The following is a 71906-nucleotide window of genomic DNA, read 5'->3' as shown; positions in this document are numbered from 1 at the left end:
AAAAAGATAATTCTTTAAATATATAACTGAATGTGGCTTAATCATTTTGCCTTTGGAAGACTTTTCACATAAATAAGTTAACATATCTGAAGGAGAAAAAAAAACTGCCTATCATCCATATGGTGACATCATGTATTCTAATTTTTGGTTTTGGAAAATATGGTTATAGGACAGTTAAGAAATCAAAATCTCCCCCCACACACACACCTATAAGAGCCAGCTCCTTATCAGGAATAGAGTTGATGGCAGACTAGGAGAAGTCAGGAATGTAATAGGGGTTTTGGGATGGGCATGCCCCCAAATACATTCTGGGGCTACAGTAAGTCGACAGAAGTTAGAAAGAAAACTGATATCCATGGATCATCTTTCTTGTGTGTGGCTCTGGCCAAGTGCTTCATACAGAGTCTCATCTAATTTTAGAACTACCCTCTGAGGTGGGCATCAAGAACCTACTTTATAGATAAGGACACTGAGCCCCCACCCCCATTGGTGCCCTTAAAAAAGACCGAACGGTGGATTCTTTAAGTTCAAATTTCTTTTTACAAGATGTACCTATAAAGAAACTACTTTATCCTAGCAGAAGAAAAAAGGGAAAGGTTACTTTGCCTAGAAGGGAGAAACCCTCCTTCACTGCTCTGCTTGTGTCAATAGCCTGGTTCTTCCTCCAGGAAATCTACAGGTGATATGTGTCATTTGGCTCTGTGATAGCTTCTGAGATGGTCTTATTTTTGCACCTCCTTCACACCAGAAACGGAGCTTTGAATCTCCCCCAGGACTCCCATATCTTGCATGTGAGTTGTTTGAGATAACTTTCTGGACATAATGTGATAAATCTTTGCTGGAAGCTTCTGCTTTGACTCAAGAGGAACTAAATAAAAGCTTTCGGAGTACCATTGCATATTATCCACACCATTTCAAAGGAATCCCAAGTGGAGATTACAATATATTGTTTTAATTACAAAGGGATAATAGCGTCAAGTAAAGGAGTTTTACCAAGAAGGAGCGAGTCTCACAAAATGAGCAATAAAAGTGACTGCGATTATTATTGGTTCTATTCAGGGCCAGACCTCAGTAAGATTGGGACAGAGGCCAACGTGTACTTGAAGGCCATTCTTGCCTGCCCCATATGTTCTGTTCTTCTCTGGGCCTCATTCTGTGTTCCTCTTTCATATTTCTTAGCCCCTAGAGGAGCTCAGGCCTTTCTATTAAGAGGAAAGCCTGGGTTAAATGCATTTATACAAAAGTAATAGGGATGTAATGTGTTACTTCTCCCAGAGGTATTTACATTTTAAAACTCTGGCCAAGAGAGGACTCTGAGAAACAAACTGAGGGCTTCAGATGGGAGGGGGGTGGGGGACTGGGATAGACTGGTGATGGGTAGTAAGGAGGGCACGTATTGCATGGTGCACTGGGTGTTATATGAAGCTAATGAATCATGGAACTTTACATCAGAAACCAGGGATGTACTGTATGGTGACTAACATAATATAATAAAAAAAATAAAATACAGAATCTAACACACACACACACACACACACACACACACACACACACAGAGGGTAATGCTTAATTCAAAGGAACAAGTCTCCCCTGGTGGGTCTGCAGGTCTTAGGGAAGGAAGAATTTCAAGAGAGACTTTATGAAAAGAGGATACCAAAGATTCAGAGGAGGGACAATAGTATCTCCTTCCATATTTTCTTTTTTTTTTTTTTTAAAGATTTTATTTTATTCGACAGAGATAGAGACAGCCAGCGAGAGAGGGAGCACAAGCAGGGGGAGTGGGAGAGGAAGAAGCAGGCTCATAGTGGAGGAGCCTGATGTGGGGCTCGATCCCAGAACGCCGGGATCACGCCCTGAGCCGAAGGCAGACGCTTAACCGCTGTGCCACCCAGGCACCCCATCCTTCCATATTTTCATTGCAAAAGGATAATGGCCCAAAGTAAGATATTTGAACAGGATGAAATTTGTTCCCCTATTTCCCCATGTCGTGTTTATGGAGGTGCCTATTGACCTTGCCTCTACATAGGGATGGCCCTGGTCTTATTTACTACGAGTCATTTGAGAGGTGGCTTAGCTCAACTCGATTCAACTGGTGGAGGTGTAAATTCACCATAGTGTGGTGCTACAAAGCAGTAAAATGTGGTAATCCCTGGAAGATGGAGCTGGTTCTCCTCCATGATGTGGTAGGATAATATAGTGCATTAAAGAGGGTCATCTGGAGCTTTAAAGTGGTCTTCGATCTCTGCCCTCTGCCTCCTTCTAGCAGGACTGCCATCTCTCATATATACTATACAGAAGATTTGAGTCTTTACTTGTTACCAATTTTCTGGGAGACAAATGCATTTACTAAGAAGGTTATGCTATCCCTATCTCTGCGACAAATTGGCTTAATGCCATCAACAGGTCATCATTTTCTGTGGTGTAATATGTTGACTTATAATAAGAAATGTATATTTGGTTTCTGCCATGTCTGGCACAGAGCTTCTAAAACCCTTGGGATTTCCTAAGTGATGACCTTGATAAAGTGTCTTTTAAAAATTTGTAACAAACCCCTCTCTACCACATTTGAATTTGTGTTAATGAGGTGACTTCTAGGAAACTCCTAAGGATGGGGCCTGGTTAACCAACTAGCTGATTGAAACTTTCAGCTCCACTCACCTACTGGAGGGGAGGGGAGAAAGGCTGGAGTTTGAATCAATCACCAGTGGCCAATGATTTGATCAAGTATGTCTATGTAGCCTATATGAAATGAAGCTTCTATAAAAACTCAAAATGACAGGGTTCAGAGAGCTTCTGGGTTTGGTGAACATATGGAGTTGTGGGGTCGTTGGAGTACCTGGAGAGTGCATGGAAGCCCCATGCCTCTTCCCACATACCTTGCCCTAAGCATCCGTTAAAAGATAAACTGAGTCATATTGAAATTTTTCTGAGTTTATTTGAGCAAACATCAATTTGAATCAGGCAATGTCAAACCAGAAATGGTCAGGACCACTCCTCCATCAGGAGTTAAGGGCAAGCTTTTTTTTTTTTCTAAAGATTTTATTTATTTATTTGTCAGAGAGAGAGAGAGAGAGGGCACAAGCAGGGGGAGTGCCAGGCAGAGAGAGAAGTAGGCCCCCCTCTGAGCAAGGAGCCTGATGCGGGGCTCAATACCAGAATCCTGGGTTCATGACCTGAGCCAAAGGCAGCCAGTTAACCGACTGAGCCACCCAGGCGCCCCAGGGCAAGCTTTTTATAGAGAAGACTCAGAAGCAAAGCAAGGAAATTCTTTGATTAGTTATAGCTTCAGGTTGCATTATTTGGGAAGGCCTAGTTGGCTGTTTGTGTTGGTTGTTCTTAATCTTGAGGCATTTATAGGAATTGACTTGGTCTTAGGTTCCTTTTTGCTTATGTAGGCTACCAAAGCATTAGAGCCACCTCACTCTAATGGCCTCCTTGCTTAATTACTTTAACACATCTCTTCCATCCTGCTGTTCCTGAGTTATATCATCTTAGAGTAAACCAGTGATGGAGTAAGTAGAACATTTTCCTGAGTTCTGTGAGCTGCTCTGGCAAATTAATCAAACCTAAGAAGGGGGTTGTGGGAACCCCTGATTTACAGCTGGTCAGCTAGAAGCACAGGTGGACTTGTGATTGGTATGGTATGGTGGTGGTGGTGGGGGGCAGTCTTACAGATCTGAGCCTTCAAGCTCTGGAATCTGATGCCATGTGCAGGTGGATAGTATCAGAGCTGGGTTAAACTGTAGGACACCTAAGTGATGTCACAGAATTGCTTGGTATGGGAAACCCCTCCCCCGCCACATTTGGTGACCAGAAGTGTCAGAAATGAAGTATTGAGAGGAAAGGCATCACACAAGAAGAGTGTTTCCTCAGACACATGGGAAACCACAGACTCCCCTAAAAGGGAGACTGTCTGTGTCCATTTCAACCTCCCATTCACTCTCTTTCTCTCTCTCTTTGGTATTGATTCAGGTTGCAGTCCTTTTGTCTCATCTTTCTTTCTGGACCACTGTGGACCGGACACTTTATTGGACTGTCTCTGGGTCTTGGCCCTCTTTTGCCCCTGAATGCTGATCTCTATTCCCCATTTACTCAATACTCCCAGCTGCAGCTGCCTTCCTCCCTTGCCAGCTCAAAGCTTTACAAGGACAGCCCAGGTCAGAATCCTTGGCCCCTGTTTGCTTAGGAGGGGAAGTTAGGCTCTGTGATCCTACTTAGCAAGAACAGCTGCAGTATCCACTGTTCTTTGAGGTTATTTAGATCAATAGATGGGGACTGAGTGATTGGGTGAGCCCCTGGAGAGTCTTGAGATTCTAAAATAACTTTTTTACTGTGCACTTTCTCCATGATGTAATGTGGAAGTCAGGAAATCCTCCCACATCACCCTGGAGGGATAGAATGAAAAAATATATCTATAACCAAGATTTCCAGCTATTTAGTTCCTAGGATGTTAAGCCATCATAAATAACTTTTAAAAAGAAAAATTCTTAAGTGTAGAGGATATGTTGAGTTTTGTACAAAGGCCAGATTGACGGTCAAATCCAGTAAGCACGATGCATTCACCTGAATCAATTGAGGTCATCCATCTCATGGAAACATGGTTTTCCCCATATAGCTGGGTTGTTTGCCATCATTTTAGAGCCTAGTTTCTCAGATTATGAGCTGTAGACCACCTGCATCAGAATCATCTAGGGAGCTAGTTAAAAATGTAGATTCCTGGGTTGGGGTCAAGTTAGGATGCTTTCAGTTGCAAATAAGAGAAACTCAACTCAAAGTGGCTACAGGATCTGGTCAATTCAGTCTCAGTAATCTTCAAAGACATCCTTTCTGCCTTTCTTCCCTTTCTTCAGCTTTGACCTCAGGTTAGTTCCCCTCATGCTTAGAAGATGGCTATCATATCTTCTAATCGCAGCAGCAATGCTGTTCCCCAGAGGGTAAGACCCTGTAAATGAGGGATGACCCCCTTTCCAAAAGCCTCCCTGCTAGGGTTGGCTTCCTGGACATGACACCTGAGCAGTCACATACGGTCCTATCTTCAGAAGGGCCTTGTCTGGGTTTAATGCTTGTTTAAGACAGTCACTGTCTTAAAATTCTTAGTAATTTTATCTTTGAACTTGTGTTGTGTAAGTGAAGTTGGATGAGACAATGGATCATGCACAAAAACAGAGGAATTTTATGTCTCTGTCCTTCCTTGCCACTTTATTCCCCTATCGTCTTTGCAATGTCCCATGAATACAGGATGTGTGGGGGTTCAGCAAGGCTCAAAGCTAGGACAAGGCAGGCATGTCATGGAAGCCATTGGCTTCAATGGGGTGTTGATAGAATGTACACACATCAAGAAGTAAAAAAAAAAAAAAAAAACCACAACAAGGGAATTCTGTACAGCCTTTCCAGTGTTTTGGTAGAACAAAGTACATTTGGGAGCTACATTCTATGAATTGTGTGATTTTGATGATTCTGCTCGTAAATTAAATGCTCTTATACTTGCATTTAATACTGGTATTACACAATGTAATGACAAATGATAAAATCCATGCTAATAACTTCAATTTTTAATTTGCTTTCCTGAGAATGACAGTAAACAGAAAAAACTTTAAAAAAAAATGAAACCATCACAAGATTAAAGGCCAAAAAAGAAAAGAAAAGAAAGCTTTATATTTTAGTACCTTTAATGACAGTTTTTTCTTGCTTTTTGAACAAGGGGCCCTGCATTTTCATTTTGCGCTGAGCCTCAGAAATTAGAGAGCCAAATCTGTTCCCCAAAGGCTTCCTATGTCTCTCTGACCATAATTATCACTGGAAGGGGAATGGGTTTACTCTGATTAGCTTAATGAATGAAGCCAATGGCTGTGAGGAGGACAGTTATCTGATCAAAATCAGGATTCTGTTAGGAATGAGGGAAAGGAGTTGGTGCAATGGACTGAGCATGTCCTCTCAAAATCCATATGTTGAAACCTTAATCCCAGTGTGACAGTATCTGGAGGTGAGGCATCTGGAGGATAATTAGGTCATGAGGCTGGAGCCCCCATGAATGGGATTACTGTCCTTCTAAGCAGGCTGGAGAGCTAGCTAGCTCTCTTTCTGCCATTTGAAGATTTGAGGCCAGTGAGCTATCTGCAGCCTGGAAGAGGGTTCTCACCAAAACCCAAGCACCCGAGCACCATGATCTCTGACTTCCAGCTTCCAGAACTGTGACAGATAAATTTCCGTTGTGGACAAACTACCTAGGTTATAGTATTTTGTTACAGCAGTGCAAACTGACGGAGGCAGGTAGGATGTGTGTTCTCAACACGGTGTGCACTTTATCTGCGTGACTATGTTTCTTCTGAGCACTGCAGCTGATTCTTATGGATTCTAAGGGTGAGAACATTTCCCAGTTTTGTTTAGCTGAGAAAGGACTGAATGGTAGATCATGCTTCCTGAGCACCTTTGATTAAAGGTTCTCTTTGTTTTTCTAGCGCTTTAACTGCACACACTTTGAGAAACCCTTTAGAGGTTAGGATTTTCAAGACTAACAATTTGGTGGGTGGGTTTTTCCCTTCCAGATGTGTGAAGTTGAGGTAAGTGACAGTGTGGGCCAACTTTCCCAGCTTTCTGTAGGCAAGGAGCTGAGCCTCAGAACATGCAATGACCACTTCCGCTAAGGATCATCATCTTCTATTAGAGGACAACTCTACTAGAAGAACCACACAACATTTTAGCTAATGTGCCAACAGTCCAAGCCTCTTCAGTGCTACATGTTTTCAGAAGTCCCCATTCTCCCCCTTCACAGGTACTGACCTCTCTCCTATGACTCCTTCTGCCCTTAATAAGAAGCCTGCAAAAGCAATAAAACCAAACAAACTACAAACATAATTTAAGGTCTGATTATGGAATTTATGGGAAAGGATCTCTAGTCTGACTTTCTTACTATATAGATAAGGAAACTGAGGCCCAGAGCAGGAAGTGGTATAAATGAGATCATACTGCAAATTACAAGCAGAATTCATATGCCTCGTATTGCATGGTGCACTGGGTGTTACAGGCAACTAATGAAACATTGAACTTCACATCAAAAACTAGGGATGTACTGTATGGTGACTAACATAATACAATAAACATTAAAAAAAAAAGAATTCATATGCCTCGTGTCACCTTTTGGCTGGAAATCCAACATCCACGTGTCATTCAACATGGCCCCCTTCTCCAAACTCTTCTTTCTTGCCAGCCTCAGTGTGGAAGCTTGCAGAACCAACTCTGAAAACACCAGAAAGTAAATGTGACTTGGGTGAGTTTTCTTAACCTCTATTTCCTTACCTTCCTTTGACAATGTTTTAAACACCCAAGTCATCTTCACACCCTCTTTTTTGCTTCCTTTCTCCTACTCATCCTCTGAATTCAGTTTCCCCACCTCCTAGGCTGGCATTTATACCTCCCTGTAACATTTCTTATGAAGCAGAATGAAATTTACAAAAAATCTTAACAGCTGGTATCCGAATTTCTGTTAGGAAGGAAACTGTTTAAGAAAATCCCTGGATAGACTTGGGGGTAGAAGGCAGGACCCTGAAATTGGCAGGAAATGAGAAAACCCAAGTATCACTAAAGTGCTGTGTGTGAGACAGGAGCAGAGACTGGGCATGGGGGAGAGGAAAGGAAGAGAAGGCTGTATGAGGAGCGGCTCAGCAATTTAGACAGAAGAAAACTGGGGTTTCAGGGAAAATTGCAGAGGGACCTTTTAAGAACAGGGACTTTTTACTATTAAATTTTAATTTGTTTGCATTGCTGCAAGGTAAATCCTTTCTTCAATTTCCTCAAAATGTCAGCAAAGGCCTTTTAAGATTTGTGGGGGAGGTGAGTCAGTCAATCAAGGGAAGGGACTGGATTTTCACTTCTGGGTGAGAAGAGGGGCCACATGCACTGGAAGGTGAGTGTTGATAACCTGAACTAATTCCAGAACTGGAGGAGACCACAAAAATGTAACAGCTCTGTGAAAGTGTAGACGTGTTGGGGAGAGCATTGAATTTTCCACAGGATGTGGAATAGAGATTCAAGCCAATCTTATCTGGATCTCAAGTGGCCAGTGTGCCTGCAGCTGACATTGGGTAATGTTAGATGTTTACCTTATTTATAATATCAAATCCATTTCCTTGACCTTCCATAATCTTGCCTCACCCTATGAAGCCAGCCTCTACTCAGATTCTCTGCTCCAGCTACGGTAATGTCAGTACAGTCTCAAAAACCCAGCACACTGTCTAGTGGCACCCAGCTTTGACTCCATTTTCCCTGGATCTCCAGTCCCCTTCCTTCTCTCCATTCAAATTCTGCATCTCTCAGTGCCTTGCTCAAACCTCTCCTGCCTGCACATTCTCTGTTTCTGGCACTTGTTGCCCCTACACTTTATACCCAGGAGGTCTCCTTCTTTTTCTTTTAAAAAACAGACTTTCTTTTTTAGAGCAGTGCTCATTTCACAGCTGAAGTGAGAGGAAGGTACAGCAAGTTTCCATGTATCTCCTGCCCCCACACATGCATAGCCTCCCCCATTATTAACATCCCCCACTGGAACAGTACATTTTTTATAACTGATGAAACTACATTGACACATCATTGTCACCCAAAGTCCTTAGTTTACATTAGGGTTACTCTTGGTGTTGTATGTTCTGTGGGTTTGAACAAATGTATAATGACACATATCCATCATTATAATGTCATACAGATTATTGTCACTACCCTAAAAATTCTCTATGCCCCACCTATTCACCTTTGTCTCCCCCCCACCAACCACTGATCTTTTTTTTTTCCTTTTACCATCTCCATGTTTGCCTTTTCCAGAATGTCATATAGTTGGAATCCTACAATTTGTAGCCTTTTCGGTTGGCTTCCTTCACATAGCAATATGCATTTAAATTTCCTCTGTGTCTTTTTATGGGTTGGTAGATCATTTATTTTTAGTGCTGAGTAATATTCCATTGTCTAGATATGCCACAGTTTATTCACTCACTTACTGAAGGACATCTCAGTTGCTGGATCTACTCTTAATTAACTTACTATTTTGCACATGTTGCCTGTTACTGTTCAGATCTGCCTGGCTTTCAACCCTGCTGCGCTGTGGGTTCATTAAGGCCAGAGCCCTTCTTATTCCTTGGATGCCCCATCATGCCTAGCAAGGTGCTTTGTATTAACACTCACTAGATGCTGACAGTCTGACATATCTTCCTCTTTGGGGCCATCAGACCCCCTGCTTTTTCTGCTGCCTCTAGCCCCTTAGTGTTGTCCTTGCACTCAGCATCCAGGATCCTCCTCTTCTGAGACTGTTGCACTCTCTGCTCAGGCTCACTTGCAAATCAAATCCCTCTGCAGATACATTGATATCCTTGAGTAGAGGTGGCAAGCAGCACCCCCAGGTTTCATAGCCCATAATTCAGGAACCCCCAGCCTACCCTTAGCGAGTGGATAGGATCAGTCCTGGCTTTGGAAGATCCTCTGCTACAGCCTGTGATAGGTATTATTCTTTTATGGGCAGACTCTGTCATAAGCCCAGTAAAAAATACACTTAATATTCAACCCAGAATACTCAACACACACACACACACACACACACACACACACACACACACACACAGAGTACTTAACTGAAACAAAAGTTTTACAAAATATTCACCCTTTGTGCAATGCATACTCATATTTTCTTTCTTTTTTTTTTTTTTAAAGATTTTATTTATTTATTTGACAGAGATAGAGACAGCCAGCGAGAGAGGGAACACAAGCAGGGGGAGTGGGAGAGGAAGAAGCAGGCTCATAGTGGAGGAGCCTGATGTGGGGCTCGATCCCGCAATGCCGGGACCACGCCCTGAGCCAAAGGCAGACGCTTAACCGCTTAACCGCTTAACCACCCAGGTGCCCCCATACTCATATTTTCTTTTCTCTTTTAATTTATTTTATCAAAAATGGTGATGGCAGTCCACTCAACTGATTTCATGACTCAATAATGAGTTGTAATTTGTAGCTCGGAAAATAGTGTTCTAGAGGGTCAAAGAACAGTTGACAGAGGAAGAGAGGGGCAGAGCCATTCTCAGGCCCTTGAAAGGTAGCCACTGGGCAGAGGTGCTGGTTCCAGGTGATCACTGCTTCTGCAGGCTCCCTTGGCCCTGCAAGTTCAGCGAAGGTGAAGAATCAGCATGAGAGACAAACTGATCTGGCATGAACATTTGGTCATTTCATTGGTCTCTGTGCATGGACCAAGTGGGCAGCTCCCCACAGAGCGACATCCAAGGAAGGCATGGGGTTCTCTGGTGGTGGCTGTTACACTGTGAGCCCTGTGTGTGGACACTTAGGGATTCAGTAAACCCATATCAAATTTATAATTGAATGGTGATGACCTGTTCTTTCTACAGTTCTCTGTTGGTGGCTACTGACAAGGAAGAGACACTGGGGGAAAGGGAGCATGGAGAGGGAGGAATGAACACACTTTCTTGCCACCAGTAACAATAAATGACGAAGCAACCGTGTGTCAGCCTTAAAAAAGGTAGTCACTGGCTGGGGGTTACCTGGGTCTCCCTCTGCATCCAGAGTGAGCATGCTCAGTGAGGGTTAAAGACAAATGCAGCCTCTTCAAGGCCTTTACCGGTGGACAGCATTCTTGGGCCTGAGCAGAAGGGAGGCTACGTGGAGCAGGAGAGGGAGGGAAGCTCTGAGGAGACGATACTGGCTGTGGCATGTCATTAGAGATGTTGCGCGCAGCTGAAGAAGTGATAAGGAAGCATTAAAGAGTGCTGTTAGTGTGCTCTGAGCTCACCCTCTTCCTGCTGGTCACTGTCACACAGAGTGAACAGTGGCCCCCTTCTACCTTCTCCCCACCACTGACCTCCCCACCTCCCAAGTGGAGCTACTCTGTTCTCTACCCATCACCCTCCCTGGGGAGCAGAGTGGCCAGTGAATGAGGCTCTGTTGGGATATAAGAGACCCTCTCCATGCTGCCACCCTGGTCCTGGGAAGCAGAAGAAGCCACTGCTATGTCTCACTTGCAGCCAGAGGGCCTGTCTCCTTGTGGAGTGTGGTGATGTTGGCTGCCCTGAGCTGTGTGACCTTGGCCAGGTTATTTTATGTCTCTGTAAATATTCCCATACATTAAATGGGGCTCAAAAGTACTATATAAATTTATATAGTTCCCATGAAGATTAAAATCAGACTAATTTATATACAGTCTATAGCATATATTTGCCCAATGAATTAATTCAACAAATATTTAATGACTACCTGTTATGAATCACTCACTATTCTAGGTGCTAAAGATACAGCAGTGAACAATCCCTGCTCTCATAGAGCTTATATTCTAAAAGAGGGAGATATATAAACGGTAACACAAAAAATAAGTAAATGTATAATAAGTCAGATTGTGATAAATGCTATGGAGAAAAAAGTAAATCAGAGTAAGGGCCACAGGGGATTGTTAGGCAGAGGTTTGTTATTTTATTGAGGTTGATCAGGGAAGGTGTTGTGAGCTAAATGTTTGTGTCCCTGCATATTCATATGTTGGGCCCATACTCAATGTGCTGGTATTTGGAAATGGGGACTTTGGTAGCTAAATTTGCCATGAGGGCAGGGGCCTGGTTTGATGGGATTAGGGCCTTTATAAGAAGAAACCCCAGAGAGCTTGTGCTCTTCTTCTCTTTTTCAGGTGAGGTCACAGGGAGAAGGCAGCCATCTGCTAACGAGGAAAATAACTTTCACCAGAGCCTGAGCGTGCTGGCACTGGGATCTCAGCCTCCAGCCTCCAGAACTGTGAGAAAATATATTTTTGTTGCTTAAGCCATCCCATCTGTCTAGTATTTTGTCGTGGGAGCCCAAATAGACTAATACAGAAGGCCTCTCTGAAAAGATGGCATTTGAGCAGAGACCTGAAGAAGTAACAAAGCAGGTGATGCAGACACTTAGGAAGAATATTCTAGGAAGCTGGAAAAGCAAGTGCAAAGGCCCTGAGGTGGCAAAATGCTTAGTGGATTCAAAGACTATCAAGGAGCCAGCTTGCCTGGTAAGAAGTGAATGAGGGGAAGAGAAGTAAGAAATGAGTGGTCTTAACAGGTGACATATTATCCTGAACCCCTTTAAATAGTCAGTTCTTTTTTCATTCTTTACCTGAGATGGGAATTTGGAACAATGGAACAGGTGAGTACGGAAAGGGATGGCATAGCAGTGGGGTAGAAGTGGAAATAGATTTGGACATAACCATCCCTTTCCTTTTGTCTCTTTGGACATTACATTCCCATCCTTCTCTAGGACCACTTACATCTCCCAGGTACCTGGGAGTCTACCCACTGACTCAGGGGCAGTGGGCTGTGAAAGGCCAGGTGTGGCAGACTGCTCCACTTGTTGACAATTATGTGTGTTCTCCTGTGTTAGCCATGCTTCTTTGCAGGTGACATCCCACCCACTGGCTTTGGGCTGGGCCATGGGACTTGCTTTGGCTGGTAGAGCATGAGCAGACGTGTCAGAGTTAAAGATTTAATTGTGCTAGCATAGCTCAGCTCTGTCCCCCTTGGAGCCTGCTTTCCACCGTGAGGACAGCTTGCCTTAGAGAGTGGCATCTCCTCCATCATGATCCACTGAATGAGAAACCAAGTGGGAAACCAGTGAAGTCCAGTCCTCAAGAAAGAAATGTTTGTGCTTGTAAACCACCGAGATTTGGGGCTTCTTTGTTGTTGCTGCAAAATCCGACCAATAAGATCAGATTCTGTGCTAATTAAGCACCTTCAAATATTATTTCATTTCATTTCACATCAGTACTTCCCTGTGCAGTGGGTATTCTCATCCCGATTTTGTGGATGAGGAAACTGAGGTAGCAAAATCAAGCTACTTGTCCAGGATTATACAACCCACAAGAGGCAACACTCAAATGTAGGTCTAGCTGACTTCCCAGCCATTATATCATGTGATACTTTCTTTCACATGTGATCCAGAGGGAGAGTATAGACACAGAAGTTGCTAAGATAACCCCACATGAGCAAGGCTGGACGCCTTTTTTCTCTCTCAAGCCCTGTTGACTCTTTTCCTTTCTTCTTCTTTTCCTCTCCCACAACCACCACTCCACTCTATTCCCACTGCTGAAATGCTCTTTGTCTCTCATTTTTTTCCCAATGGCTATTAACAACTACCCTTCTTGGTGAAATTTTTCTAAATAACAAGAGAAAGTTTCGTCTTTCTTGTCTTTATTATTTCCGAACATACATGAAAGTCTCTTGGCTATTTCTTTTCCATTATTTGTTCCTCAATGCATGACTTTTTTGTCTTTGTGCTGTAAATGTGTATACTGCCACATTTAGTGAGCACCTACTATGTAGCGGCCACTGTGCAGGGGTTTGAGAGTGACAGGTAAGATATTTTGCTGGAAGAGTTTAAAACCTAGTGGAAGACAGCATGTAAACAGATAATGTTGTTAAAAGTGCCAAGTGCTATAAAATTAGTAAGCATTGCATTGTGATCAGGCAGAGGAGGGTTCAGTGCTCAGCTTTGAAAGAATGATTAAGAAGGTTTTGGGGGGAAGATGACACATAAGCTGAATTTTGAAGGATGAGTGGGACCCAGCCAGATGCAGAGGCAGGGGAGGGAATAGCACAGCAAAGATGTTGAGGCAATAACCACAGGGTGTTCTTGGAGAACCACAAGTAGTTGGGTTTTGCTGAAGTCTAAATTATAAGTGAGGTTTGCAGTAGGCTATGGGAGGTGGAAAGTAGTGGCTGGAGATGGTCTGAAGAGGCAGAACGGATGTGCTACCTGATGGCCTGGTGTGTAACTCAACAGGTTAAAATGCCAACAGAAGTCAGAGAGTAAGACCACATCCTGGTACTTGTAGATATAGTACTGCTTTAGTCAAAGCAATGTTGGTGCAGACTTATTGAGTATTTTGAAGCTCCCAGTCTCCTGACACCTTTTTGCCTGTTGCTTCCTATGTGTTCACACCCTGACTGTGCAGCTTCTCAAAAGCCTGCCTTCACCCCAGGAATCAAGGTTAAAGCATTCCTCTTTCCAGGCATGTCTTCCTCCTAACAGTGAATTGACAGCACCCACACCACCACCACCATTTCCTGACACTTTATGTGCCGGGCTCTGTATTAAGCCCTGTAAGTGCAAACATGATATCATTCAATCCTTAGTTATCCCTGCTTTAACAATGAGGAGACCAAGCGTTCTGAAAAATCCTAAGCAGATAACAGCCAAGAGATGAGAGAATTTTGGGAGCAGGATTCACGGGGTAGGGAGCAACTTCCAACCCCAATATCCTGCCACACAGACTGACTATTGACATATATTCCTGAGGCTATCAGTCTTTTAAGACTCAAGTACTCAGTATGAGGAACAAGACCAAGAAGAGCTTCATGGTCTGGTGTGCTTTGGGTTAGTAATTGTTATTTTCAGGCACATGACTCGGCCAATGACATATAAGTTATGTGTAATGAGCCATATAACAGGACTCTCTACATTTAATTTTGTTTTTTGTCTTAAGAGAGGGAGGACTAGACAGACCTGTGCCGGTACTATCTGCCTGCCCCTGGCCCTTTAAAACACCTGACCCTGTAATTATGTTAATTGAAATAAATCGAAGAGGGGAAGACAAATACCACATGATTTTACTTATATATGGAATCTAAAAAACAAAATAAATGAACAAGCAAACAAACAAAGAGACTCTTAAATATACAGAACAAACTGGTGGTTGCCAAAGGAGAGGTAGGTGGGGGATGGGCAAAATAGATAAAAAGGATGAAGAGGTACAAACGTTCAGTCACAAAGTAAAGAGGTCATGAAGGTGACAAGTACAGCACGGGGAATATAGTCAACATACTGTAATAATGTTGTATGGTGACAATACTTACTGTGGTGAGCATTGAGTAATGTATAGGGTCGTGGAATCAACATATTGTACACCTGAGACTAGTTAGTATAACATTGTATGTTGATTTTACTTTAATAAACAAGCCCACAAACAAAACTACCTGACCCTGTAGGAACTCACCAGCTCATAAAGGCCACAGAGGCCAAACCAGGAATTCATTGAGATTACCCAGGGCCACCTTGCTCATTGCTAATTTATCCTTGATTAGGCCCCCCCCACCCCCAACCCTTAGCTTGACTTACTCAGATTCCTCCTTCTGGTTCTTCGGGCTCAGTTTCCCTGAGGGATTCCAATACCCCATCCCTTGGTTCTAGAGCTTGATGAATCTAGCTCTACTTATGCAAACCCAGCTTCTTTCCCTGAGTGGCAGATGGATGGGAGCAGAGATACTGATATAGTTGGGTGCTTGCAAGGCCTACTGATGGGGATAATAATAAGAGCTGATATTTACCAAGCAGTATTCTTTTTTTTTTAATGTTTTTTTATTATATTATGTTAGTCACCATACAGTACATCCCTGGTTTCTGATGTAAAGTTCGCTGATTCATTAGCTGCATATAACACCCAGTGCACCATGCAATACATGCCCTCCTTACTACCCATCACCAGCCTCTCCCATTCCCCCAACCCCCTCCCCTCTGAAGCCCTCAGTTTGTTTCTCAGAGTCCATAGTCTCTCATGCTTCATTCCCCCTTCTGATTACCCCCCCTTTCTTTATCCCTTTCTTCCCCTACTGATCATCCTAGTTCTTATGTTCCATAGATGAGAGAAATCATATGATAGTTGTCTTTCTCTGCTTGACTTATTTCACTTAGCATTATCTCCTCCAGTGCTGTCCATGTTGCAGCAAATGTTGAGAACTCGTTCTTTCTGATAGCTGAGTAATATTCCATTGTATATATGGACCACAACTTCTTAATTCAGTCATCTGTTGCAGGGCATCTTGGTTCCTTCCACAATTTAGCTATTGTGGACAATGCTGCTATGAACATTGGGGTGCAAATGGCCCTTCTCTTCACTACGTCTGTATCTTTGGGGTAAACACCCAGCACTGCAATGGCTGGATCATAGGGTAGCTCAATTTTTAACTTTTTAAGGGACCTCCACACTGTTTTCTAGAATGGCTGTACCAACTTGCATTCCCACCAACAATGTAGGAGGGATCCCCTTTCTCCACATCCTCTCCAGCAATTGTTGTGTCCTGCCTTGTCAATTTTTGCCATTCTAACTGGTGTAAGGTGGTATCTCAGTGTGGTTTTGATTTGAATTTCCCTGATGGCTAATGATTTTGAACATTTTTTCATGTGTCTGTTAGCCATTTGTATGTCATCATTGGAAAAATGTCTGTTCATATCTTCTGCCCATTTTATGATTTGTTTATTTGTTTCTCGCGTATTGAGTTTGAGAAGTTCTTTGTAGATCTTGGATACCAGTCTTTTATCTGTAGTATCATTTGCAAATATATTCTCCCATTCCCTGGGCTGCCTCTGAGGTTTTTTTGATGGTTCCCTTGGCTGTGCAGAAGCTTTTTATCTTGATGAAGTCCCACAAGTTCATTTTATCTTTTGTTTCTCTTGCCTTTGGAGATGTGTCATGAGAAATGTTGCTTTGGCCGATGTCGTAGAGGTTGCTGCCTATGTTCTCCTCTAGAATTTTGATGGATTCCTGTCTCACATTGAGGTCTTTCATCCATTTGGAGTTTATCTTTGTGTATGGTGTGAGAGAGTGGTCAAGTTTCATTCTTTTGCATGTAGCTGTCCAATTTTCCCAGCACCATTTATTGAAGAGACTGTCTTTTTTCCACCGGATGTTTTTTCCTGCTTTATCAAAGATTAGTTGCCCAAAGAGCCGAGGGTCCATTTCTGGGTTCTCTATTCTGTTCCATTGGTCTATGTGTCTGTTTTTGTGCCAGTACCATGCTGTCTTTGTGATCACAGCTTTGTAGTACAGTTCGAAATCCGGCATTGTGATGCCCCCGGCTTTGTTTTTCCTTTTCAACAATTCCTTGGTGATTTGGGTCCTTTTCTGGTTCCATACAAATTTAAGGACTATTTGTTCCAGTTCTTTGAAAAATATCATCGGTATTTTGATCGGGATAGCACTGAAAGTTCAGATTGCTCTGGGTAGCATGGACATTTTAACTATGTTAATTCTTCCTATCCATGAGCATGGAATATTTTTCCATCTTTTTGTGTCTTCTTCAATGTCTTTCAAGAGTGATTTATAGTTTCTAGAATATAGGTCCTTTACGTCTCTGGTTAAGTTAATTCCAAGGTAACATATGGTTTTTGGTGCTATTGTAAATGGGATGGATTCCCTAATTTCTCTTTCTTCAGTCTCATTATTCGTGTATAGAAATGCAACTGATTTCTGAGCATTGATTTTGTATCCCACCACATTACTGAATTGCTCTATAATTTCTAATAGTTTGGGAGTGGATTCTTTTGGGTTTTCCATATAGAGTATCATGTCATCTGCGAAGAGAGACATTTTGACTTCTTCTTTGCCAATTTGGATACCTTTTATCCCTTTTTGTTGTCTGATTGCTGTTGCAAGGACTTCTAGTACTATGTTGAATAATAGTGGCGAGAGTGGGCATCCTTGTCGAGTTCCTGATCTTAAGGGAAAGGCTTCCAGTTTTTCCCCATTGAGAATGATATTTGCTGTAGGCCTTTCATAGATGGTTTTTATGAGATTGAGGAATGTACCCTCTATCCCTACACTCTGAAGGGTTTTAATCAGGAAAGGATGCTGTATTTTGTCAAATGCTTTTTCTGCATCTATTGAGAGAATCATATGATTTTTGAATTTTTCTTTCTGGATAAAATCTAAGACACTGATTGATTTGCGAATGTTGAACCACCCTTGCATCCCAGGGATGAATCCCACTTGGTCATGATGGATAATCCTTTTAATGTACTGTTGGATTCTATTAGCCAGGATCTTGTTGAGGATTTTGGTGTCCATATTCATTAGGGAAATCGGTCTGTAATTCTCCTTTTTGATGGGGTCTTTGCCTGGTTTGGGGATCAAGGTAATATTGGCCTCATAGAATGAGTTTGGTAGCTTTCCTTCTGTTTCTATTTTTTTGAAATAGCTTTAGAAGAATAGGTATTATTTCTTCTTTGAATGTTTGGTAGAATTCCCTAGGAAAACCGTCCAGGCCTGGAGTTTTGTTTTTTGGAAGGTTGTTTATCACTGACTCAATTTCTTCATAATTAATTGGCCTGTTTAAAAAATCAATTTCTTCCTGTTTCAGGCTTGGTAGTTTATAGGTTTCCAGGAAGGCCTCCATCTCTTCCAGATTGCTTAATTTATTGGCATAAAGCTGTTGATAAAAGTTTCTAATAATCCTTCCAATTTCATTGGTGTTGGTCGTGACCTCTCCTTTTTCATTCATAATTTTATTAATTTGGGCCCTTTCTCTATTCTTTTGGATAAGTGTTGCCAGTGGTCTGTCAATTTTATTAATTCTCTCAAAGAACCAGCTTCTAGTTCTGTTGATCTGCTCTACTGTACTCCTGGTTTCTAATTCATTGATTTCTGCTCTGATCTTGGTCAACTGCTTCATTGTGCGTGGATTAGGCCTGTCCCTCTGTTGCTGTTCCAGCTTCTTGAGGTGAGAATATAAAAACTGCATTTTAGATTTTTCTATTCTTTTGAGTGAGGCTTGGATGGCTATGTATTTCCCCCTTAGGACTGCCTTTGCAGTATCCCATAGGTTTTGGACCGTTGTGTTTTCATTCTCGTTGGTCTCCATAAATTGTTTAAATTGATTTTTGATTTCCTGGTTTATCGAATCATTCCTGAGCAGGATGGTTCTTAGTCTCCTTGTGTTTGAGTTTCTTCCAAATTTTTCCTTGTGGTTGAGTTCCAATTTCAAAGTGTTGTGGTCTGAGAATATGCAGGGAATAATTTCAGTCTTTTGGTATCGGTTGAGACCTGTTTTGTGTCCCAGAACATGGTCTATTCTTGAGAATGTTCCATGGGCATTAGAATAGAATAAGTATTCTTTGGTTCTGGGGTGTAGTGTTCTAAATATATCTATGAGGTCCAACTCGTCGAGTATGGCATTCAAAGCCCTTGTTTCTTTGTCAATTTTCTGCATGGGTGCTCTGTCTATTACTGATAGTGGAGTGTTGAGGTCCCCTACTATTAACGTATTTTTATCTATATGTCTCTTTATTCTGGTTAAGAGTTGGCTTGTGTATCTTGCTGCTCCCCTGTTGGGGACAATTATATATTTATAATTGTCATATCCTCTTGTTGGATACATCCCTTAAGAATAATATAGTGCCCTTCTGTGTCTCTAACTATAGTCTTTAGTTTAAAATCCAATCTGTCTGATATGAGAATTGCTACCCCAGCTTTCTTTTGAGGTCCATTGGCATGAAAGATGGTATTCCATCCCTTTACCTTCAGTCTGAATGTATCTTTAGGTTCAAGATGAGTCTCTTGTAGACAGCAAATGGATGGGTCATGTCTTTTTATCCAATCTGCAACCCTGTGGTACTTTATGGGAGCATTTAGGCCATTTACATTGATACTGATTATTGAGAGATATGATTTTAATGATGCCATGTTGCCAGTAAAGTCTTTGTTTCTATAGATTGTGACTTTTTGTTCTGTATCTATCACTTTGGGGCCTTTTTACTTTTATAGAACCCCCCTTAATATCTCCTGTAGGGCTAGTTTCGTGGTTACGAAACTGGTCAATGACTGGCGATTCTGGAAGGTCTTTATCTCTCCATCAATTCTGAATGACAGCCTTGCTGGAAAAAGGATACTTGGCTGCATGTTTTTCTCTGAAAGAGCTTTAAAAATGCCCCCCCAATCCTTTCTCTCATTCCAGGTCTGTGTAGACAGGTCTGATGTAATTCTGATACCTTTGCTTTGGTACGTGAGAAATTTCTTTGCCCTGGCCACTTTCAATACTGTATGCTTGGATCTAATATTTGCGAAATGCACTATGACGTGACATGGCGTAGGTTTGTCGTGATTGAGCCTGGGAGGGGTCCTCTCTGCCTCTTGGACACGAATGTTTGTTTCCTTTGCTAGATTAGGGAAGTTTTCAGCTACAATTTGTTCAAATATCTCTTCTAGACTTCTGTTTTTTTCCACCACCTCAGGGATGCCGATGATTCTGACATTGGAACATTTCATTGAGTCAGTAATCTCCTGTAACCTATATTCTTGAGAATGGATTTTTTTGAGTCCAGATTCTATTTTAGCTTTGTCTTCTACCAACCTATCCTCCAATTCGCTGATCCGTTCTTCTGCCTCATTCACCCTGGCTGTCAGAGCCTCTAGTTTTGGCTGCATTTGGCTCATAGAATTTTTAATTTCTGCCAGGTTTGCTCTCATTTCTGCCCTTAGAGATTCTATATTCTCATTAACATTTTTGTTAATACTTTTTTCAAGTCTACACATCATCTTGACCATTGTTACTCTGAATTCCATTTCTGATAATTTGGTTATATCCATATCCATTAGTTCTGTGGCAGAGGCCACAGACTCATTGTCTTTTCTTTGCTGTGGGGGATTTCTCCTTCTCGTCATTCTGATGAGGAGAGGTTGCGGGGTTGTCCAGAGCCCAAATTATTGACCGGAACCCAGGCAGTGTGCACTTGTTTTATAGGGACCTTAGGGATGTGGGCTTCTTGATTTTTCAGCCTGCCTTCTGGGGGAGGGGCCTGCCGCGCCGATACTCAGGCAACCCTGTTTGGGTAGAGTCTCCATGTCCCCTGCGAGGGGGGATGGGGATGGGCACACTGTGAGCCGGTATTTCCAGGCTTTTGTTCTCTGGCGGCTTTCCCTGGTGGTTTGCTGTGCTTCTTCTGAGAGAGCAGCAGTGGCCGAATCTCAGCCTCTGTCTCAGAACAGAGGGATCGCGGACCATTCTCCACTGATGTTCTGGCCACTTTAACTCTGTTTCCGTTGGTGCTGCTCAACCCTGCAGCCTCCTGGGATGTGCGCCCCACATCCGGCGTCCCAGGCCTCACTTCCAGGGCCGGCGCGTCTCTGTCCTTTGTGTTTCTAACACTGACAGCCGCCAGCCACCCCCGCGCTCCCGGAGCTCCCGGTCTCAGTCTACCAAGCAGTATTCTGACCAAGTGTCGTGTGTCAGTTAATCAACCACATTGCTAAATCCCATGGTTAGTTCTCCATCCTCACCATCATACTTAGAATGACCTGTAGGTTGCATTTGACTTTGTTCACCTGCCTTCCAGGACATCACACTCTCTGGATTTTCCTCCTCTTGAGAATTCTCCCTCTTCTTCCTGACCTCTTAATATTGGTGTGACCACGGCTTGGTCCTTGGTCTTCTTCTCTATTTATCTTCACTTCCTTGGTGACCTCACTCCCTCCTGAACTTGTATATCAAACTATCTCCTTGACATATCTACATCTAATAAACATCTCAAATTCATGTCCTTCCAATCAAACCTACTCTATAGTCAGTCTTTCTCATCTCAATTGATGGCAACTGTATCTCTCTGGGGAGTCATCCCCCCACTTCTCTTTACATCCAGTCTTTCAGCAAATTCTGTGGGTTTCACCTTTGTAATATGTCTGGAACCTGACCACTTCTCATCACTCCATTGCTATCACCTTTATTATCTCTTGCCTGGATTATTGCAACAGCTTCCTAACTGGTCTTTCTTCTTCCACTCCTGCCCTCTATAGTCTGTTATATCACATGGTAGCCAAATAGATCTTTGTATTTTATTTTTTTCTATTTTATTTGTTTATTTTTAGAGAGGGAGATAGAGAGTATGTGTGAGTGGGGAGGAGGGTTAGGGGGAGAGGGAGAGAGAGAGAGATGTGGGGCTCAATCTCATGACCCTGAAATCATGACCTGAGTGGAAATCAAGAGTTGGACGCTTAATTGACTGAGCCACCCAGGCACTCCCACATAGATATTTTTAGACAGTATAAGTCAGACCATGTCACTCTGCTCAAAATCCTGCAGTGGCTCTCTATTTCTCTCAATGCAAAAGCCAAAGGCCTCATAATGGCCTATGAGGTGTCCTGACACCACCTGGTCTTGTTACCTTTCTAACTTCATCTCCTACCTTCTTGTCCTCCCCTGCTTGTTTCTAGTCACAATGTCTTCCTTATGAAGGAAATCAGAATATGCCTGCCCCAAAATCTGACATACTTTTTGGCATATGGATTATTCTGAGCAGAAGACAATCGAGAAACAGCAGTTGTGGGATGAGCTCTCTGTCCTCTTTCTATCCACCTAAAAGCATGGCATAAATTACCCTTGTGAAGTTGTCTCCCCCACCCCATATTGGGAAGAGAAGACAACTCTCATATTGGAGGTGGGACCAACTTGAATCTGCATGGTAAGCCTTATTGAAATAACCCTTATATTCCATTAGTTTCCCTCTGTATATCTACCTTCCCACCATTTACTGCCCCTGGAAGCCCAAATCCCTTTTCTTTGTCTTGACACTTATTCCACAAATGTATTGCTTTTTGTTAAAATGGTATTTTTTAAAATTTAATTTATTATTTTTATTTGATGAATATCCTATGAGGAAGATATTATCCCAGTTTGAGGATACCAATTCTCGATGACTGGCTCAAGTTCTCACAGTTCGCAAATGACGGCACTAGATTATCCCACAATTTCTAATGTCAAGTGTAATAATCTTATTTTTGTATCTTCTCAGAAACCATACATAAATGTATCATTGTTGAGATGGTATTTAAGCTCTCAGGCCTAACCACTTCTTTGGATTTTTACTTCCCTTTCTGTGAGAACACTGTGTATATATTAAAACAAAATTAAAATATTAACATCAAATAAAATTTGTTTGCCTCTTCTCTTGTTAATCTGTCTTTTGTCAGTTTAATTTGCAGTGCCCCAGAAACTGAATATAAGAGGATACAGGAGAGTTTTATCCTCCTCTGCACTCACTATTTCTCTAACATGCCAGGTATACACCCACCTTAAAGCTCTTCTACTAGGTAATTTCTTTGCTATAATACTTCTCCCCAAGATATAGGGTTGACTCACTCCCTTCCTTCCTCCATTCTTTGCTCAGATGTCCCCTTCTCAATAAGACTTACCCTAATCACCACATCAAAGATTGCAATCCATCCCCCCACACCCCGTCATGCTTTTCCTGCTGTCTTCCCCCCCAGCACTTTATCACCTTTTTACATATTAAATAGTTTACTTATTCATGACTTTTGCCCTTCCTTCCTATTGGAATGTAAGCTCCAATCAGGAATGCAGTACCTAGAAAAATAGCTAATATTATAAAGTGCTGTGCTCCAGGCCCTATTATAAGCACTTTATATATGTTAAGAAATCTATTGTTTATAGAAGCCTTATGAGGTAGGTAATATTGTTATCTCTATTTTATGGATGAGCACACTGAGGTATGGAGAAGTTAAATGACTTGCCTAAAGTCACACAGCTGGTAAGTGGTGAATCCTAGACCCAGATATTCTGGCTCCAGAGTTCACGCTTTTAACCCCAAAGGTATACTGCCTTTTGTTGACGGATGAGCTGAGGATCAGAGATAAGAGGTAACCTGTTCACACAGGTAGGTATGTAGTAGTGGGGCTGGGATCTGAACCCAAGTGCTGCTTCTGTTTCCATCACTTAACATCATAGATAGAGGATGAACAAAAATTGCTGATCAGCATCAGTGTTCATAGTCTCTCATTATAAACCCTCCAGGCAACCTTTACCTAATGCTCATGTCCAGGCATTCTCATTAAATACCATGAAGGAGGTAGGAAAGAGCATTAATCTCCAACATGCTAATATGAAAACTAATCTCATATAGGTTGATTAGCTTTCTCAAAGAAAAAACAACTCAGGGGCCCAGCTACTGTTTCCCAGATGGATTCTAATTTCCCAGTAATCTAAAGAAATGTGGAGGAAATGAAGAGTTACTCCCATTAACTTAACTCCTTTGTCTTAAGAAGAATGCTGGTGTTTAGACCTGCGTCATTTTGTGACACCAGATTTGGGTGGAGATTGGCCATGCACAGTCACTGCTGCTCCCAGTCCTGGTCTGAGAATCACTTAGCAGCTCAAAGTCATTTTTGTCGGCTTTCCAAGCATGTGTTGGAGACCAAGTTATCCTGATGCTTATCCAGCCAGCTCTCCATCTCACAGAGACATCCCCTCTCTGAGAGACTCCTTTATTTACATGTCTGCATTCTTGACTTCAGCATCTAAACAGCTAAGAATCACTGAAAGAGGTTGTCAGGAATATCAGAGAATGGGACCCTCCTAGAGCGTGTTTTGTTTCTGAATGCAGACAATATGGGGAGCTCGGGGAGAGGGCAACTCAAATCTCTCCTGGCTAGAATAGGGCCCAATTGTCAGGTCTTAGGCAGGACTGTGTTGTTAGGGCCACTGCAAAGTTTCTTTTTCCTTTTCCTCGGCTCAGATGGTTCCTTCTACTGCCCCAGGCAATAAGCCATCTCTCCTGGGCTGTACTAGAGCCCTCCTCACCTTGGATGGTCATCATCTGGTTACTGTGTCTTCCCAGCTAAACTGTGAGATCCCCCAAGGGTGAGGTGGATCTTACTCTTCTTTGTAGCCACAGAGCTCAGTGCACAGCCTGTTTGGGTCATAAGATTTGGGACATGAAATGATAACAGAAATAAAACCCCACGTGGCCTCAAAGGGGAATGATAATTACATGGAGTTTATGTTCCAGTTATGGGACCCATTTTCAGCTCCGACCAGCCTGTCAATTACTCTTTTTGCAAGAGGTTTTCAAGCCCTCTCCCCATTGCCACATTACAGGTAGGGCCATGCGGAACTGGGGGCAAAAGGCAGGCAGCCAAGGGAGAGACATGAAGATGATGAAGGGAGGCTGGCAAATGGTTTGTCACATGTATTGGAAGAGATCCAAACCTTATTAACAGTGAGGATACATTCTCTGTACTCAGTGTACGTTCAGACCAAACCAGGTAAAGATGCTAAGATTCTCCTGAAAACAGGGATGAGGTCACAACATGAGGAAGTGCCCTGTCCTCAGGTCGTGCTGGGAGAAACATAATGTGAGACACGGAAAAAGATCAGCAGAATCTGGGTAAGGAAAGGAGACAAGAAATTTGGATCCACTGAAACATAGTACCAAAGGACTGTGGGCTAGGAGTTGTCACCAATTCCTTACTGAGAAAGGGTTTTGAATCACCACCAGCCTCTCACTGTGTGGTGTTTGCACCTGTACATAATTATGTTCTCCATTTACCATAGGGTAAACCACACACAGTTCTCTTCCCCCAGTAAGGATGAAATTAATCCTCTTAATGTTTTCATAACTCTGCAGATGTTGGATCTGAACCCCGTGGACCTGACATTTATTCTGGTCCTGACTCTAGAGTTCAGTTTGAATAGGATTTGGTTTTTGACAAAGCCTATTCTTGTATGTGTGTTCTCTGGTTAAACCTGGGATGTAGTAGGTACTCTGTCATTGTTCAGTCAATGAACGAATTTGGCTCGGCTGCCTGGTGCTCTCCCTGGTACAGCTTCTCCACATTGCCCATTTAGGACCATTTCTCTAAGGCTAGTGCCTTCTCCTCTGGACCCACCTGTCTCTATTTTTTTTTTCTTTTTTTAAACACTGAACAAATGGCTAAGCACTAAGGAATCAGGGTACAACTCACAGTGCAGCTCTCTGCTTTGTCACTTCACTGAAGAGAGAAAAGCAAACCTACTCAAAGGAGTATCTGAGTGGCTGATATTTATTCCATTCCATCTTTTCCTCAAGTTCAAGTTAAACAGTGACAGATTCTGTTTTGGTTTCCCTGCTTTCAATTCCCCAGATAGGAAACCATCTGCCTTGATGAAAATGATTGATCACTGGAATTGTGTGTAATGGAGAGAGAAAAATAGGGCCCACTTGGTTAGTGTTGACTATGAATTTCTGGTGCAAAACAACCATATCAACTATTCAGTTGGCGGCACCATGGTTGAGAAGAGGTGCACATCCAGCTGACTCCAGATTTTGGGCACTGACGGCTTCAGATTTGAATCCTGGCTCTAGTACTTTCTACCTGTGGCATGTTCCTCAAAGTTTCTGAGCGTCACTTTTCTCATCTATAAAATGGGGAACGTAATGCCTACTTGGTATATCTTTGTTAAGTCATATCATAATGGGAAGGAATCTCATCAACATATCCAACAAAAGGTCCTGGTATTGGACTTTAATTTAGCATACTATCTCCTTCCTGAGACATTTCAATAGGGCCCAGCACCTTGCTCCAGGGAATGAAACTTTAATGGGGGCACAGGGTTGTGCTCGAGGTCTCGGGTGAATCATGCTATGAGTCAGAAGAACAAGAGCTTCCAGAATCCACAAAGTTTAGAGAGTGGGCCTCAGAAACAGGCAGGGTGCTGACCAAAAGGAAGACAATGAGTTCATTTAGCTGATATTTGAGTGCCAAGTATGTGCCACTCACTGTTCGTAGGACTGGAGATCCAGTGGTGTTTGAGACAGAACAAACCCTTACCCTAATAGTTTACATTCTATTTGAAAAGATGGGTAATAAGCATAATAAATAAATTAAATATATGGTATGTCAAAAGGTGTATAAATCTAGAGAATTTGTGTGGGGGGTGTTGGCTGGGGGTTACAATTTTGAACAAGGTGGTCAAGTCTGCCTCCTTGAGAAGGTGACATTTGAGCAAAAACCAAGGAAGATGAGGATGTCCCTGAAAGGTATTGGACAGCCTGGGTGGGGGTGGAGGTAGGTGGGCAAGGGGTAAAAGCCTGGAGGGAAGGATTGCTCCCAGGCCCCAATATTAGGCCTACCCTCGGTGCCTAGTGATGTCAGAGAAGGCAAAGGGCAGTGTCTGTGCTCATTATGTTTTTATGGACCCCCCCTCCCACCTCCCCACCACTGCCACACTGGATCTCTGCCTGTCTCCAGCAGCCTCATTGTTAACAAAGCAGATGGATCGGCCCTTCTCTGAAGTAGGATTGCCATGTATGGTTGTGCAGGTTGAATACTGTACGGGATGACACATCTAAGGGGGTTCCGTTTACATTTTAGATATTCTAAATTTGTATATTATGATACTTTTCTGGCAGGTGGCAGTAAAGTGTTCCAATGAAAGCAATATATTGCAATGCTTCTCTGACAATTAGGATATAGCATCTTGAAGAAGGGTAATGTCTTCTAATTCACATTAAGGTACCTGAGAGCCATGTGGCAGCCTTGATGATCCAGATTTCCAAAGAGATGCCACCACTGTTTTGTAGGGGAAAGATTTACTGGTTAAGACAAGTCTGTCCTCTGCTGAAAATTCTGTGGCTCTCATCATGTACTGAAGAAAACTCATGAAGCATATATGTAGTGGAAATTCCCGCATTTCTGGGTTGGAGAGTCTTCAGGTAGCAGTCTGTTTGGAATAAGTGAGCCCAGGAAATACATGGTGACGCTGCGTGTGCAGGGCAAGCAGGCAGTGCTGTTTTAGTTTTGGGGAGCAGCACCGACACCACCCCTTGACCCTATCGCTGCATTGGTTCCTTCTCAACTTGGTCTCTTCTACCTTCTCTAGCCTCACATCTTGTCAGCCCTTACTTCCTCTGCGAAACCTTCCCTAATGCCCAAATCCTATTCCATGCACACTGTGTTCTGGTGCTCACAGACATTATCCTGGTTCCTTCTAAGTATTCTCTCTCTCTCTGTATTAAAACAACAGGCTCATCTGCCTATTTATCCCATTAGACTATGGACTCCTTGACTGCTGCACTGTGTCTTATCAACCTTGGTAAACCCTCCCTGACACCGTACTTGCTCAAGAAATGTGCTATTGGGCACTGTTTCTCAAGTGTAATTACTAAGCATCTTCTGATGATGATAAAGAAAGTGGTCCTTTTAAATTATACATTTTTAAATTGTGGCACATGACACAGCAGCTTCTAAATCCTTTAAGTCCTAAAAGGCTGTTTTTCCCATCTGTCATGTTTGCATTGAGCCTGGTAATTTCTCAGGAGCTGAGCTATAAATATGCATCAAATGAGTACACGTGCGGATAAGAACAACACCTGTGATGACGGGTCATGGATCGAGTAGCCCAGGCTGCAATCTCCATACTTGAGGGTGTGTGTTCATCCCTCTCTGGGGTTGGAGAGAAATCTCATACCCCAATATGGCAAGAATGGTCCGCCCAGAGCCTTGAGCCCATATAACGGGGCCGCCCCCTGGGTCTTGTTGCAGCCGTTTTCGTTTCTGTCAGCCTTGATCACTGGGGAAATGTACAGAGTATGTGGCCTTTGTAACCCCAACACATAAGTCTTCGTGGAAAGTTGCCATTCTCAGGCGTCAGGCATGTCCATGAGCAAAGTCCCCAGGGGGACTCTGGGGCAGAAATATCCCAATTTAAAAATATTCTCCAAGTGGCTTATAAAATGCGTACAAGTTCAATTACTCTCAGCTTCCTTGTGCTGTGGCAGCTGGTCTGTCTGTGTTTATTTGTTCCTCTGACTTGTGATTATTCAGAGGGACTGCATTTGTTTCACTCTGTCTCCTCTGTGAGAGGCCCGGAGCCCCTCAGAACAGAGGTCAGTTACCTCAAATAAGTGGTGGGCCTGGCTGGGACATTAATGGGGTGCTGATCCCCTGGTGAGGAGGCTGGGGACAGCCTGGGCAGCAGTGGGCAGGGCTGGATCTCATCTGGGTAGCAGTGTGGCCATCAAGAGAGAATAGCATGCTGATAGCCACACTTTTTTTAAGTGCCATATGACCATGCCCTCCAATGCAGGTGCATTTAATTCCCCATAAATTATAAAATGCATGATGGTGTTAATATATAAGCATGTTACACAACATATGAAAACACATTTTAAAAAAGTGAAATATGAAATAAATAATATGTAATTTTTTAAAACATTTTTTGGTAGGAGCTGGGTACGTGAGGATTTATTTTATTATTTTGATTATTTTGCATATGTTTAAGATCTTCACATGAAATGTTATAAAAAACAAACGAGGAGCAAAGAATGAAGAAAGGGTCAACAAACGGTACCGGAAGCTCTGGGCAGGAGGCTCAGACCCAGGCAAGGTAAACGGAGAGAGGGGCCAGGACTGCCCTCAGAATTGCCAGCACTCTCACCAGGCATGTGGGGCCACAGAGGCAAGGGCTTGAGTAATTCTGCTTCCACCATTTCAGCAAAATGGCTGCAGCAGGGCCACGCAGGGTAGTGTTCAAGAGGCTGGACTCCAGAGCTGGACTGCTGAATTCATAATCCCGGTTCTGTCACTCACTAGTTATATAATCCTGGCACATTTCCTAACTTCTATGTGCCTCAGTTTCCTCCTCTGTAAGGAGGAGATGATAGCGGCTGCTTCACTGGGTCATTGTATGGATCTGAGGATATATATACATCATTTGCATAAATTAATATTTAAAGTAGGAGGACAGTGTTTGAAACATAGTGCTACATGTACTTGCTGTTGTTATAATTGTTATATAATTGTTATATATTTTATAATATTATTATTTCCTCTGCCCTTGTCTGCCCTTTCTAGATATAATGGGATCTGAATTCTCAGGGACACTGCTTCCCCTATTTCCAAGTCTGACTCAATCTCTGAAAATGTCTGAATTAAACAGATGCAAGTACTTCCTGGGCAAGTGTGCTTTGCGAAAAAGGAAAACAGCTTTGCCACATGTAAGGAAACAAAATCTGATGGAAAGAGGTGGGATGATGATTTAGGAAAGCAGTGTAAGTTCGGCCACACTTGATACGCTGTCCACTTCAGTGGGTCCTGGTTTCATCAGTCCTAAAGTGAGTGATTTGCAGCAGGTGATCCCAGAGGTTCCTTTCAGAGTTGATACTTTTTGGCTGTGTTCTGCTTTACTCTGAGCTGTGATCACTCTTAGGATTTTGAATTTCAAACACTCTCCTAGGTTTCGAGCTTGATCATAAGATCTCCTGATGTCAGGTTTGGATATAAGCCATGTTCCCCCATGCCTTGTGACACAGGCCAGGTTAATCTTTAAAGTAACAAATCACAAGTTATGTATGAAACTTTTAAAAGAACAAATGCATCGTATTCTTTATTATACATACGGGATGATTGGTTAACAATGCAGGAATTCATATTAGGATGCCAAATAAAAATACACATGTCATATAAGCTGATCTCTATTTAGGCAGTTGTATATAGCTAGCCATACAAATCTCTGCCTATTTCTAGGTATTTTATGGTACATGTATTTAGTTATATGTAAGTAGATAAATCTGAGGTACATATCAGACACCACCCTATTTCTTGGATCTTTGTGTCAAGGAATATACAGAACACTGTACTTAAGAAAAAACAGGTCTTCATAATTTTAAAAAATCTACAGCTTTTATGAAAAGTCACATGTCTATATATCTATATAAATATAAATATTGATATACAGATTATATAGATATAATCATTGAATGTTAATAGTTATTATTTCAAGGTAGTGGCATTTCAGGTGATTTTTTTACTTTTTTCCTTATGGTTTAAGTATTGTGAATTTTTTTTTTACATTGAGTATGTGTTATTTACATAATCAGAAGAAAAAAACCCTTTTCATCGTGAAAAGAAGAGTATCTAAAAGACACTAACTCAGATGTTGGTACAAAGATAAAATCATTAAAGGGAAAAACTAACAAAGTATCTGATGTAGTAACTGAGCAAAGAAAGAATACCCCAAATCTCCTAAGGTAAGAAACATTCAATGCATGTTTTTAAATGCAATGTTTTAGATACTTTCGTTTGTAATTAAGTTCTAGGGCATCTTGAACATTTCATAGGACTGATTGCAGTCTTATGTTTGGTGTTGGGACAATTAAGCCTTTTGAAGATAATTGAGTGCTTTAACACATTTCTTTGCATAGACTATACAATTTCTTTAGTTTTACAAAACTTTATCACGTTTGTATTGGGAGTTTCAATATGTTAATACAGGGTGCCCGTACACAGGTTCCTCATCTCAGTCTGCCCCCACAACACACACACACACACACCCTTCAGTCCTTATTTGAAAGACAGCCCCCTCCCAGTTGCACTCCTGCCCCAGGCCCCTGAGGGCAGTGGTTCCCACAGCCAGACTATCAGGAGCGCAATGGGGCTGGACAATAGCCAGGAAGCTGGGGCAGGCTCTGAGCTGATAGCCTTGCAGATGCAGATGCAGACTACGTCCATCCCCATCCGGGGCAGGTGAGAGACCTAGGCACACTTCCTCCACAGTGGGGCTTGTCTCCCTTGCTGTGGACCAAGTTCTTCTTGGGAACAAAGAGTCTCACAGAACAAAGGGTCTTAATTCCCACTGCCCTGGGAGTGGGGGCAGGGGAGGCAGAAGGCTAGCATGGCAAGAGCTATTCCCTCCAGGACTATTTATGACCTGCCCATTGGCCTCCTTGGGGAGGAACCCCTCCCCCCCAAAGCCAATCAGGCAATATCCCAGGGGTTTGGAGATACATTATATCTCCCCTTAACGAGGCCAGCCCTCTGCATTCTTCTTGCCTGAGCTCAGTCTCATTTTTAAAAATTCTACTCAAAATACACATTTAGTAGTGAATATTTACTAGATAAGCACTTATAAAGTGCCAAGGTCCAAACTAATTGAAAGTTTTACATGTGTGAACTAATTTAATCTCCACAATAGCTTTATGAGGTAGGAACTATTATCTCCCCCATTTTACAGATGAAAAAACTGAGAAACAGGGAGTCACTTTCTGTAAGTCATACAATGAATTAAGTAGCTCAGTTGGATTCAAGTCCAGGTCTGTCTTCCCCTTGAACCCATGTTCTTAACCTGTGTTCTCTACAGCCCCACATTGTGCTCAAAGCTGTGAACAAGATGGACATGGTCCCTGCCTTCATGGAGCTCACAGTCTAACAGGAAGAAAGCACGAAGGAGAGTTAATTATGTGTATGAAACATGAATGAGAGAGGAGAATGCAAAGCTTATAGCACTCACAGCAAAGAGAGCTAACCTAGGCTGGCCAGACGGTTCACCTGTATTTGCAAAACCACATTCTAGAATATTTTGTGAGCATAAGCCTAGCTTAGAAAACAGAATCTGGCTTACCCAAAACCTTGTCTGAATCTTTGCTCTTAAGGAGCCACAGGCACTTGGGTGAGTCAAGTGTAACAATTGGGGTTGGGGTAGGAAAAAGGTGAGGCAGAAATGCATGTAAATCCAAGGTGGAAATTAAGGACTCTCCTCTGGCAAATCCTTTACTTCATCTTGCCCAACAATCTTGGAATTCCATCTGGCAAAGAGAGTGGGAGATTCTTTTCTCCCAAAACACTCCTTTTGGCAAATATTTGAGGATTCTAAATGTGACTAGTGATCTACTGGGTTTTAGTTTGAGAGGAAACAGAGTCTTCCTGGAATAACAGCACAAGAACAGCCATTTGTCAGTTTCATCCCCAAAGCCTCTTTCCCTTCCAGGTCTTAGTGGGGAAGTTTATGGACCAGAGACAGTTAAAGGGGCTAATCTTGAATGCTGACCTCCTGGAATGGAAATTTAATTTCAAAAAGTACATTATTATTCATATTTCTGCCTGTCTTCATGAAAATCAAACATTATATTTTTATTTCAAGTACTCTAATAAATAAAGGATCCCCCCCCCCATCTGTTCCTACAAAGATAGCAGAAGATAGTGTCAAAATGTATTCCAACAGATGAAGTGTCTTAATGGCAGGAAAATGGATTTGGAACTTTATAAAGTATTTATGAAGGGAATGGCAAATGTCAAAGGTTCCGGCTGGAGCTGCTAATTGCCAAGTTAACAATTTTGGGAAAATCTCAACCAAGCTCTGTGGTGCCTGGTAAATATCCTCTGGCCATTTTGATTCAACACTCAATTACTTAGTGTAGTGGCAGATAGGAGCTTTAACTTGGAGTCCAAAGTCTGGGTTCCAAACCCATTTGTTAACTGACCTTGACTCAATTCTGAAAACTCTTCATCTGTTGAATAAAGATCATACTTACCTGACAAGATCATTTAAAGGATTAATACAATGACTGCAAGTGTCCAGATAAATGACACCTCCCTCCTCGTCCAAGTCAGGAAAAATGGGTGAGAACAGCACAGCGTTGGAAGTGGAAGGATGTCAATATATTGCCTTTATTACTGATGAGTGTAAGTGTCAAGGCTTAGCTTAGGGTATATACCAACAGTGGGCTTTTCTTCCCAGTCACCCAACAATGCTGGACATGGCTGTACCCATGTCAAACGGTGAGGAACAGACTAAATGCTGGCTTACTGAGGGCAGGCATCTCCCCATGAGAAAGAGAGGGGAAGGGTCACCCATGCCCAGAGAACTGCATCATGGCTTTTGTGGGTCACAGGCACTTTTGCCTTCAGGGGCCCCTTCTTCCATAAAAATATACTAAAAAATATATATGCATTGGCATAAAGATGACTATATTAGCATTAAATTTCTTTATTAGCATTACATTTTAGCACATTTTCTTGGGGGTGGTTGGGTGTCCGGCTCTTGATTTTGGCTCAGGTCATGATCTCAGGGTGGTGGCCCTGAGTGCTCTGTCAGGCTCCATGCTCAGCAGGGGTTCTGCTTGTGATTCTCTCCTTCTGTCACTCCTACTGTGTGCTCTCTCTTTCTCGGTAAAATAAATAAATAAATCTTTAAAAAAACCACAACATATTCTTGAACCTAACCTAAAAGGTTTTTTCCTTCTGATTTTAAAAGAAATTAAAACATTTTTTGTGGGTCCCTACAAGTATTTGGACCCTAGCCCTTGTACTGAATGATCAAGTCTGTCTTGCATGCCTAGCCTTGTTCCCAAATATCCCAACTAGGTAAGCTGCTCCTCTGTTCTTGGGGAGTAACAATAAGGCCACAGTGGGGGACTAGGTGTTCCTCCAGACAGAGACATGAACTCAAGGGGCAGGATGCTCCCCAGACCCCATGAAAGGAAAGTGTTCAAACAAACAAACAAACAAAGAAAACTGCGTGGTATAGCCTAGACTGTGAGTAACACCAAAGTGTGCAACACATTCTCTGTCTTCAAGAGCTGATTTCAGCTCAAGGCGGAGGGAAGAAAGTGCAAAATTGGAGAACAAGTCACATGTTGAAGGAATTTTCAGAAACAATTCCCTGAGGTAGTGATCTTTGAACCTGGCCTTGAAGGATAAAAAGTTTTTGCTAGAGAAGGTGGGATAGGATGGAATGGAGTGGTCATTCTGGACTATGAGACTGGCAAAGAGATGGATTCACTAGAACAGGGAGGTTCTGGAAATTAAGTTCAAAAAGCAGCCACTTACCTTATTCTTCTGGCCTCATTGGACTCCCTGTTTTATAACAGTGGGTGGGAGGGAGGAAAACTATTATTTATTTGGCATCTACCATGTGCCAGGAGATTTAAAGGCATCACCTCATTTAATCTGCCCTGTGGTGATCTGGGGTGGATATCATTACCCTCACTTTTTTAGACAAGGAACCTGAGACCCTGGAAGGATGTATGTCTTACCCATGGCCACAGAACCTCGCTGGCATCAACAGATTGTCTCTTGATTGCCAGCCCAGGGCTCTGTTCCCTGACTCCTGGGGACCCCAAAGGGGTTTTCTGAGAGTTATACAGAGTTCTTACAATTATATTTCAGGTGGATTGTTGTTCCAAAGCATCATTTCTGGCCCTCCATCATCTGGACTCTCAGACCAGGATGTTTTTCCTCTCCTCACCCTGAGCGTCTCTCTGTTGAGGGCCCCTCCATGCCTGTCCTCATCTGTTCACACACTGCCTTCTCTGGCCTCCCATGCCCGGTCCAGATCTCTGCTGTTCTAGGCTTGCTGCTTGTGATTTCCCAAGAGGGGCTGGTTCTAGGGGCCACTGTGTGCCTGTTCCAAGACTGTGTTGGGCCTGTAGAAGCTAACATATAGTGGCCAAGTAGCTAATATTTGGTAAGCACCTGCTCTGTCCCAGGAACTGTGCTTAACACATTCTCACACTTTTCTTTTCTCCTCGAAACCATCCTCTGACATAGGCATTAGTAAAACTTTACACGTAAGAACACTGGGACTCGGAGGGATCATGCAAACTTTCCCAAGGCACCACAAGTGGTGGTGCTGGAGGCAGGGCTTCACCCCTATAGCCTGACTCTAAATTCTCACCCTGAACCACAATGGAATCCAGCCTCTTGGAATACTTAGAGCTTCACATCACATCTTTACTATTTGTGAGAAATTGGCCTTTCTTTTCTCCAGTTGATCTGTTTCTCAAAGTTCTTCCGTATTTGGAATCTTTTCTTTGTTGTCTTTCAAGTTAGCCTTTATAAGCGTGGCTCTTATTCTCTAGAATTTTGTCATTTGGCTGTTTCCTGTTCAGAAATTATTAATTCTCTTATATCTGCATTGCATCCAGTCTTTTTGTTATAGATATCTAACAACTTGTTCTACATCTGTTATTTAATTATCTTTTCGCTCCTTGCTTGCTTTCATCTTCCCCTTGCAATGGTCAGAGGGTAAGCACAGAGACTTGAATGTAGAATTCTTGGCAGGATGTCATCTCAGGAGTCCTCTCTTTTTCCTCTAACAGGACCAAGCCATAAGGGAGCATCTCTGGATTTTATGTCTTCACATTCCTTCCTCTCCTTCATCAACATAAAAAATTCTGCTTTGATAGACCTGCCCTTTTCCTGTTGATATTAGAGGAAGCATAACATGGTGGCACCACATTGCCTCGGCTTAGATCCCAGCTCTGCCACTAGACCATCTGTGCTCACTTGGACTGGTAACTCAAACTCTCTGTGGCCCAGTTTCTTAATTATAATAGTATCTGCCTCATAGGGTTATTGTGAGAAGAAAATATGTGTAAATAGAGTGCTTACAACAGTGCCTGGTAGAAAATAAACATACCATAAATATTAGTGATTTTTAAAAAAATCATTAATCTTTCCCAAGGCTAGGCTGAAGGAATGTTCTTTCCTGGAATTTGAATCCTGAGCAGAATGGCAAAAAGACAGAAATCCATTGGGGCTAATTTATTTGAGTAATTGTGCCCCGAAGAAATGGTTAATCAGTTCCTGTCCCTTGAATCCTAGGCAGTCCTTCTGGTACTCAAATCTTCAGAAGTTTCTCTTACACTGCATTCCACTCCCAACATTCTTCCAACAAATGTTCCCTCCTCCTCCTCATTTTCCTCTTCCGCTCCATCTTTCTTCTGCTCCTTTCATTTTCCTCCCCACCCCAGCCCTCTTCTCCCTCCTCCCCAAGCCTAAAGTAGTAAGCTTTGATTTCTGATAAGTTTCTGCCAAAAAACCTTTACTGAGCCTGCATCCCATGAAAATGGCCCCTTAGCCTTGGCTTAAATACTTCCATAAAACAGCTCTCTATTTTTTTAATTGATGAATTCTGAAAGTACTTTCTCATATTAGGCAGAAAGCTTTTATAAGACTCTGGAGCCAGAATGTTTGGTTTTGGAGCCTGGCTCAGTCATTTACTTGCTGTGTGGCTTGGGCAAGTTGTTTAGCCTCTATGCCTTGGTTTTCTCATCTATAAAATAGAAGGTAATGATAGTAACCATTTCATGGTATTGTTGTGAAGATTCAATGTCATGATACTTGTGAAGCACTTAGATTTCCAATAAGATTAAGTTCCTGGTAGCCATCCTCCACCTCCTCATTCCCACCACGGATCCTAGCTCCACACTTTTGAGCTGCTTAGAATAAGCCCGATCTTCCTTTTAGTGCCAGTCTTTCAAATATCAAGATGCTCTGTTTATATCCCTTCTTTCCTCCAGGCTTAGTATGCCTGGCTTCTTTTTGTCTTACCTGTGGACTTCTTCGCTGTCAGGCCAAGACCCTCTTTGTGGTCTACACTGATCAAACTGGAGAGATCCAAACCTGTCTTCATCTTGTCTCCCTCATTACTTTATCAAAAGTAAAACACAAATAAACATCTCATTAAGTTTCCCCCCAGGGAAGTTCTGTGCCAACAACTTCTAGACTCCAGACTCTTTGAGCACCATTCCACTACCTAGGCCTGAGGGTGGAGATGGGGTCAGGAGGAGAATGGCACATGAAGGCATAAAGGCACAATAACAGTGGGAAAAACTTCTCACCTCCCCTGCTGGTCCCCACCCAGGCTTGTACAGAAGCTGACCAGACATACTTCCTGCACTTTACCTGCTCTGCCCTAGAATCACGGGCACAGCTCCATGCTAAGCTGTTCCTGGTTGTCGACATGCTACTGACAGGCCTGAATAGTGTCCATTCATAGGAAGAGCTTTCCCCATGCTATGGGGAGCAAGAATCTGATTGATAATAATATTAGTTGCATGGCACTTTGCAGTTTGGAACACATTAGTTAATTACAATATTGTGATGGATTTGTCACAGGCAGAACAAAAGGAATTCCTTTTACAAAAGGAATACCTGTTTTACAATGAAGACTTTAAGGTTTGAAGAGGTTAAGGGACTCTCGCCCATTCACATAGCTTCAAGTGACAGGGCATGTGTTTGAGCTGAGCTTCGAGTACTTTGTGACATGCCTTGCTCTGAAGTCTTTGGGGCTGCTGTTGGATTGTTGCTGTGAGTGTGTCACTCTGCCCTGGAGTCTACAGGACCTCCGGTAGCCTCTTTCTTAATGGCCAGCATAGACACCAAGAAACAGGTGGCCTGAGACCTATAAGTAGGTGTAGCCTATTCTACTTATAAGTCAGGGAAACGTTTGAATGTAGAGACACAGTGACCCGAAAGACGCATGATGTTTGGGAAGGCGGCAGTAGTGTCCTGGAGAGAATGACAATTGACTGGTGAATTGGAAGTTGTGTTGTTGGGGGAGTCGAGTTCTAATGTCTAGTCATCCTCTCACAAAACCCAGGGGAGCCTTCTGACTACGGTGCTTATTCTTAGGGCTCTTTCTAGAGATTCTAAGGAAAGTAAGTTATTTGCTGGCATCCATTTGGATTTTCTTGGATTTGGGGATCCTAGGGTGAGAGAGGAGCCCAGGATTCCATTGGTGGGAAGTGCTGCCGTGTCCTGCCCAGCTCTGCCTTTGAGCAACTATGTATCCGTCGAGCTCTAGACTGGCAGTAAGACTAAATTGCCCAGCCCTGAGCTCTATCTGTAATTGCTGGTGGTGGGGAGGCTAAAAGCAAGGAACAGGTGACCAAAGCAGAAGTGATTTTATATTGGGTGTGATCCAGGATAGGGCAACTGAGAAATCATCCTGTGAATCCTTGAAAATTGGAGGACAGTCCTGACTCATCCCTTTCTTTGGCTCGTGGCAGAACAAATTAATATGGTTTGCAAAGCTCCTAAAAATCTGGCCTCAAACTCTGACTTCTTTGTAAGCCAAGCTCCCACATACCTTTTGGTCTAGCTATGTGGAATTATTTACTGGTCTTTAAAAATGCCATCTCTCTTTCTTACTTCATGCCTTTTCTCATGCTGTCTCATACTGCCTGGGATGTCCTTCTCCCCATTTCTCTGTCTGGAGAACATCTACTCACTCTTCAAGACGTACCACAAAGTTATCTCCTCTGTGGAGCTCCCCTGGCACTTTTATGACTTGCCCCATTCTTGGTTCCTACAGCAAGTAGGATCTTAGCTTTACTGTGGCAGTTCTTACACTGTCATGTAATTGATTTTGTGATTGAATGCCCAGACATTGAAACCAGACTGCTTGGATTCAAATCCCAGTGGTACCACTAACCAGTGTGGCACCTTGGACAAAGTCCCTGCTCTTGCTTCCCTCCTAAGTAGAATGGGGTCACTAGTACTCACCCTACAGGGTTATTATGAAGATTCAATGAGCCACCATGTATTAAGGACTTAGATCACTGTCTGGCACTGTAGGCATTGGTGCTGTTGCTGTTGTTGTTATCATTATCTGTTTGAAGTCACCTGTCAAGTTTCCCTCCTGTTCAAGTCTACTTGTGCTTCAGCCATCACGATGAGGCCACTTGCACATCCACGGCCAATAAGCCAGAGCTGGAATGTGACTTTCTCTCTCTGCACCCTTGTGTGTTGGGTGAATAGCTGCCAACAGGCAAGGTTCCTAATTTCCATTCAATGTTCCTCTGAGATCCTTTCTACAGTCTTTGCCATCAGTTTCCAGCATGTGTTGCCCAGCCCCCTCAATCCAGATATCAGGATATCGTCCTAAACATGGCAATCTAAACCAAGATAGCATTTTTCTTCCAACTAGTTCTCTATGCGCATGGAATGCTTGGCTGGTAACACCACTCATTTGGCTCTCAGAGGAGTCTGGGCCCCCCGACACCTTGACACCTTAGGTTTTGGTATCTTTTAATGTAGATGCCGTGTTTGAGTCATTTGTACATCTGGTTCCCAACACAGTACCAAAGTCAGTGGGTTTTTTAAATGACTAGATTCATGGATAAGTTATGAGTAGGCCATCCAGTGGCATTAACACACCCTCTACTTTCCTGGGCTTTCTATTATTGACAGCTGAAACTGTCTCGATTGAAACACACCTCCAAGGGTTTGGTCATTTCTGTTCTCCCTATCTGAAGTACCCTTGAGTTTTCAATACAGTGCCACCATCTGGGATAGAAAGGGTCTAAGGACATCTTCGTGCTCCCTAGAAAGCAGCTACAAGACCATGTACAGTTGTGCGCCCAATACAAACTTCAGATTCCTCCAAGCTTTGGCTTGGTATGGAGAGAACCAATTGGTTAGAATCATAGAGATACTGAACTGGAAGGAATGGTCACTGTAATGGAGCCCAATGTCTTCTTTTTACCAACATGGAAACTGAGGTCCAAAGACCATGAGTGACTTCTCAAGGTCACCGGACTCTAAGTGTCGGTAAGTGTCAGTCAGGTTTCCTGAGTCCCTGATCAGCACTTTTCTCCCTGGGCTCATTGTTCCTTCAGGCTTTGTGTCTCACACATGTCCTCGCCTCCATGGGCAGAGCTGCTACACAATCCCAAGGATGCCTCAGAGCTCACTGAAAGCTGGGCAGGGCTGGAGGCCAGAAGCACAGGAAGTAGTTGTGCTGGGGGCAAGCAGGCTCCATGGGGGAGGCAAGGGTTTTTACAAAGTTTGGTTTAGCTGTCCAGGATTTAAACTTCTACCCATGCTTACCCATAGAAGTCTTCTCTCAAGCTTTTCGCAGGGTTTTCTCAGGGTCTGTCAAGGTCACTCTTATCTCCACTTATTCACCACTCACCAAGCACACTTCCTTTTGTGTGTTACATGTGGTGGGGAAGGGGTTGGCTGGATGGGGGAGCCTATATTTTTTGTTTTGTTTTGAATTGTTCTGTTCAGAAATTCTGCTTTTTTCCCACGAGCTGTTTGCAAGGCTTTGAAATGAGGGCTCAGAATCACACGGAGAAACCCACATGGGGCAGAGAGGGAATGTGTCAGCAGCACGAAATTACTTTGTTTTAGAAATTAAAAAGGGCGATACTTACCTTCAACAAGTGATATTTATAGTGACAAAAAATTGAAATGCCCCCATGATAGGGAATGAACTGAACTGTGGTAAATCCAAACAGTAGGTAACTATGTAACCCAAGGATTTAGTGGGGGGGGGGTAGGAGACATATCAGTCTAGGGGGTACCACGCAGATGCTACTCTGCGAATTTTAGTGCAGTGGTAATATTCTTGTAGAGAGAAAGGAATGAACAGATTAACAGATTGTATTGCTATTGGGTGCGTTTCCTGTCACTATACTCCTGATAATCACTAAAAATGTGAAGAAGATGTATATCTATTGACATAGAAAATGTCTCTGACATACTGTTAAGTGAAAGGAAAGCAGATTACAAAACAATGTTCATAATACAATTTCAGTTTTATAAAAAAATTATAATGATAAAAGTATGGTGGATAAAAAATAATTATCAATATATTAACAGTGATTATAGGGGATTTTAAATCCTGTTTACGCTTTTTCTGTGCTACCAAAAATTTTACAGTAATGTACGTTTACTTTTGATACTTGGAAAACATTATAAGGGTTGGAAAAAAATAAAGCTTTCTCTTTGTGACCGGGCCCAGAGATTCATTCACAAAGGGGATATTGCTGAAGGGGTCAGAAACTCCAAAGAGGAGGATGTAGTCCTGGAGTCCCAGGACTTAGCATCATTATTTCCCATCCCGAGACCATCTTAAGTAGGTCGTTAGAGATTCCAGAGCTCTCAGTGCTGTAGTTAAGCAACATTATGCCTTAAATAAACTTTTAGGGGCTAGCCTGTGAAGCTACCTACCCTTTACAACATTATTTCTATGGGAAAATATACTCCAAATTCCACATCACCAATTTACATTGGAGCATTTAAGACACAGCCGTTTTGGGTTTGGAGACCTATTTGACCTTTTCCTCTTTACTCACTAAGTATTTCAGAAACCCCTATTAGTCTGAGAAAGATCGCAAACTTATGGATAAATCCTTTGGTTTGTGGTGCATTTGTTAGCCTGGCACCCAGTCAAAGGGTTTTCAAGCCTGAAGGGTTCTTGGAAACTGGCACCACTCACTAGTTTTTTACTTCTCATTTATCAGATTGGCTGGAGTTACTCAGGGATCACTAGGTACACTATTGATTTATGTCTCGCCCAGCACACCTTTTCTTACTGTGGTGGTCAATTTTGTGTCAACTTGACTGGGCTAAGGATGCCCAGATAATTGGTAAAACATGATTTCTGGGTATGTTTGTGAGGCTGTTTTCAGAAGAGATTAGTATTTGATTCAGTAGACTGGGTGAAGAGATCCACGCTTACCAATCTGGGCAGGCATCATCTGATCTACCGAGAGTCCGAAAGAACAAAAAGGTAGAGGAAGGGCAAATTCTCTCTGTCTTTTGAGCTGGGACATCCATCTTCTCCTGCCTTTGGACATTGGAGCTCCTGGTTCTTGGGCTTTTGGATTCTGGGACTTACACCACTAGCTTCCCTGGTTCTCAGACCTCCAGATTCAGACTGAATTATACTACTGGTTTTCCTAGGTCTCCACCTTGTGGGTGGCATATTGTGGCATATCTCAGTTTCTGTAATTCCCAATTTCCATAATTGTGTGATAATAATCTATTGTGTGATCTCTTTCTCTCTCTCTCTCCTCCCCTCTGCCCCCCCCCCAAGTATTAATAAATACTTGGAAATGTTATGAGGTAGCAGAAAGAGTGCTGGCCTTGGTGTGATTAAAGCTGGGTGCTGGCCTTGGGTAGCTGTGTGAGTTTACAAAAGTTATAAAAGGAAGGGATGGACAACCTGATCTCAGAGGGCCTTTTCATATCTGACAGGTGAAGACTGAACCAAGAAGCTCACCTCTTGTCTGTGGGACAGATTTCAACGTGTTTGATAAGAGGCTTCTAAGTCAGGGAAAGGATAGGTCATGTTGGCCTCTGTTAGATTTGTCAGCCATTTCAATTACTTTGGAGGTTGGTGAAAAATGACCTTTCTTGACCTTCTCAACCTAGAGCAGGGATCTTTAACCTTTTCTGGGTGGAGAATGCTTTGTGAATCAGATCAATGGTCCCTGTCCCCTAAAGCTTTGTGTATGAATGCAGGGGCTCTTAGGCCCCATGAATGTCACCATAAATCTTCTAAGGGTCCATGCATGTATAGAAGATCCTTCGGCTAAAGTCCAAATCAGCAAGTTCATGATTTGGCCAGAGGTGTTTAAAAACAGCTCAAGAGCAAAAGTTTTGCATTTCCTCTCAAAACCTTCAGGATCTAGAGTCATCCCTAGCTCTTGGAGACAAGTTGTTTCAGGACCTAAAGAGGTCAAGCAATCATGTTTTTCTCTAGTTCTTGATAGGTTAAGCTCCAGGGACTTTCAGCTAAGAGACCCAGGAGAGGTCAGAGGATCTGCTCTCAGTTAACTGGCCTGTTCTGCCCTAAGGGAAGTCCCCAGGTTTCCTCAGTTCTTTGAGAGATCTGGCTTCTGCTCCTGACCTTGGACAAGCTGCCTCCCCACTGTGGGCCTCAGTGCCCTCATCTGGCATAGCCGCTGTTTACGTTCTTGTCAAGCTCCAGTGTTCTGTCATTTGTGAGTCCTTGATATCTGTGTGGCAGAGACAACCCTCTAAGAAGTCATGATTCTGGATCCTAACTTTGGTCTGCTCCTGTCACTGAACGAATGCCTGTCCACAGAAATTTCTAGAGTATCCTGCCTGAGAAGCATCTACCTTCCCAGAGGCCTTCAGGGGAAAGGCAAGGAACAGAGTTGTTTTTTGTTTGTTTTCTGCTCTGGGAAGAAACTTATTAAGAGTCATCTTGAAAGGCAGATGTCCACTGGGCACATACCTGTATCCAAATGAAACTCTCACCCAGAGGACCAGGAAAGGCAGGCTAGTATCAGAAATTTAGCTGTGCTCTGAAGAAACAGAAATCTCTTCTCCACTCTCAGACATTCTCCCATTTCCATGACTCACCTCCTCTCATTCCAGAAAGTCATGCACAGGAATTAATTTATGGATCCTGTCCAGAGGTCTTTAAGTAAACAGTGCTACCAGTCCTTTCAGCTACCCAGACATGCTTGCTTTCAGGCCCCAGGCAGGAAGCTAATGACTTGTAGTTACTTGGCTATTGTTTTCCGAAAACAATTTGACTTCCTTTCTGATAGCCTCAGAATTCCTTCTTTACAAATTAAGTTGCTGGAGCCAGGGAAGGGCTGAGCTCACCAGCCTGGTAGCACAATGCTCCAGGACAAGCTCTCCTTTCTGTAACAAGTTACAGAGGCTCCTCAGAGGCTGGTGGACAGGCAGCTCTGGGGATGTAAGCCCCAACTGGGAATGGAAGGGACCTCTGGGCCTCTTCTCTCTTGAGATCTTACTTCCATTCCATAGCATGTAATAATGAAGGTGTATAGTGTCCAAAGAACAAACTTGCGAAGACAATGTTATAACCATTTTACAGATCAGGATGTTGAGGCTCAGTGGTTTGCCCAAGATCACACAACAAGTAAGGGACAGGGTTGAGAGTCCATCTCCAGTCTTCTGACTCTGAGATATGACCTCTTTGAAAGAGGACATGCAGATGCAAAGAGAAGCCATCTGTCCAAAGTTGACAGATTTTGGTCCATCATCTGAGAATTGAGTCTGCATGTTAGGTTAAGAATCTACATTTGAAATTCACTGGATGAGGGGTTTAAGTGATAGATTCCTGTCCCTTCTCCTCTTCCCCTACCACATACTCCAAAGCTGGGGTTGGGTTGGGTCTCGTGTTAGGAGAGCTATTTCTGAAACTTCCTCCTGCCAGAGAGGTTTGACGAACACTCAACAGAGTGGCCAGTCCCTTTTTTGCCAATAAAGAACATTTCCCACTGGCTTTCTCTAGCAGTCTGGACCCCATTACAGAGACATGTTAATTCTTTTTTATTATGGTGCTTGTGGGAACTTTCATTTTTGAAAGGAAGTAGACTTTCTCACTTTTTGCTCTTGTTAATCACTCTGCCCTTTACCCCACCAGTCTGAAGGAAAGCTGGTATAGTAGTGTCTCCTTATCTGCAGGGGATATGTACCAAGACCCCCAGTGGTGGATGCCTGAAACCACGGTTTGTACCAAACCCTATATACGCTCTGTTTTTTTCCTATACATACATAACTATGATAAAGTTTAGTTTATAAAGTAGGCAAGTAAGAGATTAACAACAATAACTAACAATAAAATAGAACAATTATGGCAATATACTGTAACAAAAAATATGTGAATGTGGTCTCTCTCTCCTTCTCAGAATATCTTACTGTACTGTACTCACTTTTCTTGTGATGATGTGAGGTGATAAAATGCCTGTATAATGCGATGAAGTGAGGTGAATGATGTAGGCACTGTGACATAGTGTTCGGCCGCTATTGACCTTTTGCTCATAGGTCAGAGGAGGATCATCTGCTTCTGGACCCACAGCGGACCACAGGTAGCTGAAACCGCAGAAAGCTAAACCACAAATAAGGGGAGCTACTGTAACCCGCCTGTACCATTTTGTATATATGCCCATTTTTGCACTCATTACATTGCATCCTACTTATTGGTGCCCAGGGCTCTCTCCCCAGCCATGGTAAGTGTCAGGGGGAGGGGGGAACCTGGCTCTCCTTTATCTTTGTATGCCCTGTCCTTGCACATAGTATGTCTTCAGTATACCTTCACTGAATTAATGATTAGCGAATGAATGACTACAGGGTAGGTGCATTTCCTCAGACTCTGGAGGAGGATGCTGTGAAGGAAATATAGTGTCCCCTGGAAAAGCAGTTGTTATGTGCTCTCAGGTACAAAGGGAAGGTTATACTTCAATGGCACCTTTGGATGTCTGTTGTGTACAATCTATGTGGCCAGATCTGGTGGCCTTGCTCAAAGGAAGCAATGAAGATGGACATGATAGTTATAGCAATAATAATGATAGCACCATGTTTCCATTGTTAATCTTTAATTTTTTTTCTTTCAAAGTAGTCTCCCTTCCATAATTTAATTTTAATCTTCAGAACAGATTCATGACTCATTGTATGCTGTATGTACGTATGTATCTATCTATATCTGTAATCTATCTATGTGGATATGTGTGTGTATATATATATATATATATGCATTATATATAGAGAGAGAATATTTAGCACTCACTACATGGCAAACATAATATATTTCTCATTCAACCTTCATAACCAATCTATAAGTTTCTTAGTTACTATGTTATTCTCATTTTAAAAGTGAGCCAGATGAGGCTGCCAGGGAGAAAAAAAATTTCCTCTACCCTTTATGTTCAGTTATTGGAGGCTTGAGAATTAAACTGACAGTAGATAGATAATAGGGGAAAATAGGTTTATTCGTATGCATAGGGAAACTAACAAAAGTAGCTAGCTCACTAAAAAGTTAAAGTTTAAACTTAGTAGTGAAAAGGGAGGAGGGAGAAAAGGCTTCTGTGGGAAGAACAAATTGGTTTTTTTAGGAAAGACAAATGAGTTTAAGAAAGTTTGTGATAATGTATGTTTATGAAGGTGTCTTCATGGCCATGGAACTGCCCCCCCCGCCCCAAGACGGGAGTTATGGCAGCCTTATTTCCCAGAAGTTGCTGCTTTTAGTCAGGTAAGGGAAGCTCCAACAGGCTTCTACCTGTGTCTGATGAATCTCAAATGTCTTCAGCTTACAATAATCTCCCTACCAACTCCAGTGTTCCAAATAGGTCCCCACATGGCAAAAGAGGGTCATATAGCTGCTGAGTGGTGGAGCCAAGATCTGAACCCAAATACTCTTAACCACAAGGTTATGCCCCAAATCTTGTCCATTCTACCTTGAGTATTTAGCTGCCTGAATGTGAGAGGAAACTTTGAAGAAATGGAATAATCTTAATCTCCTAAATGACTCTAATCTTCTGTAATAATTTGACCCCAGCAGCTAAAGTTGAAGCTGGACACTAATTTAGGAGGAGATGTAAACTTTGTTGTTGAATTAGACTTTGAACTTTATCGTCTAAATTATCAAGACAGGCATGGGATATTGCATCTCTATTTTGCAGGCAAGAAAATGCCTCTATCTTGATGTGATTTGTCTGAGGTCACCTGAGTTAATGGCATATTTGTCAGAAAATTTTCTGACCTTGTATTTTATGATTTTTGCCGATAGACCACTTAGACCTTGGTCTTGACTGAAAACACCTTTCAAAATAAAGAAGAAGCAAGCTTTTTTTGGTCCTTGTGAGGTGGCCAAGGATGAATAATTTGTTAGAGGAAAAAGAGGTGTGCTCCAGGTACTCATTGCAAACTCTAGATGTTGCTTATAATGACATAATAACCAAAATAACATTAAATTCACAATCTTCTTGCTTTCAAGGACTTCTTTTCAGATCTAGAGGGCATATGCCATCCCAAGATCTCCCAGAGAAAGGTCTCCCTTTTGTCATAAAAAGAAATCCCTGGACCAGGGACTCTGAAACTCCAGTGAGGCTGCATCCAGTTGTTGCCTTCATGCCCTGAATTTAGTGGGAGAGAATCAGGCGTGGCTGATACTGGATACCTCCTTCTCTTGCCTCTCCTCCTCTTCTTCTCACGTCCATGGAGGCCACTGACCAAGCCCACTATAAAAGAGTTCTAAGTTTGGGATCCCAAAAGATCCCATCCGCCTTAAGCCCAAGAAAAGGTATGAATTTGAGCTTTTCTTTGCGATTAAAACTTAAGATTGAGAATAGATTCATAGACCAAAGCATCAGGGGCAAGGAAGTCTGTGTTTCTTTTGCTTTCTGCTTCTTGGAACGGGGTGTTCTTGCCTGTTTTAGCCACTATCTGGAAAGCAAAAGTCTTAAAGGGGACGGCTTCTGCTTGTGGTGTCTGCATGGCCACTGCCAGAAAAGTGTGACCTCAGCCCACTAACCATGGTTCCAATTACCTCTTTATGACCTCCAATGAGGCATGGGGGACTCATCGCTCTCATAATTAGATGCTGACAGAACTTATTTGCATGTGTTATGGTTGTAAGTTCTAAGGGAGGAGGCTCTTTAAACATCTGGATCACAGTGTCTTGGGAAGGAAACCAGGGGAGTCAGAGAGTCATTGGGTAAAGGGGACATTGAAAGGTCTCCTCATTTGCCCTCTTGCCTCTAAGAAGAAGCAAAAAAAGAAGCAATTTTCAAAATGCCACCTTTAAAAGACTTGTACAAAAAGGTGTTTTTGCCTCTGCCTGGAAATCTCAGATGAGGGTTGTACCACTTTCATTGTCATGGTCAAACACAGTCTCTCTTGCTGGGGTTGGAGCCCATTCTTCTTGTGGCATCTGCGGTCCTGTTAGCTCCCACCTGGAGGGCCCTGTGCCCTCCTCTCTGACCAGGCCAATGGGTTCCATGAGAATTCCTCCGCAGCCATGGTGAGAAAGTGCCTGACCTTTTTCCCACTTATTAACTGACTAATCTTGCACAATTTACCAAACTTCTCTGAGTCCAAATTTTCTTTTGTGTAAAACAGAAATAGTAATGTTGTGTCTACCTCGTAGTGTTGTGAGGTGAAAATGCTCGGTACATCAAAGGCTTGTAATAAATGCACCTTGCCCTTTCTCCTTCACTAAAGCACAACAAAGAGATCACGCTGTATGAACCTGTTTTCCAAAAGATTTTTTTCCCTCACTGTTGGTGGGAATGCAAGCTGGTGCTGCCACTCTGTATGGAGATGCCTCAAGATGTTAAAAATAGAGCTACCCTATGACCCAGCAATTGCACTACTGGGTATTTACCCCAAAGATACAGATGTAGTGAAAAGAAGGGCCATATGCAGCCCAGTGTTCACAGCAGCCATGTCCACAATAGCCAAACTGTGGAAGGAGCCAAGATGCCCTTCAGCAGACGAATGGATAAAGGAGATGTGGTCCATATATACAATGGAATATTACTCAGCCATCAGAAAGGATGAATACCCATCATTTGCATTGACATGAATGGAACTGGAGGGGATTATGCTAAGTGAAATAAGACAATTATCATATGGTTTCACTCATATGTGGAATATAAGGAATAGCACGGAATACCACAGGGGAAGGGAGGGAAAACTGAATGGAAAAAAATCAGAAAGGGAGATCAGCCATGAGAGACTGTGGACTCTAGGAAACAAACTGAGGGTTTCAGAGGGGAGGGGGGTAGGGGGATGGGATAGTCAGGTGATGGGTATTAAGGAGGGCATGTGGTGTGATGAGCACTGGGTGTTATATAAAACTAATGCATCATTGAACACTACATCAAAAGCTAATGATACAGTGGCTAAGTGAACATAATAAAAAAAAAACTTTTTTTAAAGATTTTTTTTTCCTCACCTAACTTTTTTATATCATCATGCATTGGGGACAAATACATATTGAGTACTGCCATTTATACTAATTGTTTTGTCTACATAGTTGACTAGAATGCCAGCTTGCTGTAAACAAAAGATGGCCCTTCTCTCCTACTTAGCATAGGCTGGGCCCATAGGAGTGGCCAGTGAATCTTTGTCTGGGAGACCCTGAGGCATGGTTCATATGATCTTTAGAAGATCATCTTTCTGTCTTTTCATCTCCTAGTAGAAAAAGGTGAAGAGTGCCTCACACAAGCCTGGCACGTAGTAAATGTTGAGTGAAGTCTATTTTGACATCCCACTTTTATAGCCTTTCCCTTACAGGTATTGTTGACCAATTCTTTGGCTTCCTCTCTACATCCTCTCTCAGTTTCTTCATATTTTTTCATGTGTGACACCACTTTGTAAGACCCTGTCTTAAGCTGAATGTGAGGATGAAGGGGAGGACATGGCAGACCCTCAGTTTCCACCCCTGGCCCTGGCCTGACACCTCCTTTTCTGGGGCATTGTGCATCTCCTCATGGCATCCTTAGATAGGTGGTGACAGCCAGATTCAGCCCCTTTGAATGATCGTCTGGGATCCATAGCCCAAATGACATTTTTCTTAATTTTGTCAAAGTCCTTACCTGAGCCTGGAAGAGACCCAGGTGAGAAATAAACCAGACTTCTGAAGGCCTTACCAAAGCAACGTAGCTTTGAGCCATCGAAATGCACTAGGTACCATCATGAGCACAGGGCCTGCTTGGAGAGCTGCTCCACTTCACTGTGTTAGGATGATCTGAGTTTGAAACCTCAGTCTTCTCCCAGTACTGACTCAGACTTCCTGGGTCACCTCTAGCAACCCATCCTGTTTCTTCACTGCCCTATTTTGCTACCTGCCATGCAGGGTGGGAGCATTTGCCTTCCTTGCCCTGTGCTCTATCCCAGATCGTGGGTGTACCTACATCTTGGCAGTTCTTCCCCTCTGGGCATTCAGAGGAAAAATGGCGTTCTCCCTTCATCCCCAGCCATAATTCCAGCTAGACTCTCCTTTGGCAGCCAGGGATCTAGGAATTAATACTTCACTAACCCTTCCCCACTCTCAGATTATCTTTCAACAGAGACGAATGTGTTCTTTAACTGGCCCATCTCCTTGGTGGAGATAATAAGGTGATTCCAGGAGCCCGCATGTTTGCTAGAGTAGCTGGGATGTAAGGACAAAGCCATAGTGTAGGGATGATCTCTGTTGTGGAGAAGAAACCAGTGTCACCAAAGCTTTCTATGGTTTCACATGCTAAATTCTCTCCTAGGAGTTTGGCCCAGCCATGGTAAGTACAGGCAGGAGACTGCAAATGTATTGATCGTGCAGTCACATGCACGGCAGTTAGTATGCATCAGACATTGTCCTAAGTGCTTTACACATACTCATTAGTCCTCACGACAACCCTAGGAGGTAGTTATTATTATCCTCAATTTATAAAATTAAGATGCACAGAGGTTAAGTTAACTTGCTCAGTGTTACATAGCTAGTGAGTGGTAGAGCCCCGACTCAAACCCAGACAGGCTGGCCCCAGAATCTGCTCTGATGCTACATAGGGGGAAAAAAAGGAGTGAAACTCTGACTAAGGATCCAGAATCCAGAATTTGTTTTCAATAGGGCTGTTGCCTCCCCGGACACAGGAAATTTGGCCCCACATTCTCTCTCCTCTTGCTGACCCTACGCTTATTCACCCATGAAAAATATCACCGCTAAAGAAACAAACAGCTTTTGCAAAATGTTGGAATACGTGTGAGCAGTGCTATGTGTGATGGTGATAATGTGAAGCAAAGAAATGGATCTGGGTTCTGGTCCTGCCTCTGCCACTTACTTTACTGTGTGTGACACTCGCTAGTAGCCTCTCTGAGCCTTAGTTTCCATGGCTGTTTCAGATGATTTCTGGGGTTTTCTTCTCGCTGACACAACACATGGGCTCTTGGTCGTTGGTCTGTCTGGGTTTAGTCCAGTCACAGCAACCTCTGTTGTTGATATCTGTCACACTCTGCCTCAGTCCATGGCTAAGTGCTTAAGCTGAGGAGTTGGGAATGAGGGGAGTTTGAGAGGAGAGATGCCTTCCAGTTTCTGAATTTGCTCGCCTGTGATATATGATCTAACAAGAGATAAGCTTACTTCTATCTCCTGGATTCCAGCTGGGGGACCTGTATGCTTTTGTGAGAGGAGCACAGAGGTGAATTTTGGCTTTGACTCAAACTTCTGATCTCGACCCTACCATTTACCAACTGGGTCACCATGGTTGAATTTCCTCAAATGTAGGAATGTCTACTACTTAGGATAGGAAACTGGAATGATTAAGTGAAATAAAAATGGAATATATATACATATTTTAGCCCAGTGTTGGGCACATAGAAGGTGTTCTCTTTTCTTTAGAGAAGAGGGAGAGAGGAGTATGATCCTGGTCAGTGGCAGTGCCCTCTCCCTGTCCTTTGGAGCTTTCAGTTACCCCTGGTATCTATTCTGAGTGCTGGAGCTCGTGAGTTGTGAGATTGTTTCCTATGCTAGCTGCTGCTCAGCTCACTGATGGGGACATAGTGGAGGTCCCAAAAAGACCTGTTCCATGAAGAAGCACTCTTTTTCTCTGATAGTAGGAAAAGGATGGAGAAGAGAAATCTTTTGGGTAATGCCAGTTTTCCCCCTGATGCCCCATTACAGCCCTGGCCAGAGGAGCCTGGGGAGGCTCTGCGGAGACTAGGGAAGCAGTGTGTCACCCGCCGGCCCAGCGGAGAGGGAGGACGCCAGGACTGTGGCGGCAATGACAGTGGAGGGCAGCGGGGGAGGAGAAAGTCTCCGTCGTCTCTTCTCTCCGGGAGAGGAGAGTGGTGAGAAGAGACTGCGGGGGGGGGGGGGGGGTAGAGGGAAGAAAACTTGTGAAGCGAGCAAAGATTCTAAGAGCACGAGGGAGAGCGGGGAGGGAGGGACCTGGGGGGAAGGGGGTGGAGAGTGAAAGAGTAGGAAGAAGTGGGAGGAGGGAGGGCGACAGACACGGAGTCAAAAGGGGGTGGGAGAGCAACTGACAGGCTGAGTGAGAGCCGGGAAGAGTGGGCAGGCAGCGGAGGAGGCAGCCAGGAACCCAGGACTGGGGAACCCCGTGGAAATTCCAGAGAGGAGGACCAGGGAGAAGGTAAGGATAGACTCGCTTTTAAGAGATGAAACTACCAGTTGGTGGGAAGGAGCCCGAAGAGACAGCCTTGAGTTCCAGGCTGGAGAACAACAGAGCTCCTTCTCTGTACCTGGGGGCTTATTCCCTGCCCCTCACTAGTCCCTGCAATGGTGAGATTGGGATATATGGAGAAGGATGGTTGTGAAGCAGCAGATAAATTACTCACTTGATTTATAAGGAGCTGTAGAAATGTGAGTGGAGAGCCCTTGGAGTTGGTCTACCTCTGGCGGAATTGCTGCCCTCCAGGGGCATCTTCCAAGCAGCTCAGCGGTCCATTTCCAAGAACTTTGGTTAAGATGAAATTGGCCCTTTTAAAAACAAAAACCATCACTGTTTTATGGTGCTTCCTCTAGGCTTGGAATCTTTTTTTGAACTGCTTTCCGCAGCATCTAGGGGAGTGTTTTGATTTTTCCCCCCTAAGGCATGTTGGATGGTTTAAAAATATTCCCTGCTTAGTTTCCTGCAAAGTATCATGTCCCCGCTGTGCTCTGTGAGCACTCTGGCCTGCCACTCACTGTCGCGGCTGTCGGAGGAAAGTGGCTGGTGAAGACTCAGAGTGGAAGTGGGGAGAGGTGTCCACTGAAGGCCCCTTTTCCTCCTGGGTACGGGGTAAGGTTGACGGCCGCAGGGCACAAAGATTTCTGTCAACTCCTTGACTTCTCTTCTGAGCATGTGGTGAAAGAACCCAGACTTGGGGTTGAGACTCCTGGGTTCTTGTGCCCTGAGAGGCTGTGTGTCCTTGGCCCAGACACTTCCCCCTTCTGGGTCTCAGTTTCCTCATCTAGAAAATGAGGGGTTTGCGGGGTGCCTGGATGGCTCAGTTGGTTAAACACGCCACTCTTGATCTTGGCTCGGGTCTTGATCTCAGGGCCGTGTCTACTCCAGCGTGGAGTCTACTTTTAAAAAGAAAGAAATGGGTTTGAAGTAGAAGGATCCCTACAGTTCCATTCAGCAGTAACATTGTACAAGGTTATGATTCCTTAGGCCCAAATATACCTCAGAATCATGAAAAAGGGAAGCTCGACACAAGGATTTTACATCTGTACTGTGCCCTTGTTCACTTTTAACTCGATTCCCCCTCCCAGTATGCCATCATAATGGAGGGATTTCTGGTTTTTCTTCCTCAGCACCTCACAAGGCTCTGGCACACTGGGTCCGACTGGTCTGAGAAAAGGAAGGGCAGAGTTAGGAGAGTGAGGAGCACTGGACAAGGAGTCAGGAGACCCAGGAGAAATCTAGCAAAACTGGGGAGGAGACAAAAGCCAGTATGTGCAGGTGTAGCACCCTCGTTTGCCAGGTGGCGTGGCTCAGCACTGGGGACACAAGCTGGTATTTATAGGTACCCCAGTCTGACTTTCATATCAGCGGGCCTTCATCTTTTCCACCCAAAGCCTCCAGAGCCCCAGCTCAGCCCAAGAACCAGATTCACTGCTCTCTAGGGACAGCTCTGAACTTTCCACCTTCCGGCAGGTTCCCCAGGGCAGTGGAGCTGTGGAGCCTGCTCCCCTGGCCATACCTCCACGTCTTTTCCTCACTCAGCAGCTACCAAGGAGCCGTCCCCTGACCACAGTGCGCATGGTGGAGAAAACCCAGGGGTGTGTTTCCTGGCCTCCAAACGGGTACCCTCTGGCCATCCCCTCACCCAGATACATGAAGTTCATCGAGCCACGGCAGTAACACAGTCATGTTGCCCTGCTTTGCTGCCTTAGAACCCCATGGACGTTCATGTTGTTGTTCCCTAGCTGCCTCACTCCTGTCCCCTCTTCTATCCTGGCCAAAAGTCCTAGGCATTAGGACTGGAAGAGGTCTGTTACATTGCCTGTACACTTCTTCGACTAATAGGGAAAACAAAGCCCAGGAAAGGAAAGTGACCCATGAGGGATGACGCAGTGAGTCAGGTCAATTTGGTTGGGAGAATACCCTGCTCTGCTCACTTATACCTAGGCTCCTTCTGACTTCTGCCCCAGCTGTGTTTTCTGAGCCTCCATTTCTCCCCAGGACTCCCTGCTTCTTCATTTAAGTATCTCGATGATTTTGTTTTCTGGCAGGAACACTCACTTGCCCACCTGCTCCTCACCGTCTCTGTTGGCTGTTGGGGGGTGCATGCAGTGGAGGGTTCTGGGCTCTGGCAGCCAGCAGGGCTACCACAGTGCAGCCTGGTGCCTTGGGGACTGGCTGATTCCACTGCAGCCAATGAAAGCTGGACAGGGAGCCTGTCTGCCTGGATCAGTCAGGAGACCTTCAGTCCTCAGGGCCAGGGAGACCCAAGGCCCAGGCTCTGCTCCCTGTCTCAGGGAAGACCTCCCCCACCTGGGATTCTAGCAGGCCTCTGTGCCAGCTGGCCTCACCTTGGGCTTGAGCATTGAGCTGACCAAAGAGGAGAGATGACCCTCTTTCCAGGAAAGTTTCAGGTCTCCTAGAAAAGAAACTGATTCCCTTTCTATAGTCAGATTCTTGGAGAATGACAGCTTGATGCCACTTTTTGATTCAGTTGTTTCTGGGTATTAGCAAATCATGGGAAAAAAATATTCAGCCTTCAACAACCCACTCACTTTCATAAGGAAAGGGAGTTAGGAGGTCTCAGAATCAGAGGTATTAAAATAGCACAGAGGGATCTTAGAGTTTCTCTAATTCAGGGATTGGGCAGAAGGAAGAGTCTGGGCATCTGGAATCACATTTGGGTTAATCAGATTTCAGCTGTGTGACCTGGGGTAAATTATTTAATGTCTCTGAGCCTCAGTTTCTTCATCTGGTTAATAAATGGCTTCCTTTAAGATTTTATGAAGATTAAATAAAATGATGTACAGGTTTCCCCATTATCCAACATTTGCTTTATGCCATTTCACTTTTACAAAAGATCTACATTATAGCACCTGTTTTCACTGGTGGAAATCTGAAAGAGGATTTTCGTGTTTATGAAATGGTCATTGTATCTTTGCTTTACGCTATTTCGGCTTACAGCTGGTTTCATAGGAATACTGTACTTTTTTGTATGGTGGGGGAAACCTGTATTTAAAATGGTTATTATATATTAAGTGCTCAATGAACAATAGAACAATAGGGTAGAATCCAGGTTACCTGGTTCTCAGCCCGTTTCTTTGAACTACATCTCGTTTGACTTAAGAGCCTTCCCACAATGAAGGCTCACCATGACATGTAATTCTGAGAAGGTACTGCTTGGTTTTTATGAGCACAGATTTTTTCTGGGACTATGCTGACATCTAAGCTGGGGGTCAGAAAATCTAGCTTTCCCTTTCAGCTTTGCCACTAACTTGCCATACTATTCCAATTGGTCAAGTCACAAACTCCTCAGATGTTCTAACTTAGCAACCATCCAACTCAATGGCTTTCTTCTACACATGAGCCAACTGAGGCTTGGTAGGGCGGGGGGTGGGGGGGATGTCTCATCTAGAATCATAGAGAAACAGCTGGGACTCAGAAGAGCCTCTCTTTCAAGGTCACAGATAACTTCCAGGATCTAAATCCATCCTGGCATCTTCATGATTCAGAACTTCAGGAGGGGTCCCATGTGGTTAGGGGTCGGGATGGCCCTTCTCCAAAGGTCACTGATTTCTCTTCCAAGGAGAACTGAGGCAGCACATCCTACCCTGTGGATGTGCCTTTGGATTGGTTGGTAATCAGATTCAGAAGTGCTACAGCTTTTCAGAAGGCAGGAATTACATGAAGCACACCTTTTATGATGTGGACTCATATGGAGTCCATCTCTAGGCCCAAAGGCTTGACTTAAAGAAAAGTCCGGAACCAGGCTGGACCAATTACAAGAATGAGAGGGGCTTGATCTGAGTGGGGCCCTGTACCTCCTTCTTCTCCACACTTGCCCCCAACGGTCTGCATGCCTAGTGAAATAACAAAGGTACAGTGAAATTAATATCCTTCCCGTCACCCATGTTTTCCTCACCTCCGCCAGTCACCTTCCCCACCTAGTGCCCCATGAGCATTCTTGTTGGGTCACTCTAACCAGCCTGCTGCACTGCCAAATTCTGCATCAGGTTGGCTAGTTGGATCATGCTTGGGAGGAGTCTTTACTGGAAATGTCGGAAAAGAAAACAAGGAACTAACCTGATTGAGTGTCTACTATGTGCCAGATACTGTTGGAGGCGCTTCCACACGTCCGCATACTGTTGAATCCCCATGAGTAAACATTCTCTTTTTTCAGATGAGGAGGAAACAGAGAGGCTGAGTGACTTGCCTAAGGGCACATAACTGGAGTGGGGGCAGGATTCAAATCCCAGTACTCCTTAGGAAGCACGAGGCCCACCTCCTATTTTTGTTTCAGTTGTTCTTGTTATGATTTGACATCAATGGAACACCAGAGCCTGTTGTTTGGCCAGCCGAAAACCCGGCAGTAGACACGGCTGCAGCCAAGAGCACTTAGTGGCTAAAAAAGGAAATAACTTTCTATATGTGAATTCTGGCCAAATGGTGGCAGATGCTGAAGAGTCTGGGAATCCTGACCACTGTGGGCTGAGGGCTTCGATGGAATCATTAATTCTAGGAACAGCATATGCAAGGGATGGCCAGCCAAGGAGCCAGGGGCTCAAAGGAAAAACCCTGGGCCTCTTATGGGAGAGTGGGAAAAGCCCTGCTGGGGGAGTTCAGAGACTGGACAGAGTTCCAGCCACAGGTTTGTCACCAGCTGTCAGGGTTAGGGCCTCTTTGATTATCTTTCCCTTTTAGAGACACAACAGGAAGGTAGGCTTTGCAGTCAGGAAGACCGGCTGCATGTCCCTTACTCAGCATTAGCTACCTCTGAGCCTCAGTTTTCTCTGCTGTAAAATGGCATAATAATTACTTTCCTAGAAGAATTAGTATAAAGGTTAAAAGTATAGTTGTAAAATGCTTCACACATGGAAAACGCTCAACTTAGTGGTATCTGTTAGCCCTATTACTTAACTTCCCTGGACCCTGGTCTTCAGCTTGCCTAAATATAAGGGATTGATTTTCATTGATGTCTAGATTCCTTTCAGCTCTACCATACTATGCATATATGACAAATGGTAGAAATAATAAAGAAATCTGAGTGTCTCATAAATATAATTTTCATTAATAACTGTATACGTTTTAATCAACCTTTGGGGGTAATTAATAAGGACCTCCCAATATTTCATTGTAATCAAATATCTCCATTTGCCACCACCTCCCACCCACTTCTTATAAATATTTCTTCTTCCAACAATTTAACAAGAAAATTACTTATCTCAGCATAATTCTCCTTCTCCACTTTGCTCCCTTCCACCTTCTTGGCTTTGAAACAACAGTCTGCCAGCAGAGTGTTTCTGAGTGGACCACTCTGTCCTTGCTAGAATAAAATAATGAAATTGTAAGAGAGGTTAATTATCTGCCGTTGGCTGGAGTCAAAGGAAAGCTAAAGTGACACTTCATCTCCTCCATCTGTGTCCTTCCGCCTCTTTCTCATCTCTGTCTCCCTCTCCCCTCTTCAGTGATTAAGGTTCAAGAGTGGAAGCCCCCACTGGACTTCTGAGAAAGTTGCCCACACAGCCTAGCTCAATAGCTGTAGCTGTATTACCTGCCTGATTGTTTTACCTGAGGTTGAAGAGGCTACCCCAAAACTCAGTCAGGAAAGGAGTAGAAATTCTAAATGTGGGAATTACCCCCAAGCATTTACAAATCAACTCCCGATTCTAACAGTCACCTTGAAAACATCCCTGCAGCACTCACCTTACGTCAAAGTGGCCAGCCTCTGACTGGTAAGGATTTTTAAAGAAAGGAACTTTAGGTGATTTAGATGGAATCTGGCACAGTTGTTAAGGCAGGTGTATTGCTGTCAGACAAGACCAGAGCTGGGTTTGGTGTCAACTCCACCACTTACCAGCAAGTCCCCGTCGCGTGACGTTGCTCAGTCAACCTTCCTGAGCCCGTATAAAGGGGACGGGGATGATCCCTACTTGCTCGAGTTGTTGAGACAATCAAATGAGAAAAAATATATCAAGAAACTTGTGGAATGTCTGGCACATAGTGAGATCTCAATAGCTTAATTTTATTATTATCATTATCACCAGATTCAAAGTCTCTTGTGTGTAACTTTAGGTAGACTAGAAAATGGAGCTGAGACTCTCCAAGGATAATGAAGATTGCTGAAGTAGCTGAAGATCAAGACCACTTTCTCATGCAATCCTCCCTGCATCTCTCCATTTTAGTGAGAAACTGTTGGGGGGAGGGGAAATCAGAAAGACGTGTATTCATGAATAAGGTACAAAAGAGTTCTGAGATGATGTTATACTTAGTACTTTACTTTATAAAGCCACCTTTGATGTCTGGTTTAGCACAGGAGCTCAATAAACACTTTCTGAACTGAGCTGCACTGACGTGAAACTGTGTCCAGGGATCCTTGAAGTGAGGCCCTTTGGGTCCTTTCACAACAGAATTCTCTTAATTGGGAAGCTCTGTGCCACATTCCATTGTGGATGAGCGGAATTATAGCGTGGGCCCAGACTGCTGTTATTATTACTGTGAATAACAACCTTTATCGAGAGCCAGAGATCTGTTAGATAATGTACAGAACATGTGTCATTGTCCAGAATTAGACTCAGACTCTCTGGAGTGGTCTTATAATCTAATTTTGACAAACTTGAGTGAGCGCCCCAGTGATCTGTAGGGTGGAAGTGGAGAAGAAATAGTCTACAGTGAGCGGACGTCTCTGCTCTAGACCCAGCCAGTCCTGCTCTGCTGAGCTGAAGGTGCTGTCACAGGCAGAGGGAAGGCTCAGTGGCTTCTGTCTTCCTGGTGTTCTGGTCAACACAGTCATTGTGCAGGTGCCCCAAGGTCACTTCCCAGGGAGTCCCTCTATTGGCATTAGGTGTTTTGAGTGAGCTGAACACAGTAATTCATTTACTGTAGTTGATTTTTTAAAAAGTGCACAAATCAACCTACCGGGTGCAAGGCACAATCTTAAGCACTAAGAGGGAGGAGAGGGCAGGGGGACTTGGGAGGAGGACACAATGATGAACAGATATGGGGCTTGTCTTCAAGGAGCTCAGGGTAGGGTTGGAGAGAAAATACACAGCCAATAGAGCAAATAATTCTCATTATGTATTTGAAACCCCAGTGGTTTTACAGTTCAGTTCAAGGCCCAGCTGCTGACTTGGGGTGGTGGGACACAGAAATTAGAAAGGCTACTATGTGTGGCTCCAGAGGACAGAATTAGAATCAATAGAAGAGAATTTTCAAGGCATCCCTATAGTATCTTCTTACTCCCTTGCAATATGCTTTCTTGAGCAGAAGAGACAGGGTGCTGTTTCAGCAGTGTGCTGGATGGCACCTGTCACCTGCAGCCTACGTAGTTTATGCTGCAGCCACTACTAAAGGACAGCCGCAAGCAGGGTGATTATTGACTGTGTCGTGCTTTCTGTCCCCACCCCACTTGAGGGCTTTGTCCCATTAGGGTCTGCCCACAGGAGCAAGATATGTACTCAACATGGTCTATTGTAGGGGTTGAGAACTACTCTAAACTCAAAGGTATGGCCTCCAAAGCTCTCCCTAATCTGCCTCTGCCTATTCTGCAGACTACCTCCCTGTTCTGCTCATTGTCCTCTAATACCATGCTGGGTTCACTCGGTGGATTTGTTCATGTGGTTGCTTTTGTCTGGAATGCCCTTATCTCTCCTGTACCTCCCCTCTCCCCCCAGCTCCTCTCCTCTACAAACTTCACTTCCACCTAACTCCTACTCAAGGGTTGCCTCTTTGGGGAATCCCAGTATATTTGCACATTTGGTTTAGTTTGTCCCTCATTGGACAGTGATTTTCTTCAACATAGAGTCTAACTGATCTTTGGATCCCTAACTTCTACTGCATAAGCGGACACTCAGTAAATGTTTGTGAAGGTGAACTGAATTGTTCTTTCCCATAATCCCCTCAGCATCCCACCCAGTCCTGGTCACATCAAGGGAGCATCATAAATATTTGCTTGATTGCTTAAAAACTGACTGCCAGGCTTTATCACTAAATGGCAGTCATGTCTCAAATAACTCAATGCCCAGGGTACAAAGGAACTTTTGAAGTTCTGAACTGGGGAGGCATAAGAATTAATGGGCTCCACCCTTAGAAGGAAGATGGAGGGAAACTTTCTGGTGTGCACCAGACCTAATAAGAAACTCTGGAGTGGTCTAGGTTCTACCTCCATTTGTCTTCATTTCTTGAGCAAATCTCCTACCTTCTGTAGATGTCTCCTTCTCTGCAAAACAGAGGCAATAACCATCACTCCACAAAGTGGTTATGAGGATTCTTCCATTCAACAATAAAAATTGAGTATCTATGTGTCCTGAAGATAGTCAGTCATGAACAAAACAAATGTGGTCCCACCCTCTTGGAGTGAACAAGAGAAGGGAGGAGAAGCACATCTTGAACTGTATAAGGTTTTATTTATTTATTACTTTTTTAAGAGAGGGGGTGAGAGAGAAAGAGAGGTGGGGCAGGGAGGGAGGGAGAGGGAGAGAATCTTAAGCAGGCTCCACACCCAGCACAGATCCCAACACAGGGCTCCATCTCACAACCCTGAGATCACGATCTGAGCTGCAATCAATAGTTGGCTGCTTAACCAACTGAGCCACCCAGGTGCCCCTATAAGGTTTTCTTTTTTATTGCTGGACTTAAGGAAGATTTGAGCCTCCCTAGGATCACTTTGTAATCTTACTGCTAGATCAAACATTTTTTTCAATCATTGGGAAAGCATTTATTATGTACCTAATGTGAGAACTTAATGCAAAAAGAATACAAAGTAGAAGACAGGGCTTTTGACTTTGAGAAGTCTATTATTCATTTGAAGGGAAAAGCTGTTAAATCCTTGAGGGCAGGAATCATGCCTGGTTTTATTAATTCAACAGGTATCATTGAATGCATAATATGTGCCAGGTCTGGTGCCCCGTAGATATCATTTTCAGTACCCAGAATAGTGGTAGGCACATAGCAGGGACTCAAAAAAGTACTTGTGGTTTGGCTGATAGAAAATTTTGGAAAATTGGCACGAGGCAACATATAAGTGTGAATGTATCCTACATGTTGAACAGTAATTTGGAGTCTTTATTGTTCAGGATACTTCAAAATGGGCTGAGATCAATTTGAGAAAAGAATTCTCCATTTCTACCCAGATCTGTGGGATCAGAGGAGGAGGTCCTATCTATGAATTTATGTTAACCTAGGACGCGCTAAGTTGGTTTTCTTTGAAAACATTGGCTGTGTAGGGAGGCAACAATGCTAACACTAGACTGGGAATGTAGGTATCTGAATTTTATTCGTAGTCATATTATACGCAAAGTAAGGGAATAAAATGATCCATGCTCATTATACACAAAAGCCCCCCTTTGGCCCTTTCCCTCTTATCCAAGCACCATGGCACTATTACTAAACAAGTTCCTTGGTGACTCTTCCAAATGTTTGTTTTGTCCCAGGATGTGACATGTTGAAAGAAGATGCTGAAGGTGTTGGAGTGAAGAAACTACAGAGTGGTGATGTTCTCATCTGGGTTCTAGGGACCGTCTCTTGCCTTGGGGATTTCAGAACTTATATCACTTGCAAAGGGCTGTAGAATTCAATTACCCAGGGCTCCTTAGGGGGCCCTGAGCTAATGAGGCCCTTCCCTACCCCCCTAAGCCAGAGTCAACCTCCTGCCATGTGTTTCCATAGCACTTCCCTAACGTTAACACACATCAGGCTTTATTGCAATGTGTTTGATCTTTCCCCTTCGTTAAGAGATATAAAGGCAGTTAAGTTCAGTAAAGTCAGAGACTCTTTTGTCTTTTTAACTGCTGTGTCTTTAGTGCCTTGCATGATACCTGGTAACCACTCATATTAAATGGATGAATGAAAGTGAAGGACTTTGTAGGTAGAGGGGATACAAGGAGCTAAGACAAAGGGGTGAGAAGGTGTGGGCAATGTACGTGTGTATGGAGAGTCATGTAGCCTAAGTATGCAGTATGTGAGAGGAACAGGGAAGAAGGTAGGATGAAGCTGTGCTGGGGAGGATCTCAACTACAAGTTAAAGAGTCTTAACTTTATAAGCAGAAGCAGTAGGAAGGCAGTGAAGATCACAGCTAAAGCAGTGAGGTATATTATTACCATTGTACTTGATAGAATTTATTCATGGCATGGGCAGCTTCCTCTGCCCCTCCTAACACACTTCCTGCCAAGAAACGGATAATAATCTACAAAGCATTTCATATGCTCTACACCCAGTAAACTCAATGGGTATCTAATCTACATATTTCTTTGGCTGAGGTTGTGGGGGACCTGAAGGGACCCAGTTTAGCTGGGAAACTGACTTTCATATTATAAACTGAGCAGCTGGTACATGGTAGCAATTTTAAGTTTCTGTGCCCTCGCCTGGGTCATCCAGGAAGTCACAAATGAGACTTGTCCTGCACCCTATTTGCTGCCACCCCCACCCTGTCAGCTAGTCTCTCTGTTCCCTCCCCATGAGGCAGGCTATCTGATGTCACTGTTTTTCTCCTCTTCCACGATGTTCCTTTCTAGTACCTGTGTTTTCCTCCTTCCAGGTGGGATTCCTTGCACCACAAGTGAGGGGGTCAGCAGTCAAGCCTCTTGACAGACCAGACCAAAGCGTCACATTCTTTGCCTGGCCCTATTTTTAGATCTCCTGGGGGACTTGCAAGGAATGAGCATCAGAGTCAGAAGATCAGGGGAAAAGTCTTCAGGGATTGAGCACGGTTTGGAAAACTTGCCCCCAAGTTTTGAAGAATATGACATTTGTCTTTCTTTCTTTTTGTTTCTTTTTTATTTCCATTTCTGTTTCCCTTTCACTTTCTCCCCTTCTGCTCTTACACGTGTTTCTCTCTTCTTTGTAATGCACTTCTCTCTACTTTCTTTCTCTCTCTCCCTCATTCTCTGTTCCTGTCTTCCCCCACCACTTTCCTTGCTAGTAAAGGCTGCCTTTTATTCTTTAGTTCTTATACGCTTAGCACTGCGCTAAGTGCTTTTTATACATCACCTCATAACACTGGAGTATCCTCATTTTGCAGATAGGGAATTTGAGATACAGATCCAGTAGCTTTTCCAAGCTCAGCGATATTAATAGGGATTTGAACTCCACTTAGCTACCCCCAAACTATATTCTCTTAACCACTACATGGTCTCTCTTTTTCCATTCCCAACTCCCGCTTGTCTTTTCCCTCTTTTTGCTCCTCCTCTTCCATTCTCTCCCTCTCCTTCTCCCCCTCCTCTCTCTCAGACACTCAGCACATCCTGGTCCCTGCACATGTGTGGATGGCCCTGAAGGTGCTGAACACTATGCATGTGCCTAGAAGAGATGACAGACCATTCAAACTCTTATCTAATCATCCTTTTTCCTTTTGAGCAAACGCTCCACAATTTTCCACATTTGGAGGCTAAGGGAGGGGGAGCCTTCACCAACTAAGGGAAAGGGCAGGTGTCTGTTCACAAACCAGAAGAAAGGCCTCAAGACCTGGATGAGTCTTTGATATGGAGGGGGACAGAGATAAGGCCCTTTCCACTCATGTGTGGACTCTCAGAGTTGGGGAGCAGGGGCCTGGAAGAACAGGGCCAAGAAGCTGGTCTCTGTCAAGGTCTCAACTCAGGAGTCAAGGAAGCCTGCACCATGAAATATGGCACCCCACCCTGTCCTTCCTTATTTGCATAAAGAATGCTAGGATAGGAACCAGGAGCATATTGGCAGCAAAGATGTGAAGGTCAAGGTTTGAACTTGACAATCTCTAAGATCCCATTAGATTCTGAGGTTTTATAATTACAAGAAGGGAATATTTATGTTCAGTTCCCTCTTTTTTTTTTTTTGTCATTCTGTTGATTAGGATTGGTTAGAGGTTTAAGACATAAGAACATTTATTGCTCATCAAATAAGAATTCTGGAGGTAGAAGATTCAAGAGCTGATTCAGAGGCCTCCCGACATTGGTTGGCATTTCTGAGAATCTCTGGACAGCTTCAGACATCTTGGCTCAAATAGCCCTGTCCATGGGCAGGAAGTAGTGGGGGTGGCGGGGTGGAGGGACGGGGAGGACCTCCAGTGAGTCTCCCTCCATTTACTGGGGGATGGAAAAACAGTTTCTAGAGCACTCCCTCTACATTAGACTCTCACCATACCTTGCTGACCAGATCTAACTGCAGTGGAGACTGAGAAAGTGAAATCTGGCCTTTTCACCCTGCTAATGCGATGCAGACAAAGAATAGGGAACTGATTTGCCATACCAGAGTCTGCCACGCTTCATTCACTCAACTAAGATTTACTAAGCACCCACTCCAGGCCAGGCTCTGGGCCAGGTGTCGATGATACAGAGGAAAAGGCAATCTCTGTTCTCAAGGAGCCCCTACTAGAAGAACACAGACAGGCAGAAGGCCACAAAACAAGAAGGCAGGTGCTAGGAGGGAACTGAGTATCCCTAGGACCACCACAGGAGCTGGAGAGGCTCAGCTTGAAGGAGCAGGGAGGGCTGGAGGGAGCCATGACTGGGTTAAGTTCTGAGGGTTGATAGGATTTAGCTAGGGGTGAGGGGGCATGTAGGAGGTAGCTGGGAAGAAGGCATCTGGGAATCTTCCGGGATGTGGCTTGGCAGAACAAAAGGAACTAATGGGGACAGACAGGAAATGAGGCTGAAGAAGCAGGAAAGGGCCTGCTGAGAGAAGGTTCTATGTGGGACATAATGGTGTGGGGCATTTATTCTGGATGAGGAGGTCTGTGCATGGGACTTCCTGCGGGAGGACAAGCAGCTGTACCCCTGAATGGCTGCACAGCTCTGAGGTATAGGAGACTGGCATTGCCAGCTGCCTACCCACCGGGGGAACCTGAGCACTCATCTGCAGTGCCCAGAGCTGGTGTGGCCCAACACGTTTTTGTTCGCCATCTCCCAGTACAACTGGGGATGGTTCTGAAAGTCAGAGGATGCATTCTGAGAGGCCAGACTTCCCACCCCCACCCTCATTGCTTCCTCTTCACCCAGTTTCACCTTCTGGAACTAAAATAATTCTTTTTCACCTGGTGGCCATTCAAACATATGGAACATTTGAGTTATGATTCCCCAACATATCACCTCATTTAACCCTCACAACTCTAATGCAGCTGTTTTCCATCCCCATTTTACAGACAAGGATGCAGACTAGTGAGGCACACAGCCAGACTCACGAGAGCAGAGAGCAGTCCTGTGTGCTTCCTACTTCACCCGTGTTTCTCCAGGCATGGTCTTCACATGGCCCGCCTTAGAGCAACCTGGCCTGTCTCAGAGTAAGCTGGGCTGCCTCAGAGTAACCTGCACTGCTCAGGGCAGATCGCGGTTCCAGGGACAGCCCCAGACTTCCCGAAGTAGACTCTCTGGAGATAACAGCACAGAACCCACTTGTAACATGCTCCTCAGTTGATTTCTAGATCCATTCAAGTGTGGGAATCACACTCTAATCTTGCTAACACGAGCATTTTTAATCTATTTCCTTTTACTTTTGCTGGCCTGGAAAAAAGAGCTTTTTAGGTGAATTTGGCTCATGAGTCGCACTTTGTTAAAGAATGGATCGGTGGAATCCTAGAGCATGATTGGACCCTCCAGACTTCGCAGAAGCATCCCTCTCCTTTCTCTCTTTCTCTCTGCCCCATTTGCAGAAGTCCTCGTGGCCATCTCCTGCTGAGCCAGGATGGGTGACTGGAGCTTCCTGGGAGAGTTCCTGGAGGAAGTACACAAGCACTCTACAGTGATTGGCAAGGTCTGGCTCACCGTCCTCTTCATATTCCGCATGTTGGTGCTGGGCACGGCTGCCGAGTCATCCTGGGGGGATGAGCAGGCTGATTTCCAGTGTGATACCATGCAGCCCGGCTGCGGGAACGTCTGCTACGACCAAGCCTTCCCCATCTCTCACATCCGCTACTGGGTGCTGCAGATCATCTTCGTATCCACACCATCACTGGTATACATGGGCCATGCCATGCACACGGTGCGCATGCAGGAGAAGCGGAAGCTGCGGGAGGCTGAGAGGGCCAAAGAGGTCCGGGGCACTGGCTCTTATGAGTACCCAGTGGCCGAGAAGGCAGAGCTGTCCTGCTGGGAAGAAGTGAATGGAAGGATTGTCCTCCAAGGCACTCTGCTCAACACCTATGTCTGCAGCATCCTGATCCGCACTACCATGGAGGTGGCCTTCATTGTGGGCCAGTACCTCCTCTATGGGATCTTCCTGGACACCCTGCATGTCTGCCGCAGGAGTCCCTGCCCCCACCCCGTCAACTGTTATGTATCCCGGCCCACAGAGAAGAATGTCTTCATCGTCTTTATGCTGGCTGTGGCTGCACTGTCCCTCTTCCTCAGCCTGGCTGAGCTCTACCACCTGGGCTGGAAGAAGATCAGACAGCGCTTTGTCAAGTCTAGGCAGGGCATGGTTGAGTGTCAGCTTCCTGGCCCCTCTGCTGGCATAGTCCAGAATTGTACACCACCCCCTGACTTCAATCAGTGCCTGGAGAATGGCCCTGACGGGAAATTCTTCAATCCCTTCAGTAACAAGATGGCTTCCCAGCAGAACACCGACAACCTGGCCACTGAGCAAGTGCAAGGTCAGGAGCCGATTCCTGGGGAGGGTTTCATTCACATCCGTTATGCCCAGAAGCCTGAGGTACCCAATGGAGCCTCCCCAGGTCACCGCCTTCCCCATGGGTATCAGAGCGACAAGCGCCGTCTCAGCAAGGCCAGCAGCAAGGCCAGGTCAGATGACCTATCAGTGTGACCCTCCAGTGTGGGGGAACCAGGACCAGGTGGGAACAGAGGAAGCTCATAGAGGGAAGATGTGTCCCTACCAACCCCATCTCTCATTCTCATACCTGCTCTGCTCCTTTTGGGCTTTGGATCTCAATGGCATTGCTCATTTATTCCAGAAGGTAGGACCAGAGCTCTTCGAGTGCAGGCAGCGACATGGCTACCCACCCAGGTTGCTGTCCCTTCCCATCCTCTACCCAGTGTACATAGAAGGCTTTCAGATTCTTCAGTCAACAGAGTAGAAGAAAAGGGAACAGAGGTAAATCTAGCCTGGGAGGGATAGCCAGAAGGATAGAATGGCTTTCTATATACCAGCCACATACCAGATGGGTTCTCCAAGTTTCTATGGCTTCCTTCTTCTTTTGATCTGATCACCTTTCTTCTTGCAAGGAAGAGCCCAAAGTTCCCAGCCAATAAAGAGCATCAATCAAGGACTTTACATTAGATGTGGTCTTGAATCTGTTGTCTCCATGGGCCAAACCTTGGAGTGATGGTGAGGTGGCCTTGGGCTGCCCTTGGCTGTCCTCCCTCTACGCAGTCTTACTTAAAAAGAGGTCCTTGGAACTTGACCAGCAGCCTCAACTTTACAAGTGCTTTGGTATGTACCTCTGGCAAATGTCCCACCTTACTGATGCTGCAGCTTTACTTCTGCCAGGGTGACAACTAGCCCATGGGGGTGCAAGCTCCCCCAGGGAGTGACTGTATACACAGGCTCCACTGGAATCCCTGCCACCACCTGTCATCTTGCGGCTCTTTTACAGCTCAACCCGATGATAGAAACCATCCCATCCCCTCCTCCTTTGGCTGTTCACCCAGTGCTCCCTAAAGACCTTATCGACCAGAGTGCCCAAGAAGCCGTCGTCCTCTCTCAGATCCTGACCAGATCACCAGCCACAAAGGCCATTGGAATTTCCCTAGGTCTTATTAAAACAAAGAGGGCATTGTGCTTCTCAGATTCCCTTTGGGAAAAAATAATTCTGCTGTGAAGATAAAAATAAAAAAAAGAGAAAATACTGGAAAACGTTTTTTCCCTCCTATTTATTTCCCTTTCTGACTGCCAACTTAGAGTGCCAAGAGGAGGTGTGATGACAGCTATGGAGCTCCCAGATCTCTGTCTCCCTGGAGGGCTTAGCAGGGGCATGGAAGTGGTAAGGGAATCTCCAGCTTTCTTGGCAGGGGCCTCATTTTAGAGCACAGAGATTCCTATGTCTCCCTGATGCTCCTAATGAGACAGCTGGAAAGCAGTGGTGACTGCGGAAAAGCCCTGCCTTCCTGGGGACTGGCCTGGTTTCTCTGTTCAGTCCATCCATAATAGGTGGATACTCAGAAATGGATACCGAGACTTAAAGGGAGATGATTACTTTTTAAAATGCATGCGTGTGTGTGTGTGTGTGTGTGTGTACACTGACAGGGTGTATGAAGGGGAGGGGAGTCTGAAATAAGTAAAGGAAAACTTAGAGGAACTTGTGACTTCCTGCCCTCACCTACAGATGCTGGCAGAGGGGCTGAGCCTCACTGTTTCCAGTGGCATTGGCCTATGCAGATGAGAGGTTGGAGTAGAGGAGGGAGCGCTCAGAAGGAAGCTCAGCCTCTGCCCCCTCCCCATACATCTCCAGGCCCATCAGCTGATGTTTGGCTGCTATTGGTAGGTGGAGAGAAGGATGAAGGTAGAGAGATGGAAGGGACTGACTGGGACGCTATTTAGGGAAGAATGACTGGTCATCAGAGGTCCCTAGAGAGGATGCCTTTTTTCTATTGTCTGGCACTGGCATTAAGATTCTCTCTCCAAAACAACAACAACAAAAAGACTCTCCTTTCATCTCTGAAATGGGTTTGTTTTGTGAAACGAGTGTTCTTGGATTAGAAATCCTATGAGATCAGTCCTCGATGATGGGACTTTCAGGAATGAAATAGGAAATAATACGTGTAGTTTGTCTTAATAAAATTTGGCCCTGCTTCTATCTCTTTTTTGTGTCCTTTCATGCCATGACCACGAAAGAAGGATGGCAGACTTGGTGGGGGAGGGAAGCATTCAGATTCCACCCATTAGTCAGTAATGCAAACAGCTTTGGAGTCAGGCATGCAAGAGTTAAAAATCTCAGCTGCTGATTTATAGCTGGACTCCAGCAAGCTACTTAGTCTCTGAACCTTGGTTTTCTCATCTGTAAGTTGAGCCTCAGAATATCTATGTCGTTGGGTTGTTAAATGAGAGACTCTGAAGAGTTCATCAGAATGCCTGGGAAATAACAATATGTCACTAAACAGCAATCATTGATATTGTTGTCATTATTATCTTTATTATTTTCATTATTGTGTTGAATGCATAGTATTTGAAAACCTGGGATATTGAGAGATGGATCTAGAACTTCCCCTTGTGGAGCTCACATTTACCTAAGGTGGTCAGTTTAACTCAGGTCAAATTAATTCAAGTTAATTCAGAGGAAACAATTGGAATAAAATTAAATGGGAATTCATTTATTATCAATTCTAAGAACCACAGGCTCCAGGAAGTGAAACATATGACAAAACCACTGGAAGATGACACCTGACCTGGGCCGTAAGAGGCTGAGGTTTTAGACAAGTGAAGACCTCAAGAATGGCTCTGTGAAATGGGTCTTGGTGTTCCTATTTTACAGACACAGAAACTGAGACCCAGGAAATTTCTGTAACAGTGAAAGCTTCTCATTGGCCTCTCTGATTGGGATCACATCTTTGGAAGAGGAGAAATGATTTTTGCTCCAAAAAAGGGTCAAGGGACCACCTAGCCCTTGAATAACACGTGGGTGCTATTTCCTAAGAAACAAAAGCTGGGGAATACGTACACAAGTATTATCTGAACTACCAATCAGTGTTGTTCAGCAGGGCAAGAAAGCTCTTTTAAGATCATAGAACGCATCTTATGACAGCAGAATTGAGACTCGGGGGTTTACCTTGCATCTGTCCAAGCGCAAGGTGCTCAGCCCAGAGGTGCCTGAATAGTCCAAGTGGAAAAAGCATCTGAGATCCATTTTTTTCCCCTAGAAAAGAAGCAGTGCATCTCATGGTTTTATAAACATAGCTATTAACATTTAACAGTTTATATTACACCCAGACAGCAAAAGCTAAGGGAACTTATTTTACAGTGAGTAAGGTTTCAACCTTATGTATCTGCCCTCATTTTCTCTTCCTCTTCCCTTTAAAGGTTTGTCACTGAGGAGGGTTAGCTGGGTGGTAATATGGTGAACATATTCTGGGTTGTAGGCCCCTGCAGGCCCCTTTCCTAATTTCCTCTCTCCAGCACCAGATAAGATCAGAATTTATACCATTAGTATTTCATGACTGTGGTTGAAGTATCTCAGTGCTTAAATGCTAATAATACTCTTACGGAGAATCATAGTATGAATGAATTTCAGATTTCTTCCTAATAGCAAATTTTCCCAGCAGAGAGAAAAAGAGAACAAGGGCTCTGGGCACCTTGTAGGTGTTTTGAAGGATTGCTTTCATTATGTGCAGGTGAAGAAAACAGCAAAGTTGGACGGGTTGCCGAAAATAAGCTTTATGCTTCCCAATCCTCTGTAGTTCCTAGGAGCCCCTGCAGTGGGTCCATGGATTGAACAACAAACAGAATTTACAAATGATAAATATGTAAATAGAATAGGATCAATAGTTTTTCCTCTTGTTGGTTACTTGATGGTCATCAGAAATGAGTATGATCTATAGTTTTTTACTGTTCTTTCCATTGGAAAAGAGAAAAATTTCACTCAACAAACATCTATTGAGCACCCACTTTGGACTGGGCACTATGTCAGTTTTCAGGAATGCAATTTTATAAAACATATGATTCCGTCTTTTGGAGCTTACAGTCTAGTGGGGAAGACACCCGAACACAAGTAAACAAACAAAATAATTACAAATTGTGAAAAGTGCCAAAAAGGAAACAGGTAAGATGCTAACAAAGGTGGAGGAGGGATGTTCCTCAGAGAGGCCGGCAGAAAGGAGGTAACACTGAGGCTGAAATCTGACAGCTGAGAAGAAGCCAGCCACTGATGACTAGAAGAACCCAAGTAGGAGAGCCCAAACTCCTTCCAGGAAACCTCAGAATACAAGGGACCCTGACTTCGGTCTGGTCCCACATTCTTGAAAGACACAGAATTCAAGCAGCACCTAAATAGCACCTAAAACAACACCACTCGGCACCAACCGTTACAAGACACGTGTGCTTTTTCAGTAAAAGCCTCAAGGGACAGAAAACTCTCTTTACTCCAAGAAGAGAAGGGAGATCTTAATTAAAACAACTAGATATCATATGTCAACATTCTAAAAAGTCCTATTTGATGTTGCAACTATTATTTCCACCAGGATTGATTCTTGTAACATGCTTGGGGACTTCTAAATCGGGCCCATTCCCTAGAGTCCAGGCTGGTGGGCAGAGAAGACTGCATCCAAGGCGGCTGGGAAAGAGCCAGCAGGGTGTGGTCCAGAGGAGCCTTGGCATCAGAGGAGTCAAAACAGTGAGACATCAAGTGCACAGAGAGGGGGGCAGTGAGGAAGGAGGCAGAGCACAGCGGTGGGGAAGCCAGGCCACAGAAGTTGTGCAAGACGCCAGGCACGCAAGCATCGCTGGGGACATGTCTCAGCCAGCAGCCGGGTAACAGCCCCTGATCTGGGTTTTTTTTTTGGAGCTGGGCCTCCAGACTCAGAGGAGGGTGTTGACATGGGCAAAGCACAGCTTCATCTTAGGGGTTGGCTTACTAGGCAATGCATCGGGACAGAGTCTTGAACAGAGTACAAGGTGGGTACCCATTATCAGAATTAATGTGAGGTGCTGCTAAATACATTCATTGACGGTCACATATACTAGATGCCTTCGAAGTCATAAATCCAAGGAAAGACCAATAGTGAGACTTCCAGGCACCTCATCAAGCACGGTGGTGGGTGGGAAGATGATTTTTGGCGGGAGATCTGATATTGCTCCGAAATCACCCCAAGTCGGCACCTCGTCCAACCACACGGAAGGTGAACGCAGCCCTGGGAAGTCATGGCCAGGAAACAAGGTTTAAGTCCTCTCTGTCCCTTTAACCTAGCTTCTTTTCCATTACTCTGACTCCAGGCCCTGTGGGAGGGGGCGCATTTACTTGCTAACAGGGGTTTCCTCTGAGAGAAGCTGAGAGCCAGGCATGAACCCATTCAGGAGAGCTCTTGCCCTGGGCTCTGCAGCCTGGCCGAGCTAAATTCCCGCAGGCAGCAGCTGCGGTTCAAACAAGGGCGGCGGGCATTCAGAGCAGGGTGGAACGTTGTTGCGTGCTTTTCTGGGACTTTTCTTTAAATGGATTGAAATATTACTTGGAGGGGTTTAGGCTTACAAACGTTTAAGCCAAAATCGTACATTTGGAAACCAGTGT

General features: G+C 44.0%; 1 protein-coding gene and 1 long non-coding RNA gene across 7 annotated transcripts; one reads left to right on the top strand and one right to left on the bottom strand.

Annotated features, from left to right (window-relative positions):
* Positions 1-33320: 33320 nt before the first annotated feature.
* Positions 33321-52761, bottom strand: LOC148109227 (uncharacterized). Its single transcript, XR_015726400.1, has 3 exons — positions 52290-52761; positions 51941-52082; positions 33321-33470 (listed from the first exon to the last, which is right to left on the bottom strand). It is a non-coding gene; the product is annotated as an uncharacterized LOC148109227 (long non-coding RNA).
* On the top strand, positions 51602-68486 carry GJA5 (gap junction protein alpha 5). Of its 6 annotated transcripts, XM_087866228.1 has the most exons (5): positions 51602-51735; positions 61200-61256; positions 62400-62474; positions 64881-65018; positions 65388-68486. In XM_087866228.1, exon 5 carries the CDS (start codon positions 65420-65422, stop codon positions 66494-66496), a length of 1077 nt encoding a protein of 358 aa, XP_087722354.1. In that variant the 5' UTR covers positions 51602-51735; positions 61200-61256; positions 62400-62474; positions 64881-65018; positions 65388-65419; the 3' UTR covers positions 66497-68486. The 6 variants fall into 6 exon arrangements, with proteins under 6 accessions (XP_087722354.1, XP_045669539.1, XP_087722353.1 ...); XM_045813583.2 differs by lacking the exon at positions 62400-62474; XM_087866227.1 differs by having other exon boundaries at positions 62400-65018.
* Positions 68487-71906: the final 3420 nt, after the last annotated feature.

The sequence above is a fragment of the Ursus americanus genome, chromosome 12, assembly GCF_024610735.1.
Source record: "Ursus americanus isolate L20-20 chromosome 12, mUrsAme1.1.p, whole genome shotgun sequence".
NCBI classification, from domain to species: domain Eukaryota; kingdom Metazoa; phylum Chordata; class Mammalia; order Carnivora; family Ursidae; genus Ursus; species Ursus americanus.
Note: the sequence above shows the minus strand (reverse complement) of the source record. Positions and strands in the feature narration are given on the sequence as shown.

What these genes read in the sequence shown, in the direction of transcription:
- GJA5 (XM_045813582.2), top strand. Translation starts at nt 65,420, where the DNA reads ATGGGTGACTGGAGCTTCCTGGGAGAGTTCCTGGAGGAAGTACACAAG.